The sequence below is a fragment of the Girardinichthys multiradiatus genome, chromosome X, assembly GCF_021462225.1.
Source record: "Girardinichthys multiradiatus isolate DD_20200921_A chromosome X, DD_fGirMul_XY1, whole genome shotgun sequence".
NCBI classification, from domain to species: domain Eukaryota; kingdom Metazoa; phylum Chordata; class Actinopteri; order Cyprinodontiformes; family Goodeidae; genus Girardinichthys; species Girardinichthys multiradiatus.
In genome coordinates, this window is record NC_061817.1 from 38728185 (window position 1) to 38789200 (window position 61016).

Here is a 61016-nt window from a genome sequence, read left to right on the forward strand (position 1 = left end):
CTGGAGGAACTGGAGGAGGTGTCTGGAGAGAGGGACGTCTGGGCGTCTCTGTTGAGTCTGCTGCCTCCGCGACCCGGTCCCGGATAAGCGGAAGACGACGAGTACGAGTACATTTTAAGATTAACAACTAAACAACTCTGACTTCCTGACTTGACTTCAAACTTAAGGATCTTCATGAAGAAAACTTTAAATAATAACGTTTATGTGTGTTTTCACTACTGACCAACATACTCAATGATGTTGAACTGTTCCCTCAGTGTCCTGATGATCTTTCGGATCTCCTCAGCTTTGCTCCTCAGAGACTGGCAGGCTTCTGTCACATTATTGTTGTCGATCAGATCAGTCCAGCTGTCGATTACATCTGGAAGAAAATATGCCATCGTAGCTGCCCCTGCAAACTGAGGACCAGCAGGAGCTGATCAGAACAGGACTGGATCTCACTGTTACCATGTACCGAGCATCATGTCCAGTCAAAGCATACAGAGACTAAATCTGCACTTAGTTATGGAACAAAATCAACAGACTCCCCACTGGACTTACTTATTAAACAAAGATGAAACCAAACTGGAAAGTGTGTGATAAGTCCACCCAGTGATCCAGCAGGTTGTAGAACCTCGTCCAGCAGGTTGTAGAACCTCCTCCAGCAGCTTGTAGAATCTCCTCCAGCAACGTGTAGAACCTCCTCAACAGCTTGTAGAATCTCCTCCAGCAACGTGTAGAACCTCCTCAACAGCTTGTAGAACCTCCTCAACAGCTTGTAGAACCTCCTCAACAGCTTGTAGAACCTCCTCAACAGCTTGTAGAACCTCCTCAACAGCTTGTAGAACCTCCTCAACAGCTTGTAGAACCTCCTCAACAGCTTGTAGAATCTCCTCCAGCAACGTGTAGAACCTCCTCAACAGCTTGTAGAACCTCCTCAACAGCTTGTAGAACCTCCTCAACAGCTTGTAGAACCTCCTACAGCAACATGTAGAACCTCCTCCAGCAGCTGTAACTTACAACAGGTTTTCTGTCTGACGTCATCAGTCTCCTCACATTGTTTTGGAAGACTTTAGGTCCACTCATCGCTGCAACGTTGCTTCAGTGCATTGAGTCCTGCTAAGCTCTCTGAATTTCCAACCACAGCCTTTCACTTAGGCTTAGAACTAGACTTTGACTAGGCCATCTAAACTTCTGAATTGTTTAAATGCTGCTGTTTGGGGTCATTATCTTGTTGCTGACCCAGTATGGGCCAGACTTCAGCTGACAAATGGTCTCACATTGGACTCTAGAAAACTTTGGTATACAGAGAAGTTCATGGTCCACTCAGTGATTACAAGCTCCAAACACCAGCTCCCTCAACAATCCTGCTTGGCAGTTGGTGTGAAGTCCTTGGTTTTCTCCAAACATGGTTCTGTCCGTTATTGTTACACATCTCTACTTTGGTCTCATCTGTCCGGAGGACATGGTCCTAGTCATCCTGTCCTTCATCCCAATGCAACTTCGCTAACCTAAGTCCTGCTGCCATCTTGTTTTTAGAGAGAAGAAGCTTTCTCCTTCAACCATTCCAAACATCCATGCTTGTTCAGTGTTTTTCTAATTTTCCTGTCATGACCTTTAACCTTTAACCTGCTAGCTGAGGCCTATAGAATCTGAGATGAACGTCTTGGATTTCTTCGTCATTCTTCTGAGGTGCGCGCCCTGACCTTGGCTGAATCTGCTGGGATGTCCACTCCTGGGACATTGTTGGGTCATCATCCATTTTATGAGCCAAATGATCTACAACGCAACTCAACAGGCGTCGCAGCTCTGTCGTCACTGGAGGTCAGCTATATAAGAGCTTGCAAGACACTTCGCCCTTGCTTTTTCCAGCTGGAACAGTGACTGGTTTCCACGCAATAGAAGCACATCTGTGGAGAGTCAGAAGCTCATTCTCCATCACTGGCCAACCAATTGACAAGCTAGAATCTTACTGTGATAAGAAGACCAGAAGATTTACTTTACTGATCGAAGGCGTGTCTGTAGCATGCTACTCACGTAAAAAAAACCCAAAGACATTTTTCCAAGGAGATCATTTTGTCCATCACATTTTCCCCTTTGCTGAAGGAGGAGAAGCTGATCGCTCATGAGTTTGTCATTGAAGCAGACTGAAGCTGCGGTCTGAGCCCCGTGGTGATATCGGACCACACCATTGTCCCATCGTTTATGGCCCGTTGTGTTTTTTACTTCCCGCCTCGGGGGGTTTATGACTGTATGCTTGAGTAGCTCTGTTAGCAGGTAAAGAGCTAAGCTGCTCCCAGAGGCGCTGCCTAGGTGGAAACTCATTGCTGCCCACTGATTGTATTTTTCAAGTCAATCCTAAGCTTTGATCCATTCCCACTCCCACTGGTTTGGTCTCGGTCTACCTACAGCATGCATCCTTAGTTTTGGATGTTAATGTACCCCTTTTGTAGAATAGTGCATAGTTAATTAGGTGAAACGCTGCTGAACAGAAGAGTTGAGTGTAAGAGAGACTATTGGTTTATTAAATTTTCACATAGATAGACAGCATTTGTGTTTATTCTGTGTAAGAGTGATTATCTGTCAAATAAGGTTAGTGTTTCCCACCATTCAGTAAAGCAGTTGACAACACAGTGACATTTAGCTTGGTTTGGTTAATAATTATAAATTATTAATGACAATTAATTAATTGTAATTACCATAAATTCCGGACTACAGAGCGCACCTGATTAAAAGCTCGGATTTTAGAAAGAAAACCAATTTTGTATTTGTACAGGTCGCACTGGATGTCCCACGTTGTAATATGATTTATACAGAAAGATATTAACACGTGAGGATTTTTAACATTTCATTTAATCCGTATGGCAAATGCTTTTTTTCCAACAGTGCCTGTAACACGGCTACCTTTAAATATACGTACGTTATCAGCAAATTACGTTGCTAATGCTTTTTTACTGAACAGAGCAAGAACAACAGTCCAATATCTCCTAACTGATTTACACTGCAGCCTACCAGGTCAAAGGTCATTGATCGCCTTCTTCATCTTCTTCCTGCGAACTGAAACCATCAAAGTCCTGTTCTTCAGAGTCCGAACTGATCAGCCTCAGGATCTCGTCTCTTCAGCCTCTTCGTTGACGCTCTCACCTGAGCGCACCTGGTCCTCTTCACCACGCAGCAGTCCAGCCTTTCAAACCCGTTGGTTATTTTCCACGTTGATGAGGGTGAATATAAATGTCTGATTTACGATACCAGTAATTAAAATTGTGAAAGTGCTCTTGATGTATCGCACAAGTTCATTGGACCTCTTTGAACTACTCATTAATTTGATTGGTCTACTGTTACCAGGCAACATGTTTTTGGCGGCATAAAAAAAAAACATGCATTAGCAGCACTGTTGTGTTCAAAGTGTTGGAAAAAAGTAGCAGCTTATGATCTGTAATTTACGGTAATTAAGTGCTGGGATTCCAATGATCACAACACTAGACTGCATCTCTGATGTCTCTTTGTGACAAGTGATTTTTGGCTAAAATTTATTACTTTTGAATTATGATTTTTAATTATAAGTTTTGATAAATATTTATAATCAATAATCATAAATCCCTTACAGACGTCTACTCCAGGGAAGATTGGCAGTTGTCTCAGATGTTTTCCACTTGGGAATCATCTTTCTCTGCAGAATGAGGGACTCCAGGTAGTTCAGACTCAGACTTTTAATCCTCCCCAGACTGATGACCTGCAACATTTGCTTCTCCAAGGTCATTGCTGGTGTCTTTCCATCTTAACATTGTGTTAACACACACCTGAACGCTACTTTTCCTTTTTAATCCAGAAAAATCTGCATGAGTGGACTCAGCTCCTTCAGCTTTTCACCCTTGTTGTAATAACTAAGAAGACAGTCTGCTGAGGTACATTTCATTATTTTTTCCATGTCCTGATGGACAAATTGCCAGAAATAAAAGAGGGTGTACTTTTTCACTCTGCCTGGAGTGATCCTATCACTCCAGTTGAGGCGCCAATACATTTAAGAGGAGTGGATCCTTTTTATCAGACTCCAGCCTCTTTGCCAGTTTCTCCAGCTGGGATGCACACTCCTCACCCCTGCGTGATCCAGGAGAAGATCTCCTTCACTAACTGGTCAGCTGTGGCCATCACAAAGGGAGAGAAACTACAGGAATCTGGAAGATAAAATCATTCAAATGCATAATTTCATGGATGAAAAACACAGAGTTAGAGAACATGAACCAGAGGAAGTCTGGGTCAACTCAGAGAATCAGGATCGTTGTTATGGAAAATACATAAACCTGAACCTGGTCTGAAGTTCTAACAGTTTCTGGCTTTTCTTCCACTCACGCTTATCCTTATAGGGCTCAGATATATACATACAGCCCCACTAATATTTGGTCAAAGCATTCACAAGGGAACAATTTGCTTGACTTGTTGCAGTTTCAACAGAGTCTCAGTATGATGTGATAAATCCTCAGACGTCCCCATGTCACCTCTGCAGACATCCCAGAATGATCATTGTGATGTCACTGTGGTAGACAGGAAGTCGTCAGATCACATCCTGGAGTAGGTTGTTCCTCTGCAGACATCTGCTGGTCTGCATGGTGATTGGCTGTCTTTCCAAACAACCTATTTAACGTCAACTCCTTTTTAATGTATCTTTAAGTCTAATGAAGCTTTTTGAGGATAATCTGAAAACAATATGAGCTGATGGCACAAAACCCAAAGCTGCAGAGTTTTAGTGAGCGCAGAACCTTCATATAGTAAGTAGCATTACTTCTGTTGGACCAATAGAGGGAGCTCACATACCATCAACTGACTGTACAGCACAGTTTGAGAACAATCTGATCCAAACATTTCAGTGAGATGTCTCACATCTCAACATCTGGAAACATGTTTCCTGACAGAGGTCAAGTTAACCTGAAGCATCAGAACCGACCCACTAACGGCCATGATGCTGCTTCACGGATATAACCAACCCAGAGTTGAGGAGGGCTGAGTTCTTCAGGGGTTGTTCCACCATTCCTGTTTATGAACCCTGGACAGTTAGGGCCTGATCATCAAAAGGTTTGTGTGTACAAAAACACGTGCTAATCGGAATCGGCGTGTTTGCCTTTATGAATATGCAAAACATATGATATTGACCCAAACACAAAAATTCATAGGAGGAGGATATGCAAATGTAATACCTTACCACCCACAATGTGATTTATCAAACCTGAAAAGGACTGCGGTGCCGTTTTTGTGCCTAGATTTAGCACGTTTGAAATGCAGAAACTAATTGGGATGCAAAAATGTCTGCTGTCATTTGGCCAGAAGGAGGCATAGATAGAATGACAGCTGACAGGGAGAGAGGATCTTCTGTTCATGTGTCAACAGATTTGGGTTGGAAAGAATAAAAATAATAGAAATGGATGAGAATAGAAGATACTATGTAGGATTATCTAAGCTCTGATTTGCAGCCAATCACAGACAGAAGCCATGATATATCTCCTATAGTAAAACTCCACTTTTTTCTTGCATCTACATCATTCCAGCGCAACATGCATCGGTGAGATCATCTGCTGCTGAAGCACAAACCTGATCATGCAGAGATGCGCACATAACTGATCAAGCACGCAGTTTGTTAACTGTGATCGCACATCATGCAAAGGACCCACTGTGCTTTGATGTTGATATATAATTAGAAATATTATAGATTATATAGACATTATAAGGCAGATTAAATGTATGTTTTAACCTTGTCACTAAACCAAACACATTGCTTTATTGACAGTAATGTTATGTAATTTCAGGGCAATCGGAGCTGGATCAGTTTGATTACATTGTTTAAAAGTGAATATATGCCAGGGGAGGGTTTTGTTTATGCAGTAAAAATGATTTTGTGTCACCAAAAAACAATTTAAACAATCAAACACATTGAATATCATTAAAATATTGGGAAAACAAACAAAACAAATTCAGTAAAATCATTGGAAAATTATTCATTATTACAAACATAAATGTTCGATTTAAATTCTTTGCAGGATGGTTACGTGACGTTATTTTTTAAAATGAGCAAATCAGTCATTTTCTACCGCTTATTCCATAGTGGGTCGCGGGGAGCTGGTGCCTATCTTCAGCAGTCTATGGGCAAGAGGCGGGGTTCACCCTGGACAGGTCGCCAGTCCATCACAGGGCAACACAGAAACAACCATGCACACACTCATTCACCTAAGGGCAATTTAAAGTGACCAATTAATGCCTAGCAGGCATTTCTTTGGACTGTGGGAGGAAGCCAGAGTACCTGGTGAGAACCCACGCATGCACAGGGAGAACATGCAAAATCCATGCAGAAAGACCCCTGGTCGGGAATCGAACCCAGGACCTTCTTGCTGCAAGGCAACAGTGCTACCAACTGCGCCACCGTGCAGCCCCATGAGCATATTAATCAATCATGAAATCAATCATTAAAGGCGAAGCAGGATGTAGCCTCACTGGATCCATCCGGACCACAAACATAAAGCATCTGCTTGCAGAACAACTTCAAACTCTGCCTTCTGCATTCACAAGTACACACTCAGAGGCGCCCAGCTCAAATGAACAGAGAGGAGAAATGATCTCATCAGGGCAGAGGCTGCGATGATAAACCTGTTGCTGTGAATAGCAACGAGAAAGGTTAACTAACTGTACCAGTCCAGAAAAGCAGGAGCAGAACAGAACAGAAGGAAAAACATAACATCTGGATCATTTATAATGATGCAACAACAACCCCTGCATGTTTTAAGTAACACAGCAGAAAGGATCTGATGGATTTTCCTCTGGTTCCACTGGGGCCAGTAGCAGCCCCCCAGTAGCACATGCAATTATCCAAAGCACAAGCAATCTTTGAAGATCGTGCACAACACGCCCAGATCAGGCCCCATGGGTGCTGATTCCTCTCCTTGCTGGTCGCAAACCAGAGTCCAGCTCTGGTCAGAGGGAGTCAGAGAGATAAACACCTCCAGGGTTCAGGGTTTCACTGTCCTGGTAGAAAAACAATCTGAAGCCTCAGTCTCAACATATAATCCATATAATAGATTAAAACGTATAATAACCAGGATCAGGAGGAGTTACTGAGCTGCTGCTGCTGTAAGGATGGAAATGATCGACCCTGAACATAGAAATAAAAAGTTCAGATTGCTTCATACTCACAGTGGAGCACCTCTGTGTCGGTTGAGCTGCACAAAACTTACAGCAGCTGCTGCGGAAGGAGGAGGAGGGGGGATTTCTGGTTTTTTGCTGGTTTCCAGTAAAAGGAAACTGAAAAAAATCTCCCTGTGGGATCTTGGGTCTTTATATGATCTTTGCAGCAGGAGATTTAGAAGATTTCACTTTGATGGACCACGTTGAGTCAGAGCTGAAGATGAATTAAACCATCTTCCGTCTGAGAAAGTTTCACGGTGGTTCAGCTTTAAAGAACTATCATTTTCTTTGCATGGTTACTGACTCTGCAACAACCACTTTCCCATCCTGCAGAACAGAACCCGGCCATAGTTTCTGTCTGATCCAAAAATAAAGTTTCTGATATTTTTCCACCTCAGTAAAAAACAGAAATAATCAAATAATTAATTAAAATGCATTTTAGCTTGGAGAGAGAAACACTGGATTTATATCGGAAATAATCAGTTGTTTCTATCAAGCTTCTCTGGACGGAAGCTGAACATTAAATGTTATTTTTGTAACTATTCTGATCAAGTCAAACCATTTCAAACCATCAAAAGTGTTATAAAGTGCTGAGGAAATCATAAAATGATTAAGAAGAGCTGGGTTGCAGACCAGCGGCATTGTTAGGGTCTGGAAACATGGAGGGCTTTAGCCCAGACTTCTCCTTACTCCCCTTCCTCTTTAAAAAGAACTCTTTACAGTCTGGATTTATGCAATTTCCTTGCCATGTTTATCCGTCACCCGCAGCACAGCTGGTACCACCTTCAACTTGAGACTAAATTAGTAAATCAAAACAGAAACATGAATTTAATGTCTCCACAGTTTTATTGATGGATACATCGCTGCTGAAGGACAGTTTCAGAACATCGGTGCAAAGCAAACGGCTGTAACTCAGTGGTCGCGATCCAGAGGCCAGCAGATGCTGCAGAGTTCTGTGGGTCGTGTTTAGGAGAACATGATCATCCTGATCAATGAGACCAACATCACTCTGCAGTTTGAGCCGAACAGCTCACCTTTGACCCCTGGTACAGAGACGGCTTCAAGCCACTGAAGTCAGGAGAGAAGCTCACTGCTGGAAGCTAACTTTGTGTTCAACAGTTAAAGAAACGAGCAGAGCACTTAACCCTATAAACTGAACAAAGAGTATTTAAAGCAATCACTTCCTATAACCTGTCTGAACTGATCTATACCAGGATGTTGTCCTCTTCTGGATCAGCCGTTAAAAGACGGAAACACGTCACCAAAAACAGCCTTGAACATCTTAAACAATGGAGAGTGTGTGGAGCGGATTGTTTCTGGTAGAACGGTCATGCCTGTGTTGTCCACGGTGTAGGCGTACTGCCACTTCAGATAATTCTCCTCCATCCTGGTTCCACTGGGTGATTTTCCCAGGCAAGCAGCCAGGTGGACGGTGGCTTCATACCCTGAGATAAAGAGCACCAGAGACGAGGCCAAGGTGACCACAAAGAAGGGCACTCTGCCAAACCCTGGGGCAAGGTATGGGATGAGATACCGGTTGGCTGCTGGTGCACCAAAATTATTTTCTAGAGCAATGAAATATTCAAAGGCCTTATCATTTGACGTTCCTACAGGACTCACCATGATTTTAGGGATAAGTCCAGTGTTTCTCATGGAGTTCCAGTAGTTTGGCAGATTGAATGTCGTATGAGCTTCAGGAGAAAATGGGCATTCTAGCTGTTTGGCGCACCCAAACAGCCTGTGGTGAGGCTGGATGGCTCCTGTAGCGATGCTATAGGCTGCTTCAGGAAACAGGAGGCAGTTCCAGGGAGAATACAGCAGGACGTCTGTGATGGACGTCAGAGGCAGCAGACATAAGGCAGGTATCATGAAGTTCTCAATCTCTCCATGAGCTAAGAAGACCAGCTCAATCTTCTTCTTCTTCCGATCTTTCTCCTTCTTCTTCTCCCCCTCCTCATTCAGCCTTTGTTGGATAGAGTAGAAAAGATCTACCAGATTGAAGAAGTCCACGGACTCTGCGTTGTGGATCAGCCACTCTTTAACTACCTGATCAGTAGCGTGTTTAATTGCATACTCAATTAACTCTTTCTTCTCATTTTGGCTCCTGTCCTTCTTCTGGATGATAAATTTAATTCTGGCCAACTTCTGAAGAGCTTCTCTGCAAAAAGATTTAAAGAAACCGTAAATCTCTGTACATTTTTGACAGATTCCTATTTAAATTCACATTTTTACATTTTATATTCTTGCACCCTCTGGTGGTAAAAAATAGAACTCATTTTAATTCAGCATGCATTAATATTTTCAGGGTTTATCAAGGTAATCAGTTCAAAACCTTCCAGTTTGCACAAAGCTACCACACATTCAACCATTTCAGGATTTAACCCTTATATTCCCACTTTAATATTTAAATTATTAAGCACAAATAATGAAGTTATGGCATAAAATGGATCTGCAGGAGGATGCAGCTTCACAGTCCCGAAAAGCTGAAAGATCAGCGATAACATCGATGTGATTGCATCTGTATTACTCATGTAGAACCAGATGCTCCCTCATATCTTGGTTGTCGAGACTTCCTCACTGACTTCCATCAAACCTGATTATTTATCTCACTGTCACCAGTGTATGCATTCTGTGGTGTTTTACTTGGAAGAGAAGCGATGTCTGATGATTTTATTGTGTTCAAACAGCTTCAATCATTTTCCCATCAAAGACCGTTCCATAAATTCTTGTATATCTTGGAGCCATAGGGCTATGGAGGGCACCCCAAGCGGTTTTAGTGTAGTTGTTTTCCAGCAGCAGATCAGCAGGTCTTGCAGCGATGGACTTGGTGCTCTCGCTCCACTTGGTGCATCTGGAAGAAGACCTCTTTTGTTAGCCCTGTGCACAACCAGCACGCAGTTTGTTTTTTAGTCAAGCTGTTGGTAGTTTCTGCGAGGGCGGAGCAACCGTGGTCTGCAAAAGAAAAATTAGCACTGGTGCCCCCCAGGGATGTGTTCTCTCCCCACTCCTCTTCTCCCTCTATACAAATGACTGGACCTGAGTGGACCCATCTGTGAAACTCCTGAAGTGTGCAGATGACACCACTGTTATTGGACTAATCCATGGCAATGATGAGTCTGCATACAGACAGGAGGTAGACCGGCTGGTACCCTAGAACCACCTGGAACTTAACCCATTCAAGACTGTGGAGATGATGGTGGACTTCCAGAGAACACCACCCCCACTGCCTCTCCTCATCATCCTCAACAACACTGTGCCTACCGTGGATCACTTCTGGTTCCTAGGAACCACCCTTTCTTAGGACCTGAGATGGTCCTCACACATAGACACTATTTAGAAGAAGGCTCAGCAGAGACTGTACTTCCTACAGCAACTCAAAAAGTCCAACCTTCCCCAGGAGCTGCTGGTCATCTTCTCCACTGCCATCGTTCAGTCTGTCCTGTCTTCATCCATCTCAGTGTGGTTTGGTTCATCCACAAAACAGGACAGGTCCAGACTGCAACGACCAATCAGGTCTGCAGAGAGGATCATCAAAGCTCATCATCACTCTGTCTAGGACTTGTACAGGTCCAGGGTCAGGATAAGGGCAGCTAACATCTCTGCAGACCCCACACACCCTGGACCCAAATTCTTTAGACGTTTACCTTCAGGGTAGAGCTACAGATAAAGTTTCTTCCCCCAAGATGTCTCTCTGATGAACAGTCAGAGAACCCAGATCCATACCAGACAGAATAGCATTAATTCAATTGTCTTTCACATTTGTAAAAACCCTGTAAACATATTTACAAAAATGTTTTTCGATTTTTACCAGGTTTGTGTCACAAACTTGGTGAATAAAGCAGACTCTGAAGTAGTCACATGGCTCCAATAAAGGTCGTAAAAATGCAGGAATTTCCTGCATCAGCCTAAAACGAAGATGGTTAAACCAGCTGGAGAACAGATCAAATTACTACTGATTACAAATGAAATTGCCTTCATAACAGAATGCTTGGTTTAATACTGATATGACCGTAAGGTAAATAAATGTGGTGTAGATGGAAGTCGATGGGGCATTTCTGGCTACTAAGATGATAATAGTGAATTTCTGGTTTAAGATAAAAAATACTAATGTAATTAAATACATTTTCTTCATAAACTTTGATTATGATCCATTCTTTGGGGTTAATATCCCTAATGATGGGATTTCACAGTAATTTAAAGAGTCCACAACGGCTCAAACAAGCCGTTCCAGTTTTATTACAGCTACCTAATCTCAGATTGAACATTTAAAACATATTTTGCTTTATTTCAACGTTTCGCAGCACATTGTGTTCTTTTCATACCTTATTTTCTGCAGCTCTTCCTCCATCTCCTCAGCGGATCTCCGTATGGCCTTGGCATTTTCCCTCAGGGTCTTACTGGCTTCGGTCTCAATGTTGTCAAGGTTCTGGCAGTCACTGACCAGCTCAGGAACAGAGAACAAGAGTCCAACTGCTCCACCTGCAGCCTGAACACAACACAACCTCCAAGTTTATCTCTGGAAAAGAAATTTAATTACAGATAAACACCAATAACTTTGTTTCACTCATTAAGCAAAATTTCAACAAAAACGTGTTTTCTAGCTGAGGAAGAAGTTAGGACACCCTGCCCCCTAACATCTAGTCTTACCACCTTCAGTGAGAAGCTTCCTGTCTCCATCCACCATCTCTCACATCAGTCTGAGGGAGCTTTGTTCCACTCCTGAGTTTTAACTGGGAGATGTTTTAGGGGTTTGTTGCAGCCCCCTTAAGGTCACCCCAACATCTCAATAAAATTAAGATCGGAGCTTTGACTAGGCCCAGAACTTTCCAGTTCCACTTCTCAGCCAGTCCTTGGTGGATTCACTGGGGTGTTTGGGGTCATTGTTGTGTTCCAGGGTCCAGTTCTGCTTCAGCTTTAATGTTTTTACAGATGGTCTCACCTTTTCTTTTTACACCTTTGGTCCGCGGAGTTCATGGAGGATACGATGATGGTGAGCTGGACAGGTCCTGCTGCAGCAAAGCATCCTCAAACCATGACACTTCCACCTCCAAGCTTCACAGCTGGTATGAGGTTATTTTACTAGAACGTTGTTTTAGCTTGTTCAAAGAACATTGTTCCAGAAGACCTGGTTTTTGTCCAAGTTCTTTCTGGCAAACCTTAGTCTGGCCTTAAATGTTTCTTGTTAAGGAAAGGTTTCCTCCTTGCACACCTCCCATGGAATAAAAACCAGTACCATCTCTCTTTCTGCTTGGACAGACGTGCACTTTCACATCAACAACAGCAGGACCCAGCTATAGGTCTGTGACATTTAAGGGTTTCTGGGGACTTCCTCTTCATCTTGATGTCTGCTTTTAAGGTAAGCATACATGGACAACCAGACCAGAGGCTTCAAGTATAAAAGAGTTTACACTAAAAGTTGGCATAGCGACAAATTTTGAAAAGTGTGACAAAAAAATGAGATGTCTAAAATCGTGCGTATGCATGTTTTTGACCACTTTTGCTTCATACATCTTAATTTGAGTAAAATGGAGCAGCAGCCGGTGCCACCTGGACCAACCTCTCCCCGGCCATAAAAACATATGCAACTTGGTTCAATACATGAAAGGCTTTCGCCTTGTGTCCAAATAACTATGGCAAATGTGGTCAGTAAAGCAACAAAGTGTCATAATCCACCTGTGTCAGGTTTTTAAGTTTGTTTCTTTCTCTGCACAGCCTGGTTCTTCTCGGTTCACTCAGGTTATTAGATTATTTCTGTTTAGTTTTTGTTGCTTCCTGTGTTAGATGTGTTCAGTTTATATTTCCTTATAGATCTGGTTTCCCCTTGTTTATGTCCTTTAGTTTAGTCTCATATTTTTCTGTTCAGTTAGAGATATCCTGTTACCTCCCTGCTCTCCTGCTCATATGTTTTAATTAGTCATTCTCTCGCTGTATTGTTTAGCCTCCCCTGTTCCCAGCTGTCTCACAATCTCCAGATCAGCTCCCCTCCTTGTTCATTGGTCCACACTTCACTTCCCTCAGTATTTAAGTTCCCTTGTTTTCACTGTTCACCTCCGGTTCCTCTTGATATCATCTTTGCTGTTTCCTGAGACCTACCCTGTGTGTGCTACCCTGTTGCTGCCCTGCCATGTCCAGCCTGTCTGTAAGTCTGCCGTTTATCTATATTAAGATTAAAGCTGAAAGAAATTTAAACTTCACAGTGGTCTACGTTGTTCTCATATTAACAGAATCATATAGTGAGCTAGAATTAATAAAATGTTCATTAAAAATACAAAAAAACCTGTTGTTAAGCTGCTTATTATCTTTGGTAATGTATGTCGGAGGCTTGAAATCAGTCTTAACAGTTTTCCATAATTTTAAATGAGTTTAAAGGAGGTTCTGAAAGAAAATATGCAGACTTTGCATTTCTTTTAGCCCCAGTGCATTTATTGTGGAGCTTCCTAAAACATTCCAGTCTGAGCTGGCAGCTTCTTTTCTGGCTTGGGTCCACACCACCTGACGCTCAGGGAATACATATCAGGGTGAACCAAGGATCTTCATGACCTTTAACTCTATATTTTATGAATGGAGCATATTTATCAATGATTTTACCAAAAACACTGATGAATAATTCTCTTGCGTTTTTTTTTTAACATCTGGAATAAGACAAAGGCTATCCCAAAATATGTACAGATCTTAAAGATCTTACAGATCCTATAGATGGACAGAAAAATGTCTCCTTTTGGTTTTGGGAGTTTTTATGCTTTTACTGTAGATGCACAGTGATTGCTGAAGTCATTAGGAAATATGGAAACATGTATATTTATGAGGATGGTTTGTCAGAATAAAATGAAGTAAAGTTGAGTTACCTTCAGATTTGGCCCCGTAGGACAGTCAACTATTTGAAAAAAGGTAAATGTGTTTAAAGTCATTGGACACTAACCAGTTCAGGTTTAAGTCTCCAATTACTAAGACTTTATTCAAGTTTAGCTACAAGTCATCTGCAATGTTTTGAAGATCTCAAGATTAGGAGCTAAGAGTTCTGCTTTCTTACTAAAGTTGACAGAAACATTTAAATGAAACACATCTGTTTTTTTTATTCCCTGCTGGGAATTACAAAAAATAGCAGAACCAGCACCAGCTGGGGGGAGTGGTGCCCTAGTGGTTAGAGAGCAGGACGTTTGCATCCCAGAGAGGCCGCAAGCTCCCCGGTTCGAAACTCAGCTACACTGCCGCTCTGGGTCCCTGAACAAGATCCTTAGCCCCTGAATGCTCCCCAGGCGCTGCACAATGGCAGCCCACTGCTCCCTAAGGGATGGAGGCTCAAGTTAAATGTAGAGGACAATTTAGTTACAATTGCAATGACAAATAAAGATTATAACTAGTGTTGTAGGTCTTACTCACACATCCAACTGCTGCTGATGCTGCTTTTTTCCCCACAGAAGAAGCCACTTTCTTGCCTCCCTGTCGAGCCGCCAGGAGCAGAGCTTGTACAATGATGGTGGCACTTGCTGCCAGCAGAACTTCATTGGCCATAATCCTCCTGGAGATGTTGAATTGTGGAAGCCTGAAAACCTTTCCGATCCTGACACTGTGGGAGAGACTCAGTCCATGTCGTCTGGCCTCTGATCTCAGGAGTGCCTCCATAATGTTGGCATCATCATCGCCATCACAGGAACTGGAGGCTTGACCTTGCACTGACTTCAGAGGCTTCATGAGGTCTTTTATTTCTTGTTCCAGACTCTGTAGCTTGTCCAGTATCTGTTTGGCTTCGTTCATGATGTCTTTGGTCTTGCTGGCGCTGTAAGCCTCAGAACCGACGCTGGTCAGCAGACTGGTCCCTGAAGCCACAGCCCCAACTGCTCCCACTGTAGCCAGAACAGGCAGCGCTATTCCTCCGGTCAGAACCGTTAACACTCCTGCCGCAGTCATGGCAGCTGCTCCCCCTACCGACACTGAGCTGCCAACAACTTTGGTCACATTGGCAGCCTTCACAGCTTCTTCCAGCTCATCCGACAGTCTGCTCAACTTCTTTGCACAACTTTTCTGTAGATCGACCCACTCATTGATTTTGGTAACAAGAACATCTGAATCATCCATGACTGTTGAGAGGACAGAAGATCTGCAACAAGAACAGGAAACTGTTACAGAGCAAGTTGGAGGAAAGGAAACATCTGAAGAAGGAGCTAAGATCAAGCTTTACATTTAACTTCCTGTGATCTGAGGCCATCAGACAGTAACTCAATGACCAACTCAATGTTCATGGCAAGTCTCTGAATGCTGAAGCATTTTCTGAGCTGAGTCAGGACCTGCATGGTGCAGCTAATAGGAGATATATCTGTATTTATTAAGATTCCAGCAAGTTTGCTGTTCTGGAGCTTCCATGTGTGGTGGAAACATTTCTGAAAACTATTTGAAGTCCCTCATTCTGCAGAGAGAAAGATTATCCCCAAGTGGAAAACATATCAGACAGCTGCCAATCTTCCCTGGAGATTCCCAGGGCGTGAAACTCAGAGAAATGACCAAACTCCTAGGAGCTCCACCTTAGACTCAACAGGTACAGTTGGCAGGTTAAAGGTTGAAGTTCACCCCGAGGTCAGGCTGGTTTATTTTAATCAGTCATAATGAAATATTCCAGAACCATTATGGCACAGGAGCTGAGCCATGTGATGCCTGCTGCTTATCAGAACCAAACAGTACTAAAAACAGCTCCCAGTGAGCTCAGCTTCTCCTCATCTCTCTCTGGAAGAATGCAGAACTGAGCCAAAGAGTCCGGTCATAGCTGGGTCAACATGAAAAATGTCCCCCTGACCTCCAACCTGCTTTATCATAGATTATTTTAACAATGAGACGAAGCTGAAGATTTTTCCTCTTTAACTTAGTGTTTGAAAAGTAAACCGGAAATAAAAGTTTCTGATTGGTCAGTAGTGTAAAACAAAATATATAATTTCTCATTTTCTTTATCCACCACTAGAGGCGCTGCACCTACTTCTATGTAGCAATCAGAACCAAAAACACACGGAGAGCTTCGATGGGTGCAGTAGAGTCACATTTACTTCATCCGAAACCAAGTTGGAATGCACCACAATACACCGTGAAAAGTAAAAATAAAAATAAAATACATCTGCTTAGGTGCTTTTGTTTGACACAAAACATAGATACATTACATAAATGCAGACTTCACAAAGTAATACATCTCTAAACATGTACCTCGCTCCGCTGTCCAAGGGATGCAAAGTGTTTATGCTGGTAAAGTTGTGCCGCTAGGAAGCCTTGAGCTGTTTTCTGACAAACGTGCCCTACTAGTTCAGAGTCACAAAGATGAAGCACATCCTCCTCTTCTTCTAGTCTGCAAGATAATTCAGCCTCAAGTACTGACTGACAGGAGGAGACCGGGGTCTCTAAAGACTAAAAGTGGGCGTTTCTCAACCTGTAGACGTTCCGTGATTGGTTGGCTTTATGTCCTCTGTTTTTCACAGAGGTGTAAATACAGAGCTAACCTGCATGAAGTTGTATGGAGAAGCGCAGAATGAACGTAACGCAATTATCAGTCATTAAGTTAATTTTCGAAATTATATTTTTAATGTTGTCAGTGTGTATTATGAAGCCTACATGTACAAATGTGTATGTAAGGAAAGTACAGGTCAAAAGTACAGGTTTAAAATGTAAGTGAAGAAAGGTAATCTATTGTTCTTATGTTTCAAACGTGATAATGTCACGATGCAGTTTTGGTGTGGACCAAAGTGCTAACAAGGGCTTGGATGCAGCAATTCAAAACAGTCTTCAGCTTTATTCAAAGGATTCCAAAAAACATAATGAAAACACTGCAGGTACAAACATGAGTGAATTCAAAACTTACATGTGTACTCCTTGCAGGAACGAAGCAAACACAGAACTAAGTCCTGGTGTAGCGAGCGGGCAGAACAGAGAGTGAATGAACAGAGGAACCAGCAGGGAACAAAGAGCACAGACCAATTCATATACAGCAGGATGTGAGAGGAGAACTAAGGACAGATAATCCAAAAAAACACAGAACAGGAGACAGGGAGGCCGAAGGGACAAATGGAACAGATTAACCACTAAGGAGAAACACAGACCCAAGCAGAACAGGAGACTACAGTAAAATAACCAAAACAAAAGAAATCTAAAATAACCAGAAGATAGAAGAAACAGAGGAATCTGGAAGGAACAGGAAAAACAACAGAAACCTAAGGCCTAAGAAAAAAGGGACCATAAAGAAACCCTGACTACAAAAGCAAACACTGAAAGAATAAACTGAGAATGAAGCAGGAGAAATGATGATTAGAATAAAAATAAACGGTAACTAAAGCTAACCTGTTAAAGGAGGAACTGGAGAATAAAGATAAACAGAAGAAACGGAGCTAAGAGGAACCATGAATGTAAAGGGAACAGAAACTGAGTAATTAACAACTAAAAGAAGAAAACTAATGATGAGAGGAGAACAGACAGGGAGGCAAAAGGAAACCAGAATTGTCAGAACACAAAGTGATGAACAAGAATACAAAACTTCAAACAAGAAACATCTAGTAAAACAAAAACACCAAACCACAAAGTCCAAAATCTCACATCCTGACAGATCGTAGCGACACCAATCAGTGAAGTCAACGAGTGAAAAATATAAAATAAAAAGACTAGTTATGCTACTTTCAAAGTTATTTATACTTAAAAAATTAACACATTGGAGAGACATGGACCATAAACGTCTTAATGTATTGTGTTGAGGTATATTACTAGAATGTCACCATAGCAAAAATACACCTACAGGTCCTTCTCAAAATATTAGCATATTGTGATAAAGTTCATTATTTTCCATAATGTCATGATGAAAATTTAACATTCATATATTTTAGATTCATTGCACACTAACTGAAATATTTCAGGTCTTTTATTGTCTTAATACGGATGATTTTGGCATACAGCTCATGAAAACCCAAAATTCCTATCTCACAAAATTAGCATATCATTAAAAGGGTCTCTAAACGAGCTATGAACCTAATCATCTGAATCAACGAGTTAACTCTAAACACCTGCAAAAGATTCCTGAGGCCTTTAAAACTCCCAGCCTGGTTCATCACTCAAAACCCCAATCATGGGTAAGACTGCCGACCTGACTGCTGTCCAGAAGGCCACTATTGACACCCTCAAGCAAGAGGGTAAGACACAGAAAGACATTTCTGAACGAATAGGCTGTTCCCAGAGTGCTGTATCAAGGCACCTCAGTGGGAAGTCTGTGGGAAGGAAAAAGTGTGGCAGAAAACGCTGCACAACGAGAAGAGGTGATCGGACCCTGAGGAAGATTGTGGAGAAGGGCCGATTCCAGACCTTGGGGGACCTACGGAAGCAGTGGACTGAGTCTGGAGTAGAAACATCCAGAGCCACCGTGCACAGGCGTGTGCAGGAAATGGGCTACAGGTGCCGCATTCCCCAGACCTGGGCTACAGAGAAGCAGCACTGGACTGTTGCTCAGTGGTCCAAAGTACTTTTTTCGGATGAAAGCAAATTCTGCATGTCATTCGGAAATCAAGGTGCCAGAGTCTGGAGGAAGACTGGGGAGAAGGAAATGCCAAAATGCCAGAAGTCCAGTGTCAAGTACCCACAGTCAGTGATGGTCTGGGGTGCCGTGTCAGCTGCTGGTGTTGGTCCACTGTGTTTTATCAAGGGCAGGGTCAATGCAGCTAGCTATCAGGAGATTTTGGAGCACTTCATGCTTCCATCTGCTGAAAAGCTTTATGGAGATGAAGATTTCATTTTTCAGCACAACCTGGCACCTGCTCACAGTGCCAAAACCACTGGTAAATGGTTTATTGACCATGGTATCACTGTGCTCAATTGGCCTGCCAACTCTCCTGACCTGAACCCCATAGAGAATCTGTGGGATATTGTGAAGAGAACGTTGAGAGACTCAAGACCCAACACTCTGGATGAGCTAAAGGCCGCTATCGAAGCATCCTGGGCCTCCATAAGACCTCAGCAGTGCCACAGGCTGATTGCATTCATGCCACGCCGCATTGAAGCAGTCATTTCTGCCAAAGGATTCCTGACCAAGTATTGAGTGCATAACTGTACATGATTATTTGAAGGTTGACGTTTTTTGTATTAAAAACACTTTTATTTTATTGGTTGGGTGAAATATGCTAATTTTGTGAGATAGGAATTTTGGGTTTTCATGAGCTGTATGCCAAAATCATCCGTATTAAGACAATAAAAGACCTGAAATATTTCCGTTAGTGTGCAATGAATCTAAAATATATGAATGTTAAATTTTCATCATTACATTATGGAAAATAATGAACTTCATCACAATATGCTAATTTTTTTAGAAGGACCTGTATGTGTAGAAAGTTTTGTATCATAACGTAGCTTAGCTACATGAATTTGGCTGGTATGTTGCATTTTGCGGATGAATTAATATTGAATATATATATTTCTTGTATTAACTAAACATAGTTTTGTAAATTTTGAGATGTGTGTAGTATTGATATCAAAATTGGGTTTTGTGGGGACTTGCAACTGGAAAGTCGCCATTTTGTAATCACAGTCTTTGACTATGGGACCACAAGAAAGAAGTGTTAGATGGCATTGGAGAACATTACAGAATTTCAACAGACTGTCACGTAAAGTTGATATTAAACTAAATATTTCAAAATAATTTTCTATAAAACCCCTTTCTTTTGTTGTTTTGTGTTGCTTGATCCGTTCCAAAAAAGTTACATGAAAAATGTTTGAGTTGGGCGTGTTCATAAGACCATTGCTTGACTTGTGTCAAACAATGTAAGAAGGTGTTAAATTTGTTTTCTCTTAACTTCTCTTTCGCAATATATGTCAAAAGCTGTGTCCTGGACTGTGGACACAGTTTACCACTGAGGACATTAAGGTATGTGTGCTGATTTGCCACAGTTTTTGTTTTTAATACTGAAATGTGGTTTGTATTGCTGTAAAATATACTACGTTTTTTTCAACTTAACTCTAGGATGTTCCCAGACAAGGACTGTCCCATAACTGTGGCATTTTCACATTGATGGTAAGTGCTGTTTCAAGCAATGCTTGTACATGACTATTTCAGTTTCATAATATGATAATAGTTTTGTTATTATTGCTCTCTCTAGTATGCTTTGTTACATCACTCTTGGTGGGCAGTTCGACTTCACAGAGATACGTAATTATATGTCATTTAAAACTTATTGGTTCGCAAGCTTATATTGTGTTTCTGTCCATAAACAGGCTGACATGCCAACCATTAGGCTATGGTGGTCTGTTCTCCTGCTTGAGAACTTTCCTGCAAGGTAAATGTACAGATCATATGTTGACATGAATGATTAAAAAAATGTCCAGACAATTTAGAAAATGTGTGTTATTGAAAGTCAGAATGTAATGGAAATTAAATCAAAATTACATTGCTGAACTTCAGTGAAAGGATGCAAACTCTGTTCATCAAATGTTTTTTTTTTTTCTTTAAAAATGTAGCTGTGATGGAGTTCAGATGGTTCTAAATTTATTTTGTCTGTTCAAGGTCCACGATTGAGAGACAGTGTTCCAAGAAAAGACTGAAGGCAGCTCATCACCAAAGCGGGCAGACAGGTAGTGTTATGTTTCCTTCTAAAGGATGGATTTTGTATTTCATGCAAATCAATAATTCTCCACCTATTCTTGAGCATTTATCATTTGTTTCCCTTGTAGAAAACAACAGGGAAGAAGAGGTTAGCATTTTGCAGGCACTTATCTACAACAGTCTAAGTGGTTCTTACACAAGAATAAAATTGGTTTTTAGAAAATGTCTTGTTATTTCAGCTACCAGTGGACATATTGTATGAAATACTTCTTGTTGTGCTGGAGAAAGGAGACGCAGCGATGGGAAAATTATCACTGAAATGCAAGCGGTTTCTGGACGTTGTGTCTCAGACATCATTCTACAACAAGGCACATTTCCTGTGGTTGGACAGTACGTAATCGGAAGGTTTAGCATTATTTTTCACATGTTGCTCCTGCACTAACAACATGTAATGTATGGATTATAGCATGTCTGTGTTATTCTGGCATCACACAGTAGTTTGAACTAACATTAAAGACACAGTGCTTCTATGCAAATAGAAAAGATAACCTTTTTTGGATTTGTTTCCATATTAGGACCCTAACAAATGTCATCTTCGTTGTCCTATAATGTTAGGTTTGTCTTCATCAAGACTTTTCATTGAATTTTAATAACTTCAGAGGTTTTGCAGACATAATAAAACAATAAATGAGTCATTGGCCTTAGCTGCACAACATTAAAAAGTGAAAATGTTTTATATGGATCCACAAATTACTTTATTTATAGTTACATTTTTAGTTACATAGTTACATTTTAATCATCAGGCGTTAATTGAAATCTTCTGTCACCAAGGACCTTTGCACTGCATGTTGAATACATTGAGAAAGGGAAAGGCCTTGTCCTTATGCAAGTGCTACTTTGTAAAATGTTGTTTGGTGATTTTAATCATTTCTTTTTACAATTGAAGGTGTCGTTTACGGGAAGAAATTCTCTAAATCATTTCAGGCTGAGTACCGGAAGCCGTACCTCATATCAACCTGTTTAAGTTGTGGAAGCACATTTAAAGATCGTGGTGCAGGTTACTGGGGCAATGGGAAACGAGGACAGCTGAGAGGCTTTTATTCTGAACCCAGTACTCCAGGATACTGCAGACATTTCTGCGCCTTGGATGCAGGGTTAGTTTCCCAGATTCCTCCTGTAATTCCCTCCATCACATGAAGTAACACCCTAATTATACTATGCTATTTGTTTTTATGAATAGATGCTATGAAGACTTTTAAGATATTTGCGACAGAATGTCTTCAAAAGATAAATACTTCAGAACTACACCACCACCAAGTGATGCCTAAACAGGTTTTATGTAAAATAAAGAACATCTTTATCCTCATGTTGTCTCTTATTGCTGCCTTTGTTGTGGGCTGTCAGTGAGTCGAAATGTGATGATTTCTAGACTTTGTGTATAATATAGTACAGTTTTTCAGTGTAGAGCAAATGGCTTTATCACTACGATTATTTTTGGCACAATAAGAGGTAGTTCTGCATGGTCATTATTACTGTTAGAAGATATATCTGAAAGAGAATTCAATTCAATTCAATTCAAAGATACTTTATTGATCCCCGAGGGGAAATTAGAAGTCCAGTACAACCCATCCAAACATACATCATGACACAAGACGAGGGGGGACGGGTCACCGAGGCTTTGCTGCCCACTCACAGGCGCTGCCCTTGTTAGATGAGAAAAGAGGCCACATTAGGTAAGTAGAGGAAAAAAAATCATATTTCACACTTTATCCTTAGCAGGATACAGTTTGAGATTGTAAAAAACCTCAGAACAAAGAAGCAACAAGTTGACAAAACAACATCATGCTGGGAACGGTGAAGGTGGTGTGAGGGGGGTGCATATGTTTATCTTGAGCATGTTAGTGTGTGTGCAAGTAAGTCCATGAAACACTGTCCCAGAGGCCATTGTCCTTGATGGTTCGTTGGAAATTTCATCAACAGGCCACAAAGTTCTGAGCAGGTCCACAGATGTCCTCAGAGAAGGGAGGGAGCAGAGCATCATGTTTACATAACTTCCAGGAGAAGTTGAAGATAACCAGCCATCAAGGCCGTGCAGAGGAGCCAGATTCAGAAAAACAATAATTATTTGGGTTAGGCTGACTTTTAATTTTCTGTCAGCCTTGAGAGTCTCAATCTGCCATAATCTGCCTTTAGCCAGACATAAAGCTAAATACATTATGAAGTGCATGTGTGTAAAAAACATTTATTAATGAACAAAACAGATTCACAATAGTTTATGCAGTTATCAAAATTTACAAGAGGTTCATAGGAATGCATTTTTCTGCAGTAAATAGTTTTATGTTAATGAAAGAAAAATAGGACAGACAGCAAAAAAACATTGTAAGCAACCAATAAAAACAAAACAGCATGATTTACAGCATTTAAAGAAAATGCAGATTGTTTATAAATATATATATTTATATTTGACAACTACCCACTAATCTAGACATGTAGACTGATTCACATCCTGTTTGCATTAGATCGTAGACTAATGTTAAAATCAGAGTTGTGTGTGTAGTTAGGTGGGGAGGCTTTTTCATTCATATTCATGCTGATGGTGCGGTTCCTGAGCTGAGACATCATCATATGGACAAATGAGACAACACTGGATCTTCTGGCAAGTTACACCAGCTCTTTGTTCAAATAAAGCTTTCCAAGAAAGAACTGATATGTTGTTGAACATGAGAAGGTTCACTTCTATTATAGGTTTGTAGGATGTATCTGGCACAGATTGGCTTGAACCTGTGAAGGGTGCAATAAAAGATCATGGCATATAAAGCAAAGTGTGCTGCCTGGTCTCAGTCAAAGGTCATAGGTCCTCCATGAGATAATGACCCAGAACAAAAAGCTAAAACTAAACTTACTCTTGTGTTTTAACTGAAACATGGAGTGGGAAGAAGTGACCTGTCAAACCTGAGAAAGCTGGAGCAGTTTACTAATGAGATGTGAGCCAAAATACCTGCTCCAGCTGCTGAAATCTCATGTTTGCAACATGCTGCAGATCTATAAGTCTGTTGTGAGAGTGTAATCTGTTTTGCCATCATCTGCTGAGGAAGCAGCATCAGAACCAGGGACTTAAAAAAGCTCAACAAGCTGATAAAGAAGGCTGGTTCTGTTCCGAGGACTCCTCTGGAGATCATTGTGGAAAGAAGGATTCTTCATAAAATGAAAATTATGGAGAACCCTGAGCATCCTCTTCATGAGACTGTCCTACAACAACTGTGTCTTCAGTCAGAGGCTTCTTCAGATCTGCTGTAAGACGGAGCGCTACAGGAGATCCTTCCTGCTCACAGCCATCAGCATCTACAGCAGCTCTTTGAGGAAACCTGGCTTATATGAGCTGCAACAATCAATTACCCTTTGGGATTAATGAAGTATTTTTGAATTTTAATTGAAAATGACAGTAATCACTTATCAGAGGTGACTGCTTCAAAAGGTTAAGAAAATATGAAGTCATGGGAACCATCCTTTGTCTCCAAGCTACTCTCATTACAATTATTCTTTTTTTAAATACATTTATGTCTTCATTATGATTTGTTTCAAACTACTTTTGTGAGTTTCACATTATTTTCATACCCAAAACGGATATTCTTTTAGAAAATAACAGGGTACCAATTGTTTTGTCCCAATATGTACTTTTAGCCCTCACAATATCTCTGAAAAATCAATACCGTTGATTATTAAAATATCAACTTTATGAAAACAAACAAAGTAAGAGTCCGATGCCAGAGAATAAACAACTGAAATAAAAAAAAGATAGAATAGAAAAAAAAATATATATATATATATAAAAAATAGAAATAGAGTCCGTAGAGAGACTTTTCGATTCGATGTAAAAAAAAAAAAAAGAAAAAAAAGAGGGTTATTGAAGATTAAAGTAGAAAAAAAAAACTCCAGTAGCAAACGTCAATTTAAAAAAAAATAAAATAAAATCACGTCCTGTTATCGTCCAATCATATGTGGCGGTTGAGTTACGCCCATAGTCATGCGTTCGTCAAATCCTGTGCTGCGCTTCATTTCGTTCGTCCAATCAGGATTTGTGGTTGAGAAACGCCTACTTTGTCTGCAGAGACCACTACTTGGACAGGAGACTAGCAAAACTTTTTTTACCCTCTTTTCCGCTTTTTTAAAGTCACAGCTCGTAACGAACTAGGCTACAGCATCCTCTGCTGGACATTACTGGTAATATAGAATCAGCTTATAAACATAGAATGGGCATTTACAATCTATTCACACATTTTTAGCCCAGTATAGCTTATCTTTAGAAGGTAAAATATCAAAATGAAACATATTAAAAATATGAGGAGTGTTCACGTTCAACGATTGTTTTCCGTTTTACTTCCTTTAAATCAATATTTTCATTTTTGAGAATGAATTTGTTGATTTTAAATAGTTTTAAAGTTTTTAACAAAGAACATTGTGGTTTTTGTAAAGCAGCACAATGAAAAAAAAATTAAAAATTAACAATCCTCAGAAACACCAAAATATATTACTGCTTTTGATTAAAATTCTACATTTCCTCATTGTTCTGAATAGTTTAACACCAATTTGGACTGGAAAAACTTTAATGTTCTGTGATGAGGAACATGTTAAAATAAACCTGTTATCAGGCCTGTTTCAAAGCAGGGATCATAAACAGGTGCATCAATGAGGGCTGCAGAGCTACTATCCTGCAGCTTTTAGATGCATCTCTCCTCAGCACACCATTTCGAACTGAAACCCTTTAACATTCTGTGATGATCAGGAATATCTCTCCTCCAGCACACCTGAATGTCTCGTTACCGGGGCTCTGCAGAGCTGATGAGGGAACTCTGGTATTGGAGCAATGAATCCATCTAAATGCTGCAGGATTGCATTTCTGCAGGACTGGAATTAGGTACCCTCGAATAAAGATGAATCAGAATTAACTTTATGGCCAAATTTTTGAATACAGGAGGAACCAGAGATCCTATATGTTCAAAGGACGTCCTGATAGAACAAAATTCTGGCCCTACAAAACACTGGAAACAGAATCCCCACCTAACTTTAAAAGTCTTGGAGCAGAACCAACAATCCTCTGAGTTTACTCACCTTCTGCTGCCTGGGTCAGCTGGAGCCGTTCTGTTTGGGCTTCTGTTAGAACAGGAGGAATGTTTGCACAGAGATGCTGGTCCAGTTTAACATGCAGCCAACAACAACTGCTCCCTCCGAGTTCTGACCAGATTGAAAGTCCAGCAGCTGTTTGTTCCTCTGCAGCCAAGCCCAGTCAGAAGCAAAGTGGTCTCTTGCAGAGCTGCAGTGGGAGGGACTGCTCCTGATGGACAGATCCAGTTCCAGTAGGAGGGGATGATATTACAAAATAACAAGCAGAACACACTCAAATAACTTGTTCATGAAACGTAATGAAATAATTTACAGCTAAATAAAATGCTTTGATTTGGCAAGAAAGTATTTTGTTGAGTGACTTTAATCAAAATATGTTGAGCGAACAGGATGTGTTACTGTTGATAACCAATGATTAATCCAACTAGATTTCCAAGTCGAAATCTAGGGTGAAAATGAATATTGCTGAGCCAAAAAAAAAAACAGAAAGTGAGAAGAATTACCTTCAAAGAAAATAGTAATTATTCAGAAACTAAACCATTTTGAACAGAGTTGGCTAACACGAACACATTAAAAACGTAAAACGTCACCAGACGAAGCAACCCTGCCTCCCATGTTGCTCCGTATCTCCAGGAGTCTACGGAGAAAAAAGAAACAATACTGCATGAATTCAACTCACTTTGCTGATATTAATCTAAACGGAAAGTGTTAACGCCGCAGCTCTTCATGCCAACTACTTTCCTCATTCATGGTTACCCTGCTGAACCGTTTTACACAAACTAGCAAAAAACAAACACTTAAACTAAAAAAAAAAACACACAAAGGCTACAAAAACAAAGGCACTAATGTCTTCCAATAAAAAAAAGTACAGATTGTGCTGCAGGAATAAACTAATAAAAGCCAACGTGGACCACATTTGTCACAAATGTGGTCCACCCTTTTTGGAGTCCTTGGAGGGGATGTTAGAGAGCACCCCTGCAGGGGACTCCTTTGTTCTGCTGGGGGACTTCAACGCTTACGGTGGTAGTGAGACCTGCAGGGGTGTGGTTGGGAGGAATGGCCCTCCCATTGTGAATCTGTTTGGTTAATGGACTTCTGTGCTCATCATGGATTGTCCATAACTAACACCATGTTCAAGCATAAGGGTGTCCATATGTGCTCTTGGCACCAGGACACCCTAGGCCGCAGTTCAATTATCGACTTTGTTGTTGTGTCATCTGATCTGCAGCCGCATGTCTTGGACACTTGGGTGAAGAGGGGAGCGGAGCTTTCCACTGACCACTACCTTGTGGTGAGCCGGGGGAGGATGCCGGTCAGACCTGGCAGACCCAAACGAATCTTGAGGGTCTACTGGGAACGCCTGGTGGAGTCTCCCATGAGGCGGAGCTTTAACTCTCACCTTCGGAAGAGCTTCAAACACGTTCCAGGGGAGGTGGGGGGCATTGAGTCTGAGTGGGCCATGTTCCGCACCTTACCGGAGATGTGGTTGCAAGGCCCTTTGTTACAGGCTGTTAGGTCCCTGTATGACCGGTGTCAGAGCTTGGTCCAGTAAGTCGGATTATTTTCCGGTGAAGGCTGGACTCTGCCAAGGTTGCCCTTTGTCACCGATTCTGTTCATAACTTTTATGGACAGAATTTCTAGGCATGACCAAGGTGTTGACGGAATCCGTTTGGTGGCTGTAGGACTGCGTCTCTGCTTTTTGAGGATGATGTGGTCCTATTGGCTTCATCAGCTCATGATCTACAGCTCTCACTGGAGCAGTTCGCAGCCGAGTGTGAAGCGGCCGGGATGAGAATCAGTGCCTCCAAGTCCGAAGTCATGGTCTTGAGCCGGAAAAGGGTAGATTGCCTTCTCAGGGGGGGAGGTCCTGCCTCAAGTGGAGGAGTTCAAGTATCTTGGGGCCTTGCTCATGAATGAAGGAAAAATGGAGTGGGAGATTGATAGATGGATTGGTGCTGGGTCAGCAGTGATGCGGGTGCTGTACCGGTCTGTCGTGGTGAAAAGAGAGCTGAGTCAAAACGTGAAGCTCTCGATTTATTGGTCGATCAACGTTCCTCCCCTCATCTATGGTCATGTGCTTTAGGTTGTGACCAAAAGAACAAGATCATGGATACAGGCAGCCGAAATGAGTTTCCTCTGCAAGGTGTCTGGGCTCTCCCTTAGAGATAGGGGGAGAAGCTCAGTCATCTGGGAGGGACTCAGAGTAGAGACGCTGCTTCTCCACGCCGAGAAGAGGCAGTTGAGGTGGCTTGGGCAGCTTGTTAGGATGCCTCCTGGACGCCTCCCTGGTGAGGTGTTCTGGGCACGTCCCACCGGGTGGAGGCCCAGAGGAAGACCCAGGACATGCTGGAGGGACTATGTTTCTCGGCTGGCCTAGGAACGCCTTGGGATTCCCCCGGATGAGCTGGCCCAAGTGGCTGGGGAGAGGGAAGTCTGGGTCTCTCTTTATAAGCTGCTAGCCCCGCTACCCGACTCCGGATAAGCGAAAGACCATGGATGGATGGATGGATGGATGGATGGAAATATAGTTTAGTGTTGTATTATTGTCCAAAGTTCAGCAGTCTGACAGCTTGTGGATAATAACTGTCCTTATGTCGTTGTGTGCATGCTGGCAGACACCTGCACCGCCTGCCAGAAGGTAGCAGACAGAAAAGGCATTCTGCCGGGTGGGTGTGGTCCTTGATGATGCTGCGTGTTTTACGCAAACACCGGCTGTGGTAAATGTCCTGGATGGGTGGAGACTGCTTTTGGCTGCTTGTATCCAAGATCTCGTTCTGTTGGTCATGACCCAAAGTTCATGACCATAGGTGATGGTAGGAACGTAGAGTGATCAGTAAATCAAGAGTTTGCCTTTTATTTCTGTCTCTCTCTTCACTGCAACAGACCGGCGCTTCAAACAGGCGTTAGCCTCATTATTTCCTTTAAACTATTTTGTGTAGCTGCATTCTCCCATAGACGAGTCAATAAGCAGAAAACTAAGCAGCAGGGTCAGAGGTCAGTCCTGCTTCAGAGAGACACTCCAAAAAACTTGGTGGTACAAAATGCTTTGGTTTCATAATAAGGTTTCACGTTCTCTATCTTTGCAATAAATGTATTCTATTAGACAATTTTCCAGATGTTTTTCAAATATCTTGATTTTTATCATCATACTTCTTTGTTGTATTTGTTCCTTTTTCTGTTTTATTTTTTATTTTTTGTTTTCTTTGTCAAGTTTATTATGCAGCAGACGGGACTGTCCAAACATGGAGAAACCCAGAAGAGAAGGTTCTGATGAACCTTGGCTAGAACATTGTCCAGTAACTGCTGACCAGTGGATTCAAAGTTTTAGCACCATGATTTTTAAATGTTTCATAACGTGTTTGTTTTGTATTATTTTTTTAATAGATTTCTCTATGACCAAACCAGTACTACTGCATAAAATCCAGTAGAATAAAATGTGACGGATTAACGTCCCACTAAGTGATGAGTCGTGTTTTATCTTGTTTGGACACATCTGACCCGTTAGAACAGCTGCACCACAGAAATAGTACAGCTTCCTGGACATGTTTCCGGTTATCAAACACATTTATTTATGTAACAAATCTAGTTATTTAAAAAAATATTATTACAATATTATTACAAAATTAGCTTACATAATTTTACATTACAATTGAGTAACAAAATGAGTAATAGGTTACAAAAAACACACAAGATGGAAGGCAAAATGGAAATAATTTTTTTTCATATAAAAAACAAGATTTTTCACTAACACTGGGAACTTTCAGGTAAAAGATAAGTTTATTTTAAAAGACAGAGCAAAGAAACAGTTATTTTCCACCCATGCTGTACCTTTGCAGGTGTGTTAATATGTTTTTGCATCAAAGGGTGAATTACTGGTCTCTGGGTTTTCATGCTAATCTCTTGCTTTATGAATTCAAATCGTCGAAGTTCAACGATTTTCAGACTGTTACTTGGTCTGATAACTTATCAGGTCTGGGTTTGTACTTCCTAAAACGTCTGGGAAGTTCATAATGTTGGAAGAGGAGTAGCAGCTATGATGAAGAAGGAAATGTAGTTCAGATATTTTATTGACATTTCAGCAAGAAACAGCCTGAAGTCCTCAGAACGTTTCACTGTCCATCCATTGCTCCATGTTTAAAGCCTCGAAACGAACCCGCTTTGGTTCTAGTCTTTATGGAAAGGATTCCCATTTAAAGATGTAAACTATGTTTTCTCCACACATTCCTGAATCAGTTCTGGTGGACCCCAAGGTTCTGGACTGAGACCAACTTAATTCTCTGTTTATGTTATTCTGGATAATATCTTGATAATATCATCAGGACAGGACATTTTTTCTTACGCTGATGAGATCCAACATTATTTAACCTGAGAAAACTAACGGTTACTGAGACTCTAAGTTTGTCTCGGAGACACAAAAGCCTGCGAGATCTTTCATTGATGGTTTCTGAATTCTGCTAAATGGAAGACTTTGTTCTTGGCTCTGTGAAGAACCAGGAGGCCTGCAGACATAATGTTTGGTTCTCACTATCATTGATGTGTTGAGAATACATGGCAGAACTCGGTGTGGTGTTTACACCTCATTTCATGGAACCCGGGCTGTTCAACTGGGCCTGACTGAACATCTCAGGAGAGTATGCCAGTCCGGTGCTGTCGATAGCACAGGCATACTGCTGGTCCAGGTAGCTTCTTTCAAGCTTCTGCCCAACAGATCTGTCGCTCAGACAGGCATCCAGGTGGACGGTGGCTTTAAACCTGGACTGGAGCAGAACCAGAGACAAGGCCAAGGTGACCACAGAGAACGGGAAGCTCTCAGCTTCTTTTCCTGGGAGGATGAAAGGGATCACGATCCGGTTTCTTCCTACAGAACCATGTTTTTTGGTGAGAGATTCAAAGCTTTTCCACACTCCATCGTCTGGTCGAAGAGGACTAACAGTGATGTTTGGGATCATCTGATCTCCAGCCTTCTTCATTGAGTTCCAGTGGTCCGGTAGATTCTTGGGTCGATGCATTTGATCAGGAACTGTACATCCATCCTTCTTGGAGCAGTAGAAGATCCTGTGCTCAGGCTTCAGTCTTCCTGAGGCGATGCCGTACGCTAGACCACAGGTGACACAGTTCCAGGGAGAATACAGAACCACGTCTCTGATGGAGGCCAGAGGCAGCAGACAGCTGGCTGGGATCATGAAGTCTCCGATTGATCCATGAGCTACAAAGGTGATGTCCACAGTGTTTCTGTGGTTCTTCTTTTCTTCCGCTACAATGTGTGTTTTCAGGAGGTTAAACATGTCCACCAACTTGGTGAAGGTGTCTGATTCTGAATTTACTCTCAGCCACGTCAGGACAGTTTGATTGGTGCAGTTTTCCACAGCAAGCTTCATCAGTCTGCTCCTTTCATCTGGGATCCTGATGCCTTCAGAGTGCTGAACTCCTCTGAGGCGTTTCCTCCTGGAGAAAGATCAACAAACTGAACATCAGCCGTCCAACCAATCATGGACCCTGAACCTATCTATGCATCGTTATTGAGGCCAGATGATCTGTATCCATCTTTTTTGGACAAGCCTATTATGGTAGATTGCCTACAGCTAAATACTATCTTACCTATGAACTCTTTGTGATCCTCCAACAGGAACTGGAAACAGTGTCCGGACAGAAGAAGCAGGGGAATCCCAGCTGAGGCGATTGTTGCTGTGACCCGATCATAAAGAAACACAAAGAAACAGATGGGTTATTGGCCCTGAACAAGTTTTTGTTTCTTTAAGACTATTATCTGCTCATTGGAGACCACCTCAAGGTGCAGCTTTCTTCACACATATGAATTAAAAACAGATCCCAGAGCACTGAGAAGAGAAAACACTTAATCATCTGACTATAGAAGCCCTAAAAATTGGTTAGTTTATCCCACATTACTGTAAGGACAGAAATACTTTTGCTTTAAAGGATTTTGTCCAGGTTATTGATACAAATGGTATATTGCTTGTGTTTAGAGGACAGGTTTCACCACACCTGACATTCATTTGAGGTTTAGTCAAGGTGACTCCTGCAGGAGACCAGTAGGGGAGTATAGAGCAGACATGACTGTTGTTTAAAGTTTCTGAACACATTGACAATCATGTCATAATTTAATAACTAACATGATATTCCAAAAGAAAGAAGCTCTGTGTAGATCAGGTTCTCTACTCTGCCCCCTTGTGGATCATTCTGGCAACACAGAATACCATGGGATAAAGATATTTGCAGTTAAATTACAAATTATTATTAAAGTAAAAAGAAAAACATCAGCAAGTGATGTATGGTGGACTTTTATTGCTCTTAATGCACCTGAAATACAATTTTACTGACTAAAATGCCTAAATTCATGAAAGTGTCTCTTAAGAAAGCATTTAGTGAGTACCAGCAGCGGTACCAGTTTATATTACTTATTAATAATCCAGAACCTGTTTGGTATTAGAGAGATGATGCTCATTTCAACATTTTACAATAGACTCTGTAATTAAGGTATTAATAGTTTTATTTGGTGAAGTAATTTTGACCAAGATGTGAACACTGTATCACATTACAAATCGATATTTATATAAAATATTAGAAGAGTATTATTATTTCCCCCAGAAAGACCAAAAGTAGAAAGAATAAAGTGATTTCTGGGATGCTGCATATGAATAAACTTGTTGGCTCTATTTGTCTCAATAACCTGGAGGTGGGGATCATGTGGGAGGGTTCACTTTTGTGGGAAAGTTTCTTGGATCTCTGTTCTCATGTAGCATCCTTAATGTAGGGGGTTTCCTCTGACAGCTGCACTGGAGATAACAAGAACATTGACTGTTCCAAGTGTTTTTCTCAGGTTGGGTGCTCTTCCTTCACAGTTAGTGTTTCACTGATGTTTGTCTGTATGTTCTTTGAGGATCACAGGAAGGCCTACGGTCAATTTGGTTTAGAAGGAGAAATTCACATCTTCCCTCCTTCAGCAGGAACATCCAACCACCTAAAACCACCTGAACTACAGCAACCAACAGCCGTACATCCCACATCTTGACCCTTGTGTTGGTATTAAAGGTACTGGCTTTAAACTAGAAGTTGAGCCTTTTCAGTGTTCCTGTTTTGAGGAGGAACCTACCTTTGAAGATCAAAGCTGTCCCAACCATCAGGATCATCTTAGGTTTCTTTAAATATGGACTTTATATTTGGCTGATTTAATGCTTCTACACTAAATGTGCAGCAGAATACACAGTTTAAATAAGCTGCAGAAACTGACTTGACTGAACTTGATCTACTTCAGATCGCCTCTCTCCTATTTACTCTGAGTCTTTTCAATTCAATTCAATTCAATTCAAAGATACTTTATTGATCCCCGAGGGGAAATTAGAATTCCAGTACAACCCATCCAAACATACATCATGACACAAGACACGCTGCCCTTTCTTCTCTCTGCAAACTCCTGATTCCCAACAGTCTATTTCTGCATCTTGCAGCAAAATCCCTGGAAAACATTTTTTGTCAAATTAATTTCTGTGCTGAATCAGATCTCTCCTGATTATTACTCTCTCGTCTGTAAACGTCAGAACTTCTTGTTTGTAACTTTCTGTCGTGGCCGTTCATCAATGAGCCTGCAGAGGGAGACAACGAGATGCATTTTGGACCGAGGTGGGACTAAATTAGAGACATTTCAAGATTTCTAAATAGTGAACAACCCAAAGCGTTTATTACACTGGAGGTACTTTCAGATGAGAACGAATTATTTTCATGTAAAAAAATATAATCTAAATATATCTTTTAATGACCAGAGGTGAATTTGAGGCATTTCATCGCTGCTTTTACACAGAGTTCATTGTTTTCATTGTTTTTTCTCTCTCTGGTGCTTTGGACCAAGTGACTGAGATGTAGACAAACCATTTAAAAGCAACATGGTTTTCACCAAGCATGAAGAAGTTTGCAGAAACTCACAGATCCTCCAGCAGCTTCTCCAGCTCCTCCATGGCAGCAGACAGCTGCACCAAACTGGGGATGAGCAGAGCACTCATGGCTGGTTTTTGATGGGAACCACAGGAAAATAACTGATTTAATACATTATAACAGCATATAATCAGGAAACATATCAGTAAATATTTAAATAATTAACAGAAACACAGATTAATGAACTGACTCCAGAGAAAATAAACTTTATACCAGTCTAACTGTAAGTTTATCTGACATTAAGGTGTTATTTTAGTGTTTTACAGTTTATTAGAGACATTACTGATCTGATGGTGTCCCTCTGCTCAGGACAACCTGCTGTCACCTGTTCTTAACATCAATAATCTGCAGACATTAATATTAATATCTTTGTCTCAATATGAGACAGGATGTGTCAACAAATATAAAATGGAAAATAATGTTTTACAGGCTGATTTTTAAAGAGAAGCTGTGATCTGGCTGCCTCCTTACCTCTCAGCTGGGTTTGAAGAGAAAACCTGGACAGAACCTGAAGAGAACCTCGAGTTACTCGTCTGTCAGAGCTTCAACTCACTTTCATTCACTCCTGCATCGATGCTTTAGTTTACTCAGACAGAAAGTAAAAGTTGTCCATGTTGTGGAAAGAACCTAAAACAGAACCTGAACTGAAAGGAAAAGATTCTAACGGGTTTGAACCAAACTTTATTTAAAGCTCTGAATAAAAAACGCCTTTATTTCTCTCAATTTTAAAACATCATGTTAAAAACAGGAAGTTAAATCATGTTTTTGTTTCTCTGTTTAACTCAGTCTGACTCAGAATAAACTGATTTTTATATCTGGTTAAATATTTGCAACAAACTGAGCAGAACATGAATGTATAATTTATTCAGAGCAACCAGAGGTCAGATAAACACTGAGGTCACACGGAGATCATCTGACCCAGAGAAGCTGCAGAACAGGTTTACATGCAAACACATGTGATGAAGGGATATATAAAAAATATTCCCACACCCTTTCAGAATAAAGGTTCCTGTAAATCAGCTGGTTTATTGTAACTGGGATACTCTTTTCTTCTCCTCTGCTATTTTGAATATTTATCTCTTTTGATGAGCTACAAGTCTTTGAGGCCTGAAGGTCTCCGTGCCATCACCCTAATCTTTATCTCTCTCCACAGCTCCATATCCTATTGCAACTGTGGCTGGGCCGCTCCAAAAACGTAAGATGTTACTTTAGGTCTACGTCTGACGGGGGCATGAATACTTCTGAGTTAAAAACTACAATGATCCAAAATGAGCCACAAGCCTGTAATCAGTTTATCTTTAGAAGTTATTAAAACGTGGAGATGATGGAGTTTTGTTGTAAAATGGGAGTTTTACTCTCTTTCCTCCCTGTGCACCACCGGGTCCGTTTCTCTCCAGTTCCGAGACCCAACCAGTAAAACCAGTAAAGTATTTACCTTGTGAAATAATGAGAAATGGTTAATTATAAAATCAAGATTTAATGCCAAAATGATCAGTGTACAGAGTATTCAACTGAACAGATACTGAGTGACATTCACCTTCGGTACCGGGCCCCCATCAGTCCATCTTAGGGATGAACCGAGAGGAACAAAGAATGGAGCGTGAGTCCTGCTTTTATCTACGCCTGTTCTTAACCTTCCTAAAGGTCATCCTCTTGTATCAGTTTATCTTTGACTATGTGTTGCATCTTATGTGAAATCAACTGTTATGTTGTGTCAGCTGTAGCAGTCAGCGGTGCTGCAGATAAGAAACAAGGGCAGATATATTTAATTAAGGCAGCAAAGAGATGATTAGAAAAAGCCACAGAATCAAACATCCAGAACAGTTCTCTTACAGAGCTTCCCTTCATTATTCTGCACCTTTTAGTCCACAGATTCATTCCAGCCATGTGAAAGTTAGGACACCCCATGAATTATTACAGCAGTCTGAGGTTCAGAAACAGACATTATATATATTTATGGCATGCGACCACATATAGAGGCTATAGTCCTCGAAGCGGCCATCCTGGGTTCGAGTCCCGGACCTGGCGACCTTTGTCAAATGTCTCCCCCCTCTCTTTGCCCCTCCTTCCTGTCTGCCTACTATACAAATAAAGGACTCTAGTGCCGAAAAAATATCTTTAAAAAAATACGGTCATTCAGACTGAATGAGAGGTAGACACAGCTCCAACATCAGCCCAGAACCGCAGGATAACCAAAGCAATGAGTCAGAACGGAGAACCAAACAGACCACTGAACCGGTTCCAGTAAAAACAGAAAAATGATTGCATGGTATGCAAGGTTTTATTAAGGATCCTCGTCACAGATTAGACAGAAGCTCTGAGCAGGAAACGCATTTGGTTGGTTAAATGAAACATGATCACAGGAGGTTCTGAGTAAATGTAGGGGATATTATGTTGTACTTCAGGATCAAGGTATTCTTCTACAGGGGCTTCTCCTGCTTCTAAAGCACGAGCACTGTCGTGTATTTTATGAATGTGAGCATGAATGGCTGAATACATGTCCATCATTTTTATTCCATCCATTTCTTTAGCACAGTTTTCTAACTTAGCTTTAACTTGATCACAGGTCACTGTTTCATCAAAAAACTCCCTGAAGGTATGTATTACCTGAACTGGTTCTTATGGTTTCCTTCAGCTTGTTTAGCTCCAGCCACACTGTTCACCCTCAGAATAAATCCTGGAAGTCTGACTGATTCTGCTGGTAGGCGGCCTTATTTAGACATGCAATGAATCAATAATCAACATCATGATGCAAAGGATTTTAATTTTAGGTGTAATTGTATTATTGTTTTTCTTCAAAGTTTGTACAGAAGCTTCAAGCAGGAAAAACATTTAAATGGAAAATGATCACATGGTTTGACAGGAAGTCAGAATCATCAGTACAACCGATCAGGGAAACAGAATATGGGTCTCTACTGTTTAGTCTTACAGTTTATTAACTAATGCACACATTTGAGGGAAGTGGAAAAACACAACTAGCATGATTCATAAAATAAGTTGGAACATATGTTGGAATAAAGTCAGATTCAGTTTAAAGAGCTTCATTGGCAGAGCTTATTTGAGATGGAAACCAAAGATTGTGGATCTTTCACACTTTGGGCATTCCTACTCTGATGGCATTCGTGAATTCTTTCAGGCTAATTTCACATCTTGAACCCATGTAGTCTTTATTACATTGACACACTGCCTTCTGGACATTTGGTAAAGTAACACATTTGCCTTTTTCTGTTCCGCCACAGTTCACATTTTTACACGGATTATCCTTCTTCAGGTCCTCATCGCTTCGGATCAGAACTCTAAAGTGTCCACCAGTTTGAATATTGTATTTTTTGCAGTCTCCTGTATAAATGTACGGCGGTGTGGACCGACCTGCATCAATAAACTCATCTTGCTCTACTTCAGCGCTATCATGGCTTTTACTGACATATGCATGAACAGCTGTATAATAGTCAGAGAGAGGTTTTCCATTGATCTGTGGGCATTTGTTGAGCGATTCTATAATTTTTTTACAATCAGTAATTTTAGAAAGGCAACTTTGAATTTTGCCCTTTATGACCTGTTCTGCCATGACGTGGTTCCCCTTCATCTGTTTGGCCACAGCAACGCTCACTTCCCCCTTGGTTACCTCTGTAAACCCTGCCAAATAATGCCTGTTGAGGAACTTATTGTAGAATCTTGAATATTTAGAGTGTCTGGTGATGAAGGCAACAACAATCCAGTCGTAGTTGCTGTACGTTTTCTCCAAAAACTTCTTGATATCTTTAGCCAGCTTCTGGCGGTCCTGGTTTTCATCAATCAGGTCGATTACGTCCTTAATTATGTACTTCTCAGGCTTTAAAATGCAGAACCTGTGGATCTCAGACATGACTGATATCACTTCAAAGGTCATCTGAGCTATTTCTTCTGCTTTGTTGACCCCATGGAGACTGTAGTAGAAGAGACTGACGGTGTTGCTCATAATCATAAGCTCTGTTATCAGCTGTCCAAAGTCTTTGACGGCCTTTTCATGACACCTGACGTGGTCTGTGAAAAGCGTCTTAAAGTCGGTGATGAAAGAAGGTTGCTGTGTTGTCAGTAACATGTGCAGCTTATCAGGGGAGAACGCCAGGTTTGAATGAAGTTTTTTGAACAGATTCATATATTGCTCTTTATTCTTTGAAACAGAACAGGGGCTTTTACACTTAGCTGACAGCTCATTTAAATTTTTCCAAGCTAACTTGATATTAGACTCAGCTTCCTGGTACGGACCGCTGGCCCAGGTGTTCCACGTCATTGTTATTAGTTGATTATCAAGCTTTTCGTGTAGCTTTTTGAACTCAGCTTTAACAAGACTAATAATTTTTTCTCCATCTCCTCGTCCTCCTAACAATAGTTTAATAAAAGCACTTAAAAAAGGTCCAGCATCAGGTATGAGTGCAATAAAAGGTTCTACCTTATTTAGTAATGTCTTAGTGTCCTTTCCTATGGCAACAATATTTTTATTTGCTCTCTTCAGCAGTAAATGATGCTCTTTGTGTTTGGAGGCTTGAGGATCACTTTGGCTGGAGATCAGGAAGGAAACCAACATCAGCAGCAACATAACCAGACCAGAGGACGCCATGACTGAGAGAAAATACAGAAACATTCAATTAGACTGTTGAGAACATTAAGAGTTAAACTTGTAACTGATCTACTAGATGTAAAATCTGATCTTCGCATAAGAAAAACATAAAGAATAAATCAACAAATGAAAAAAAAAAAAAGATAAACAGTTGCTGCAGAGAAGACACTGAAGAACATCTGTCCCAGATGTTCCTGTTCTGTCCTTCAGCAGGACGGGAGGCACATTAAATCTAAAACTGCATGAAGCTTGCATTGAAATAATTTTAGTCAGTAAATAATTGATGACCCAATTATCTCCGTTGTGTCTGATAGCATTACAATTATTTTCAAATCAACCTTTTTCTTGACCCATAATTGTTTGCTGGTTCAGTCTGAACACAGAACAATACCTAAAAACTAAGAGCTGAGCTTTTGAAATGAAGAGTTCTAGACCGACCTGTAGAGGAGTTCTGGAGATCTGGTTCAGTTTCTGCGGATCAACGGATATACCAACAACGACTCCAGCTGCAGACTGAAGGAGGTCGCTCACAGGCATGTTCATATAGGGACAATATCTAGGTTCACTCCCCATTCCTAATTTGCTTCTCCATCTTTGGTCTGATGTCAAAAAGGACCTGCTTTGAATAAATTGTGGTCCAATCTACTTACAGAGTGGCAGCACTCAGATAAAGAACCATGTCAATGGCACCAAGATGAAAATCATCTGCCGTATATTTTACTCTTTATTTGTAACAGTTTCGCTTCTTGTATTCCTAAACTTCCCTTTGTTGCTCATTCCCAGGGCCATGACCATAGGGGTACCTGAGGATGGCACCGACTACCCCTGGAATCTAATTGGCCACCCCACCTGACCACAACAGCCAGAGCTGTTGATCAGTTTGTGGCGTCTGACATGCCGGGTAAAAGCGGATGGTGCTGCAGCTAAACATTCGTCTTGCTCTTAAGAGTTTAATAGCAATCAGGGCTCTTGCTGACGCTGAATAAAAAATTGGAGCCGATTACGCAGGACAATTTATAGCAAGCAGGTGGGCCTAACCCAGACCGTAACCGGTCTGTACCAGGAAGCTTTTCTGCGCTGCGCAATGCGACACGTGAAGAGATGAACCCACTAGTGATAGCCATAAAGGGGGAAGCCTATACAGAATAAAACAGAGCAGCTCGTGTATGCCCCTTTTCCACTGGCTCCATTTAGACTTCACTCCATTTGGTCTCGCCCTACTTCACAGAACCTGCTGTTTCCATTGACTCACTAATGGTTTAAAGCCCCGCCTGAGCCGTCAGTGTAGTGCCCTGTGCTGCTGTTAACGTTACTGTGTGAATTGTCACTTTAAAGGAATGTGTTTGAAACAATAAAATTAATAATACAATAATAAAAATAAATCGAAAATAAAAACATTAACAAATAAAAATAATGTTTACATTATTGTATGTGCAAGAATGTCTTATATATGTTTTTTTATGTGTAAAATTTTCCACTAGGATAATTTTCTGGGCCACAGCCCAGCCAGAACATATAAAATAAGGCTCAGAGGTTCTGATGTGAGGGGGTGTGGCAGGAGAAGCAGAGAGGAGAGACAATGCGGTCTGGATGGTGAAGCCCCAAAGTTTGCCTAAAGAAGTTGCCTGAACAATTTTGGGCTTTATGAGGAAATTTTTGTCTCAGTCATGGCAACAACTAATCGATGTCTTTTGGCTGCAGTGAAGTTAGTTTTAGGTTGGATATTGGATATTTGTGCTCCACGGATTCAGCCTCCTGTTTGGAGGTTGACATTTAATGATGGTGGTTTGCTTACCGTCATTGCACGCTGTTTCATGGTGGTATTGTTTTGTGTGTTTTGGAGGAAATGTTTGTATGTCTGAACGGCTGATTTTATGTGTGATCAGCTGGTTTAGGATGTTATTAAATACAGCGCCCCCTACTTGCATGTAATTCAGAAAGTGGACCTTTCTTTCAGCCTTCAGGCATGGTTTATGATTTGTAAATAGTAAAATTATATTTGAGTTTGACCAGCTTCGGTCAATGTGGTAATGTTACTGACGTCACTCAGGAGTTTTATTAACTTTTTCCTGCACTACCTCAGTGAAAAACCTTCTCATTTCTCCTGGTCCCATAGTTGGTCAGTGAACAGCAGTCAGTTCAGGTTACATGCTCAGGAGCAGGGACCATAAAACAGTAATGGAAATGCTCACAAATAGGGCTGAGCGAAGTGGAGCCGAGCTAAGTGAAGTCAGTGGAAAAGATATAGATCCCCCCGACTGCCAAGCTATCTCCAACTACACATGCATAGCACTCCATGGTACTCCCAAAACAGTTGTGAGATACTATATCTAGAGCAAAATGTAGGCCTCTGCCAAGGTCTCCTCCCAGTGGGGCATGCCTGGAAGGAAGGTCCATAGGAAAGTTTCAGGATAGTTGACCATAACAATTGACCAAAACCCCAAAAACTGATTTCTTTGAATGTGGATGGACAGTAACTAAATACTGACCTTAGGGAGTCCCTACATCACCGATGCCCCCAGCAACCAAACAATCTTAGATCCCGTTCTGCCTCCTAGACTCTTAGACATTTTAGGTTCTTTACTCTCCCAGACCAAAATAACAAAACTCAAACAAAGGTTCTGTTTAACAGTAACTGTCATGGAATCTAGCCTGATAAAGTACAGAGTCCTGGCATGGGATTCATGTAAGGAATCCCTTGAGTGCAAATGAGCTCTGGATGGTGGTCCTGAGATAACACAGACAGGTGTGGTAGGTCAAGAGGCTGCTCCGAAGTTCAAGGGCCTGGCAAAAGTACTACCCCAGACCACCTCCGGGTTAGTATAGAGGAGTATTGATTAAGAGATGTATAGAGTATGTATGAGGAGTGTGAGTAAATGTCCGGTGTCCATTCTTGTGCATCTTTATGTTGGGTGTGTGGGTGTGGGTGTTTGTTTAAACAAGAGGGTGGGAACGTGTGATTGTGACTGTGTGTGCCTGTTTTTCTGTCAGGTTGGGTCTTGGGCTGCCCCCTCTCCTGGATCGTCTTAGGCCCCCCATCAAATGTGAGGCCTATTTCCTCCCCATCACACTACCTGCTAATGGCTGGAGTCTCTGTCCACCGGTGCATTGGTGGTTCACAGGGACCGGGGTTGAGTGCTGGGGTGTGTGCTGACTCAATCTCGGTAACTGCTTGGCGGGACATGGGCCCCCTGGTCTTCGAGCTTCTGCTGGGGGCTTATGTGCCCTTAGGTTTGAAATTATCCCAAAGCAGTTTCTAATAACATTGTATAGATATATCAAGCGGAGCATTATAGCGTTTGCCATAATGTTCCACTTGTGAAACTAAATCTGTTGGGCTTCTTCTTTGCACTCAGACAACAATTCTGAGTCTCTGCTGGATGGGACACAATAAAATAAAAGAACAGTAGATGAACGGTGATTCGGGCTCTGGCATTATTAAAGAGCAAACTCTGCACACATATGGAATAAATTCACAACCTCCCGCTAAAATATAAGAATTTATTAACAGTCATCATGTTCAGGAGAATGCCAAAGATTTTATTTTTAATAGAATCTATTTTATTTATAAAAAAATCCCCATAAAGTCATTACTGCTGAGAACTAAAGGGTTGAATGGCTCAACAGAGCTATGACTCCTCAGATTATTAAAGCTACTGATGCTGAGCTGGAGTTTTTCATGAAGAACTTCTGCTTCCACCTTCAGGAAGGTTGCAATAACAGCAGAAATATTATCAAATCCTTCCTGTTAGTAAAGGAAGAGAAAAGCCAAATGTTGTATATAATGCTTGTCACTGTTCTCCTGTTCTCGTTACGGCAACAAATAGGTAGCAGCTTTGCTGTGTTTTATGGGTTAAATTGTTTTATGAACTATTATTTAAGTTTCTTAGGATGGCTTCTTACAAAACTTTGACATCAGAGCTCTTTTTTGTCATTTCAGAAAACAAATTTACATTTCAGAAAATCAACCGGAAAGGGAATGTACCAACGCCGAGGCTGACCCGGAAGTCAGCCTCAGGGCTGCATCCTTCGAAGGCCGTATTTGTAGACCGATTACGTTACAGCGCAGCGACGAAGGCTGTCCCAATTCATGAATCATTCCGAGCAAATGCTGCCGACAAATGTGTCCTTATTTTGCCCGATTTGAAGGATGGGTTGTGAGTATCCTTCGCGGCCCATCATTTCCCATCATTCATTGCGGGTCGCAGCGGATTGGTCAAGCAGGGGAAGCCATGGCGGACCATAGCAACAAAAGCTGAGTAAATTGTGGAAAATTACACTTTCTGTGATACAAATTAACTTCTACAATGTTTTTAGTGCGGGAATATAACTATGTAGACGTGAAATATCTGCTTGATTTATCTAGACATCGCTTAATTGTAATTAAGTTATAATTATTTAAATTTTCACATTCCTCGAATTACTGGACGAGGAGGAGGAGTAACAACCATCTTTCAGTCCGATTTATTGATTAGTCCCAGACCAATCAATAGCTACAACTCTTTTGAATATTTAATCCTTAGTTTTCCTCATCCAAATTGCAAAGCACTAAAACCACTTCTGTTTGTTGTTTTGTACCGTCCGCCAGGTCCTTACTCTCAATTTTTAAATCAGTTTTCAGACCTTTTATCTGATTTAGTGTTAAATACAGATAAAGTTATTATAGTGGGGGATTTTAACATTCATGTAGACGCTGAAAGTGATAGCCTAAATATAGCGTTTAATGCTATCTTAGACTCAATTGGCTTTGCTCAAAACATTAACAAACCTACCCACCTTTGTCTTCATTCTCTGGACCTTGTGCTGACATATGGCATTGAGTGTAAAGACATAACAATATTCTCTCATAACCCTGTCCTGTCTGACCATTTCTTAATAACCTTTGAGTTTAATTTAACCGAGTACTCCACACCTGAAAGAAAATTTCATTATAGTAGATCATTATCAGACAATGCTGTAACAACCTTTAAAGAATCTGTTCCACTTTTAATTTCCTCATTATCACTGAAAAGCACAGTGGAGGGCAATAATTCTGTTTCTGCCCCTTCACAAATTGATTCTTTTGTTCATAGTGTTTCTTCATCATTGCGTGATGCATTAGACAATGCAGCCCCCTTGAAAAAGAAGGTAAGCATTCATAGGAGGCTAGCTCCTTGGTTTAATTCAGAGCTGCATACTTTAAAGCACGTTAGAAAATTGGAGAGAAAATGGCGCTCTACACACCTAGAGGATTCCTACTTAATCTGGAAAAATAACCTACTGTTGTATAAAAAGACACTTCACCAAGCTAGAACAGCTTATTTCTCATCATTAATAGAAGAGAACAAGAATAATCGTAGGTTTCTCTTTAGTACAGTTGCTAAACTTACACAGAGTCATAGCTCTGTTGAGCCATCCATTCCCTTAGCTCTTAGCAGCCATGACTTTATGGGATTCTTCTTAAATAAAATTGATTCTATTAAAAAGAAAATCTTTGACATATTCCTGAAGATGATTACTTCATCCTCAGCAAGTGAGACAACATTGGAAATAACTGCAGAACCTGATCTGTGTTTGGACTGTTTTGATCCTGTGGAGCTTCCTGAGTTATCAGAAATATTAGCTTCATCTAAACCTTCAACTTGTATGTTAGACCCAATCCCAACCAAATTATTTAAGGAAGTGTTCCCTCTGATTACCAGCCCCATTTTAGATATGATTAATCTATCTTTAGTAAATGGATCAGAACCACAGGCTTTTAAGTTAGCTGTAATTAAATCTTTATTTCGTGTGATCGAGATGACTTAATAAATTACAGACCTATATCCAATCTTCCATTCTTTTCTAAAATTCTTGAGAAAATAGTTGCTAATCAAATGTGTGAACATTTATACAGCAATGACCTGTTTGAAGAGTTTCAGTCAGGTTTCAGAGCTCATCATAGCACTGAAACAGATCTGCTGAAAGTCACTAATGATATTCTTATGGCCTCAGATAATGGACTTGTGTCTGTTCTGGTTCTGTTAGATCTCAGTGCTGCATTTGATCCAGTCGATCACAAAATTCTCTTAGAAAGGCTGGAATATGCTGTAGGGATCAAGGGAACAGCGCTAGGCTGGTTTAAATCTTATCTGTCTGACAGATTCCAGTTTGTTCATGTAAATGATAAATCATCTTTAAACTCCAGGGTTAATTGTGGAGTACCACAGGGTTCAGTACTTGGGCCAATTCTCTTTACTATATACATGCTTCCAATAGGTCAAATTATTAGGCAGCATAGGATAAATTTTCACTGTTACGCTGATGATACTCAGCTTTACTTATCCATAAATCCTGATGAGCCCAACCAGTTAAATAGACTACAAGAATGTCTTGAAGATATAAAAACTTGGATGACGTAAAATGTTTTGCTTCTAAATTCAGACAAGACAGACGTTGTCGTCTTTGGACCGGAGTCTTTAAAAAAGAAACTGCTTAGTCAATCACTTAACCTGGATGGCATTAAATTGACCTCCAATAATAAAGTAAAAAACCTTGGTGTTATTTTTGACCAGGACATGTCATTTAAATCCTATATTAAACAGGTTTCTAGGATTTCCTTCTTTCATCTCCAGAACATTGCCAAAATTAGAAATATCCTGTCCAGGAGTGACGCTGAAAAACTAGTCCATGCATTTGTTACTTCAAGGCTGGACTATTGTAATTCTTTACTATCAGGATGTCCACAAAATGCAGTTAAAAGCCTTCAGTTGATTCAAAATGCTGCAGCAAGAGTTCTGATGAAAATTAAAAAGAGAGATCATATTTCTCCTATTTTAGCTTCCCTTCATTGGCTCCCTGTTAAATCCAGAATAGAATTTAAAATTCTCCTCCTCACATATAAAGCCCTTAATGATCTAGCTCCATCATACATCAGAGATCTGATTGGTCCATATGTTCCTAACAGAGCATTTTGTTCTCAGACTGCAGGTTTACTGGTGGTTCCTAGAGTCTCTAGAAGTAGAATGGGAGGCAGATCCTTTAGTTATCAGGCTCCTCTCCTGTGGAACCAGCTCCCAGTTTTAGTCCGTGAGGCAGACACCCTGTCTACTTTTAAGGCTAGGCTTAAAACTTTCCTTTTGGATAAAGCTTATAGTTAGAGTGGCTTAGGTTATCAGGGAGGAAGTCTTCCTCCCTCCCTGTTGGTTGGAGTAAGGGGGAGTCAGGTTTAGCCTAAACCGGCTCAGTTATGGTTGAGGTGCAAACACACCCTCCATTTCTGCTACCTGTATGACCCCTTCTCTTTTCCAATGGTTATAATCAGTCTGACAGAGAGAGGTATCCCAATCCTTGTGGTTTTTAGTATAACAATGACCATCAGTGGGACCCTTTGTGGGGTTCCTTGAGACGACATTGTTGTAAATAAGCGCCGTTTAACTAAATAATCTGAACTGAAACTATCTGTGTAGTTATGCTGCTATAGGATTAGGCTGCTGGAGGACATAATGACCACTTTCACCCTCTTCGCTACATTCTCACACTACTCTCCAATTTTGCATTATTTGCTGTTATTTCAGTTTTTAACTTTGTTCTCTCTTTTCTCTTCCTAGAAGCTACACCTGGCCTGGCTCTGTGTCTACCTGTGACACCTTTCTGGAGAGGGGAATCGTCCGAGCTTCTGCTGGCAACAACTTAATGCTCACCTTCTACAGATGATCCACATAGCCCTGTCTTTCAGTGTTTAACCCTTTCTCTCTCCTAGACATGGCTACTGACTGAGCTTCTACTGTAACTAACTCTATGTGCTCTCTTTCAGACTCTAACCTTGAAAACTGGCTCAGAGTTTATCTGTTCTTTCTTTCTAGATGAAACGACTAAAGGAGCTACATCCATTAACATTTACTTTTCCTTCCCATAGAAAGTACTCCTGGATCAGTGCTTCTTTGTTCTCTTTGTGTCTCTGCTCTGTTCCCTCAAACCCCCAGTCGGTCGTGGCAGATGGCCGCTCACACTGAGCCTGGTTCTGGTTCTGCTGGAGGTTTCTTCCTGTTAAAGGGAGTTTTTCCTCTCCACTGTCGCTACATGCATGCTCAGTATGAGGGATTGCTGCAAAGTCAACACCAGTGACTGTCCACTGTCTCTACATGCTCATCCAGGAGGAGTGAATGCTGCAAGTCACTGACTGGATGCAATCTGCTGGGTTTCCTTAGATAGAAAAACTTTTTATCCAATTTGAATAAATAACTGAATCTGACTGAACTGTTCAATTGTTAGGATGAATTGGAATGTTTGAACCCGACTGTTGTGAAGAACCTTGAGACGACATGTGTTGTGAATAGGCGCTATATAAATAAAACTGAATTGAATTGAATTAATTTCAAATGTGCTCCGACGTGTTCGGAGTTTTCCGTTCCCGGCGTAGTAACCGGCTCGCCTCGCCAGTCCTACCGGCGGTGAGGTGAGCTAGACCCGGTAGAGATCTGACCGGACTATCGGCACTAAGCTCCCGCTGGCAGTCATCACAGTGAATGTTTAACACAAGTGATTTCTAACAGTTTATGTTATTATTTTAATTGTTACTGAAAATCGATTTAATATTTCAGGTGATATTAAGGTTAATCAGAATAAATGGACAGTTTTATGTAATCCAACTGTATCACTGGAGAGTGTGATTGAGAATAAATAAGCTTTACAATATGAATTTTTAATGAAGAAATGTTCTATATGTTTTAAAAGTTTATTTATAATTCAGTTAGCATTATAATTTCTGATTCCAGGTAAACCCGACGAGGAATAAACCTCCAAATGTAAATGAATCTCAGTAAAGAAATGAAAAGTTTGAAAGAGCTTGTTTTAGACATTTGCATAGAAATATTTAAATATTTTCTTCAAATTAAGACAAATGTCAAATTAAAAAAGGCTTTATTTTTGCTCTGATATTAAGCAAGATGTTTTTTTTTTTGGTACAAAGGAGCAGACGGGTCAGTTTATGAAGCTCAGGGGTGAGAACTACCACCTTTTTACTGGAGCTAAAAACTCAGCCATCGTGGCTTGGAGGTACAATAACAACATTCTTTACAGTCAGTTTCTGTCCAGTTTTAATAACTTCTATCTTTCTAACTTTCATAAATATCCATCCAGTGATTAACATACTTCTTTTGGTTCAGGACAATTCTGGAGAAGATGGTCCAACAGGTGAAGGTCACCCCTTGCAGGCCAAAACAATGTGGGACAATTTGAAAAGGAAATATAAAGTATGTTCAGAAGTTCTCATGTCACACAAATACAAAATATTTCTAAAAGTCTTGTTGATTTCTCTGTTATAGGAGAAATATGATCTCTCTTTTTAATTTTCATCAGAACTCTGGCTGCAGCATTTTGAATCAGCTGAAGGCTTTTAACTGCATTTTGTGGACATCCTGATAGTAAAGAATTACAATAGTCCAGCCTTGAAGTAACAAATGCATGGACTAGTTTTTCAGCATCACTCCTGGACAGGATATTTCTAATTTTGGCAATGTTCTGGAGATGAAAGAAGGAAACCCTAGAAACCTGTTTAATATGGGATTTAAATGACATGTCCTAGTCAAAGTTAACACCAAGGTTTTTTACTTTATTACCGGAGGTGGATCAAATGCAGCACTGAGATCTAACAGAACCAGAACAGACACAAGTCCATTATCTGAGGCCATAAGAATATCATTAGTGACTTTCAGCAGAGCTGTTTCAGTGCTATGATGAGCTCTGAAACCTGACTGAAACTCTTCAAACAGGTCATTGCTGTATAAATGTTCACACATTTGATTAGCAACTATTTTCTCAAGAATTTTAGATAAAATGGAAGATTGGATATAGGTCTGTAATTTATTAAGTCATCTCGATCAAGCAAAGGTTTCTTAAGTAAAGGTTTAATTACAGCTAACTTAAAAGCCTGTGGTTCTGATCCATTTACTAAAGATAGATGAATCATATCTAAAATGGGGCTGGTAATCAGAGGGAACACTTCCTTAAATAATACAAGTAATAATACATACAAGTTGAAGGTTTAGATGAAGCTAATATTTCTGATAACTCAGGAAGTTTCACAGGATCAGAACAGTCCAAACACAGATCAGGTTCTACAGTTATTTCCAATGTTGTCTCACTTGATGAGGATGAAGTAATCATCTTCAGGAGTATGTCAAAGATTTTATTTTTAATAGAATATTTAATATTATGTAATAATAATAGAATATTTCTGAACTATTTAAGAAAGAAGTACATTTAATACAAATGAGCTCTGGGTCTAACTCTGTATCCAAATTTTCTTTCTTCCTTTTATGGCTTTATGAACATAGGTGGGAGTGGTTCAACCTTTGTACCTGATAGCAGGTTCACCGTCTCCCCATATGTTCTCATTTGAATGAAGCTTTCAGAAAAGGAAAACTTCTGTTAAGTAGGGACTCCTCTCAAAATGAGTTTTTCAAGGACTAAAGACACATGTAGTGACCTAGTGGTTCTTGCATAAGTCGGTAATACCACAAGAGATACAATTGAACAATGCTCTAAAGCAGAGGTGCCTGAATCCAGTGTGGAGAGCTACTATTCTGTAACACTTAGATGCAACGTACCTGAACTCCCTCATCAGTGCTGAAGTTTTATTTGATTCAGGTGTGTTGTAGCATGGATGCAGCTAAATGTTGCAAGATGGCTACAGGACTACTGCCAGTATTAACCTCTTCTGTGCTTCCTTCATTTTTAGCTGCCTCCCATCGTTCTTTGAGGTCCAAGTTTTTCTGTACTTTCCGTCACTGCTTTGTTGCAGGTTCTTTTGAAAACCATCTCACCTGAAAAAAAGCTAAACTGGCTTCAGAAATCGATGGTAAAATGTGTATTTAGGGAAAGTTTGTGTGGGAGCTATTTGGTCTCCATCCACTTAATGTGACATCATCACTTGACTGGGTAATGATCCAGGACCTCAACTTTCAAAATCATTCTGTTTCTGCCTTTTTTTGCATTTGGGTCAACCACCTGACTGGTTCTGTCAGTCCTGATCCATATCTCAGGACAATAAAAAAGGGTTGGAACGTAGACAGAAGGCCCTTTCCCACCAAAGGTCCTGGGATTTAAATACCTGGGTTTTTTTTTAAACCAGGGCTAAAGGAATCCTGCGTAATTTGCATGCCTTCTAAAAGGCCACAGAAAATGTATGTAAATCAGCCTAAAGACGTCTGGGGAAGTTGTGAAGAAAACTGCAATACACCTCCCGTCAAGCAGGTGACAGTAATACGGAAACAAAGGCCAAACATGCAAAGTCCGACCGAAAAGCCGATATATCGCTATTTGTTTACAAAACAAGATGGAGAAAACTCAACTGGCTATTCTGCTGGGGTGGTGAACCACATTGTAACTGAAACTCAGTGATCTGCGAGGGAAGAAGACTGGCGATCTTCGGAAACAACAACAACACGCAGATCTTAAATATGGCGGGAGAGCGGAAGTCAAAACATTGCAAGAAGGTTACTGTGGATGAAGCCCAAATCCATCTGTCTATCTCCTGCTTCGTCTCCCTATCAATCCTGAAAAAAGACCCCCTCCTTACTTGAGTTCACTTGGACACATGAGTTCCTTACAAAGTTCATCTTCTTTCTACTTAAGTCTAACCTCCAATATAGAAAAACACACATCAGACTATCAAAGGTCATCATTTATTAAAGACGACCCCAGCATGGAAGAACTGCGTGTTTAAAATAAGTCAAAGGTTGCTGATTATATAGACTTCAGGGGGGAAAATGGCAGCGAGGAGCTGCTGATCAGAAGCATTGATTAACAGGTTTGGCTGTTGGGTTAAAGGAGGAAGCCTCTTCTCTTTAATCACAACATGGCAGCAGGACTTAGGTTTGCAAAGCTGCATCTGAATGAAGAACAGGACAATGTCCCCTGGACAGATGAGACCAACGTGGACATCACTGATCATAACATCAGAAAATCAATCCAGACAACCTGGATTGATTTTCTGTGGATCCTAAAACACTGAGCAGGCTAGAACCAGTTCACATCTTAGCCCAATCGGATGTCTTCGAGTGAGAATTAAAATACGTCCTTTTATTTTTAGCAGCCAGAGACAAACTGTAGGAAGAGCTCAGAGCTGTGAGAGGTGGTTTATAGCTGAACTGTTGGCTTCTGTCAAACAGTCCAACAAGGCTGTAATTAAGAATATTAAAAACACATTAGGTCCCAGATAGAGTGCTGCTTACTTTGCAAAGTAGCCTACATGAAATGCAGACTGAAACCGGATAGTTTAATGATCAACCAGGTAACTGAACTTGAGGAGCAGGAACAAGCATGGGTATCTCCAACAGTTACATTATCTACACACCTTCTTTGTCAACGCCTTCACAGCTGCAGAACATTACAGACAATTACACGTCCAATCAGGTCTGGAAGTGAGACAGAAGATACACTGTTCTTTTGTCTTCATGTGAGATATTTCTGGCAGGACGTCCTGCAGTCAGTCAGTGATAACTGAGGAGGTTGATAATGAGTAAATGCTTGTAAATTATCAATGTTGGCAGTGCAGACAGTTGAAGAGTGTCTGAATAAAGGGAGGCATGGTTCCCAGTTGCCAGACAGCAACCTGCTGAAGAACCAACCAAACATTTGAATGCAGTGCTGGACCTTGTGTTATCTGGGTTAGAGGCTCACAAAAAGCCTCACGGAGTTCCGTCTAACTGGTTCATAAAGTAATTTCCAGTTAAAACGCTCGGGAGCAGCATGGTGAATTGAAGAGCTTACTTTAATAACAAAAACAGAAAAAAGTTTAGTTAGTTTAATAGGTACGTAGCAGGGTAGGATTCAGGGTAACTAACAGGAGGAACCAGTGGCAAACAATGAACCAGGAAGATTAAATACTGAGCGAAGTAGAGCATGAACCAATGAACTGAGAGAGACTAAGAGACAGCTGGGGACAAGGGAGGCTAATCAATACAGACGGAAAATGACTAATAAACATGATGAGCAGGGAGGTGACCAGAACACAAGTAAACAATGACTAGAATAAAGAACATAAACAAGAGGAAACCAGATCCATAAGGAAATAACTAAACACATCTAATACAGGATCCCAGGGAGCAACAAAACTAAACAGAAGGAATCTAAATAAACCAGAATGAATAGAAAAGTACCTGACTGAGCAGAGAAAATAAACTCAAAAACCCAACAGGGTTCTGTAACAGGTTCTGTAACTGTTGGCTTATCTGACTGCACTCAGTCCAGGTTTTATATTTTCTAACACAACACCAAGGTGAATGAGCTCTGTTGCTGACTGAAGGGCTTACAAGTTCATCGCGGTGGCCGTAGACGTTTGCGGCTGTATTATTAGCACCAAGCTAATAACAGAACTCCAGGACTGGTTCATGTTCTTCCTCCTCATCTTCTAGGAGACTTACTAAGGCTGTGGAGCACAATGGACCACAATGGACCACCTCCTCCTGGATTCTGGGTTTTTGCAACAGAACAAGCAGGTTCCTCTACAGACTTAGAAGCAAAGACCTGAAGCTGGTAAGATCTGTGGGCATCTAAAATCCAGACCTTTCTTTCCTCCTAGGTGACAAATTTAGAGTGGAATCAGTATTTCCAGGACAAGTTGAAGCTTTAATTATATTGTTACCCTGAGCAGCAGCAGGTCCAAACATCCTCCACAAGACTGAGCAGGAGCCGCCATTAATGGATGCGCTTGTAAACTGCAAACATCCGTGCTCACAGTGAAAAGATGCGTTTCACCACCTGAAAGTTAAGCTGCAAAGAAAAAATAAGGTGATTGGGAGATGCCTCTCTGTGATGACCTTTTCAAGCCAAGGAAATTGATCAACTCCTGTATTCCAGCATTTTATTGTTTTGAATTTAAAACTTTAGAGGATTTGTTTCCTTGGAAATGTGAGAAAAATATGTCTCTTATTTGATGAGGCTAGCTGAGGTGCACTAATTACTCAAACACTCCTGGAAGGCACATATATCTGGTATTGTTTGGTCTACAGGTCAGTTTGCTGTCCCTGAAGGTGAGTGAGTTATGGGGAGACGTTTTGGTAGCTGAGGAGAACATGACATGTTTGTTTCTGAGCTCACGATTCCAACAACTTATGAGATATTTGGGGTTTCTTGATCACTTGGACCCATGAGGTTGTTAAGTAAATTTGCCTTTTGTTTGTTGCTTTGTGTTCCTGCCATCCCGAAGACAAAGTTCTTTGTTTGGCATTGGAGCCCAATGGCAGACTGTCCGAGCACCAGTGCAGACTAGTCCCAGCCCTGCCCAGACCCAAACGACCCCGGCCAAAATCCAGACCCCCCTCTCCGACTCCGACCCCCAACGACCCCTGTCCCCAGAGGGGGCCACAAAAAAATGAGGGATCCACCTGGTTAAAAGGAGCCCGTCAACCAGTGCCGCCCCAAGACGAAACAGTCACAACCCCCCCAAATAATTCTCATTCTCATCCCACCCCCCATGAACCCCGACATGAATTTCCCAATAGGGCCAAACCCGAACCAGGACACAGATATCAAACACATCCCCTCCCCACGTGGGGCACACCCCCACAGGAGAGCTCCATCCCCAAAAAGCCTATGAACACACATCCATATAGCTCATATAGCAGTGCACACAGCACCCTCCAAGCAACCCCACCGCATCCCACTATACACCACACAGTGTGTGACACTGCTTGCAATGCCCCCGCAACCACACAAACACACCACATAACCACCAACCCACCCTTCTACTGTCTGATCTCTTCTACTGTCAGTATCCGAGGGTATTACTTTTGTTCACAGTGTTTTGGTTCGGTATAACCTGATGTAGATAAATGTGTCCCTCTGGACTCTGGTTGAAGCTGAAGTCTTTCTGCTCAATAAAGTTGTGAGATTGTGACCTCAGTGCTTATTATTTTTTTAGAAGTGTGTCATTCCTCTGCTTGGATCATGATTCAGATTCTCCTTGAAGATGTGAGGAGAAGATTGTTCTGCTCACTTCTTGTCTCAACTGTGGTCAGATGAGACAGTCTGAGTCTCATCTGACTGACCTTTTCAGAAACAGAGATTCTAGGTGGGTCGGCTGTGAAAGAAAGGATGAATATCTATTCCACTCCTTAGTATGGTGGAGGATCTGTGATGCTGTGGGCTAATTTCTCTTTCAAAGGCCCTGGAAACCTTGTTAGAGTGTATGTCCTCAAAAGATCTCTGAAATACCAGAAGATTTTATTGAAAATCTGGTGACCTAAATCATGTAGAAAACCTACAGGGGGCGCTGAAGAGAAAAAGAACCAGAACTCTGGACCATCTGGAAATTAACAGTCATTCCTCTCCTGAAATGTTTCCAGAGAAGACTGAATTCTGTCCTGTTAGAAACAGCAGGGGGCGCAATATCTGTTCAACGGGGATTTTATTAAGAACAGTTATTTTCTGTTGTGTGATTTCTGCCTGCTGAATAAATCTCCAGTTTGTTCCTAAAAGATGGATCAGAACCATACTTCAGACGGCTGTATTCTCTGCCCTACTAGAGGGTGACACGGGAGTGGATTTTCTCTCCTGTCTCATCCCGCTCCCACAGAAAAATGTCTTGTCCCATCCTAATCCCAGGCCAGCATAACAAAAAAAATCCTGTCCCGTCCCACTCCTGGTAAATTGACTCCCACTCCTGTGCCACTCCCATTTTTAGTTTTCTTCATTTAGTCTTTTGACAATTTCTTTGAAAGACCAGTTAGGTCCCTGTTTTTAGCTGTAGTAAAGGCCAGTTAATGTAAAAAGAATAATAATGAAGAAATAATAAAATATTAAACAAGGAAACAGACCATGCCTATCTTAGCTGAATAAACAAAATGTACATAATTGTATTTTACTCATTTATTAAGTGATTGTTTCCTTTGAACAATGACATCACTTTTATGTTTCAAGTTGCTGAAACGAAAGAAAAATGCACCTAGTAAGAGAAATGTTCTTGTTGAACAAAAGGACAAAAAGGTATTACCTTCATAATTTAGAAACTGTACCTCAATGGTTCACAGCCCTGGTCCTCAGGGACCCCTTCCCTGCTAGTTTTAGATGTGTTTCTGCTCCAGAACACCTGATTTAAATTCTGACATGACCTCCTATACAGGCATCAAGAATGGAGGGTCAAACTGGACAACATTAATACAATAAAATCATCATTAAATAAATAAATGTTGTGAATGTCCCATAAGTGAAGTAAATGTAACATGAAAGAAATGTAACATTAAATGTACCATTAAATTAAAGGTACCATTTATTTATTTAATACATCATTAGAAACAATAAATGTACCATTATATCATGAAATGGAATATTATGCAATTAAATGTGCCACTGAATAATTACGTATAATTTTAAAGACGACATGACGTAATTAGTGGTACACTTAATATTTAATGATGTATTAAATAAATTGTACATTTAATGGTACATTCAATTTTTTTCTATTTCACAACATATTTATTTAATATCTTCCCTTAATGAAGCCTTTCTATACGGAGTCCGCGAGGGGACAAGGGGGGATTTTTTCTCTTTTGTGTCCCCACGCAATAGTCTTTGCGTTATTTCACAATACTTTGTGGGATAATTTCCAAACCAGATAACTGCAAAAATGAAACAAACACTACACCCGTTTTGATATTTATTGAGTTTTATTTTGAAATCAGCATTTAATAAAATGATCTTCAATCAGACTAAAAGACAGTTATTATCCACAAGCTGTCAAACAAACTACTGAACTCTGGACCATAAAACTGCACGAAACCACATCTGTTACACTTTATTTCCTTATTACTGCTGCATGATGGGTACTTTGTTTTGTACGCCATTAGTGTTTTTGTTTTTATCGTGATTTGAACGGTTCTTCTTATCCTAAACATTTAATCACATTGTTTACTGCGTGTTAACCTGCATATGACAAATAAACCATATCAATCACATATCAGTGTTTGTTTTATGAGCAGTTTATCATCTGTGCTGTTGCTCCAAAATGCTGAACGCAAAAGTATTGCGTGGAGACGCAAAAGTAATAAATTTCTCCATGTCCCCTCACGGGCTTCCGTACCTTACCTCTTAAATCTTTAGAGCACATGCAGCAGTTTTGTTGGTCAGATGAGACTTGACACATGATGGTACTTTTGGTTTGATGAATGAAGAGAAGCAGGGTTGATTTAATCCAGAATCTGTCTAACAAGTGTCCTTTAATCTCTGGTGAACTTGATTACGACTAAACACGTTTTACAAGCAGCATACTGCGTGTTAAAACCGCTACATTCAACTCTCCTGAAGTTCAGTAATATTTGTGACTTTCCTGTCAGCTCTATGAGTTTAATAGATACGTCCTTATTTCTGACTTTACGTTACAAATCCAATTTTACCACGTCCAGTTCTCCACCTGCGTTTGCTCCCTCCATCCTGAACGCAGGTGGAAAACATCGATCAGAAGCACTGTTGGCTTGTGGGTCGTGTAGTTCGTTTGACTCACATTATAGTTTAGGCTTCTTGGAAAAAAATTACACAATGGCGGCATCGATCCAAGTTTTTTTTCTTAAAGTTTATAACAAAGTCTCAGTTTTACATTTCCAAAGACAATTGATCCTAGTTTATTTTCCCTCCTATTGGTTAGCTCCCGCTCCCGTCTGCTCCAGTTCATGTTTTAATCCTGTACCGTCCCAATCACGGGATCTTTACTGATGCTGTCTCCCGTCCCGCGGGTTTCCCGTGGGAATCCCGCGGGAAACCCGTGACCCGTGGGACTCCCGAAAAAATGTCAGCCTCTCTGCCCTACATGGACTGGAGGTTCATCAGCGCCGCCTCGTTGGTGTTAGAGATCAAACCAAAGCAGATCTGATCTGAGATCTGCGACATTAATCAAACAAACTACAGAAGCCCTTAAAGGACAAAACAGCAAAAACAGCACCAATACTCAGGGGTTTAGATCATTTAGTAGCAACTTTGTTACGGTTGCTTTAACTCTGAGAAGTAGAAGGAAGGTTTTAAAGTTTAATCAACAGGATCAATGAATCACCTCATAAACTGTTGTTTCATATTTATTTATATGTTGAACAGGAAACTAATTCATAATCAATACTGAGGTGAAAACTAAACATGAAGGTAAAAATTTGTCCTTTCAGGACTTCTGTAGCTATTAAATAAAGATGCATTCAGAAATGTTTCAAAGGTTTAATAATTTTCAATGTTTCTCCAGAACTTTCCCTCAGTCTCATTTCCTCAAACCAGCCTCCAGGTCAGGAAATCTGCAGCCAGGAATTACAGGTTTTCCAAGAAGCACAGATAGTTCACTGGGTTGACGTCTCACTCTGACCGAAATCGGTGCTCCAAACTGTGTCTCTTCTCTGTCCTCCTGCTTGCCAGTGTTCTGCCCTCTGCCTCCCCCTAGTGGTGGTTCTCAGTTCCTGCGCTGCTCCTGGTCTTTCCTGCGCTGTTTTTCCTTCTGTTTCTCCAGTTTGTCCAGAGCTTTTCTCTCCTTCTCCACTGCAGTTTGGACGTCTTTGATGCGACGTTTCAAAGCACTGCGATCAGATGAACTGAGCACGCCCAGACCCTGCGAAGGACAGACACAGCAGAGGGTTAGAGTTCCTCTGGAAGAGCAGTCTCATCATCATCATCAGCATGGTCACCTTTAGCTTGGTGCCGTCCATCTGCAGCAGCTGCTCTCCATCAATGTTTCTGGCACTGAATTCTGGGATGTACTGGTCCATATGAAGTCCTTGGAGCCACTGACAAACCTCTTGGGTCGTCCAGGAGGAGACGGAGGAGGTGGGCTCGTCACAGGGCTGGAGGGAGGGAGAAAGGAGGAGTAGATGAATCTCACGGAAACATACTGAGAGATTCACTACCAGTCAAAAGTTTTAGAGCCACTTTCTCATTTAATGGTTTTCTTTATGTTTATGATTATTTCCATTGTACGTAGATTCTGACTAAAGGCGTCAAAACAGTGAATGAACACATGGGATTATGTAGCCAACGATAAATTGTAAAATAACCTTAAATATGTTTTATATTTTAGATTCCTTAAAGTAGCCGCCCTTTGCTGTGATGACTGAAATATTAACCTTTGACCTTCTTTCAATGAACTTCTGGGAAGTTCTTTCAAGACTCTTTGGTAAACCATCTCAGGTGACCACCTCATGAAGATCATGGAGAGAACGCTAAGAGAGCAAAGCAGTAATCAGGGCAAAGGGAGGCTGAATCTAAAATATAAAAATGTTTAGTTATTTTACACGTTTTGTTTACTACATAATTCCATGTTTGTTCATTCATAGTTTTGTTGCCTTTGGTGAGAATCTACAACGTAAATAGTCATGAGAATAAAGAGACCCATTAGGTGAGAACCTTCTGGCTGGTAGTGTGTATTGGCTTTTACCTCATCGGAGGACTGGGACAGGGTGTGGTACGGATGGGAGGATCTGGAGGTGGACTCTGCAGGAGGAGAGGTGGAGGAGGAGGTGTGAGGAGGAGAAAACTCCTCGCTGAGAGCCGACTCCTGTATGAGGAGGAGCAGAAACAACGAACTGATGAAAAAACGTCTCTCATTGTTTAGATTATTTATTGCAGTTCATTTAAAAACCAAGTTTATCTGGATAAAAACAATTTTCTTATCTGTTGTAACATTTTTTAAACATTTAGCAGTGATTACTCAGCAATTTGTTTTATCTAGTTGATGGTTTTGGGTTCTAATTTTACTGTAACTGTATAAAACAGAGCAGCAAACATTAAATCCTGCCGACATGAAGAGAATGTATCTTATTCTTCCGGACAAAGATTGCCTTTTAAAAGAGCATCTCACTGCAGGAAAATCAAAATATTACCTTTTACTTTTCAAAAAAAATCCTTTTTAATTACGCAGTAAGGAAGATTTGAGGACTGACAACCACCTCAGGTGAGAATCCACCTGCAGGTTTCAGAACTGAGTCTTTTATCTGTCACAGGAAACCTTCAGCAGCTCACTGATGAGTTTGAATCCTTCCTGGATCCCAGCAGAGCAGACAGACTCCAGCATCAGCCTCAGAATGAGACATCGCTGCTGCAGGTCTCTGCTGCAGCTCAAATGGGGCTTTAATGATGGAGGAGATGAGTCAGAAACCAGAGCTTCCTTCAGACTGAAACCAGCACATATCTCACCGACCACAAAGCAGACCACAGCTGACAGGTCATGTGACCCTGTCAGCTAGACAGAACCGATCCATGTGCTGCAATCGGATTCACTGTTCATTCAGATAACAGCATCAAATTGTAATTTGTGAATCATTCAGGGAAAAACAGATTATCAGGACCAAGCCAGGACGGGGACAGGAGGTTCTGACAAAAAAAACGAGAAACACAGGAAGTCTAAGTGAGACTAGGATCACTGACTGAGGACAGGTGTGCAGAATGGACGTGGGAGAACAGGTGAGAAACAGGATGGTAGGACAGGAAGTCTGCTGAAATCCAGAACATTTTGATATTCAGGAAACAGCTAGACTGAGATCCAAGCTGAACTCCAGCAGTTTGACCACAAACAGATCATATCTGGTTGTGTCTTCTTCTTCTGCTCTGCGTTTATTGTCCCTTTATCTCCAATGGAACAAACATGTTCAACTAAAACTGAAGCTTCTACTGTTTGTGTTGCCTCCATTCTAGCTCCACCTGTCCAGGTAATCTTCTCCATGCTCTGCCCCACCTGGAACTCTCTCAACTTCTGCTCTAATCCTTCTCTCTCAGATGTTGTGGAGATATCAGGAGGACATGATCACAACACTGAACGCATAAAGGCCGAATACATTTTCCAAGTATTATTAATGTTTTCTACCTGTTTGGTTTAATTTCAACCAGAAAAACTGCCAGATCTCTTCTGGTCTCTGAACTTTCTTTGACGACTACTTCACCTTTAAAGAATTTTTTTGAAATTGAGATTCATTTAAAGAACATTTTCCTGTTCTGTCTGTAGTTCTGTTGCCTTTAATTCCCACATGCACTGGTACCCAACAGAACAGCACGTTTATTCCAGTTGTTCCACATCTACAGGATCTCAGATTCCAGTTACTTCATCTCTTATTTTATATAAAGCAGAACTTCCTACCATCCTTCATCATTCCACCTGTGCCTGTCCCACTGATTCCTGTCAGAAAGTCTGCAGGGAAAAATGTTGCAGCTGGATCTGAAACTGGGCCTGGTTTTCAGGGGCACACGGTGCATTCAAGTACACCTTGTAAACTGTAAAAACTCTTTTTAAGTAACTACTTCTTGTCATTCATTCTTCACTCACACAGACATCACATATCAAAGTTTAACTGATGACTTGTTCAGGTTGTGATGCATCTGCTCTTGGTGATACCTGGTCTAGATCTTTCTGTTGGATCAGTTTTAACCTGCAGTCTGCCTCATTCAGGTCCTTCTCCTAAATCTCAGGATTCGTACTTTAGGCCTAAATAATAAAGTACCTGTGAGTGGGACTTCCTGGGCCTCTGGGAGCCCAGCGGGGGGATTTTGGGGGAACATGGAGGAGTCCCAGAGGAGGAGAAGGACCCCCGACCTTCAGTGAACCAGGAAAAAGAGACGAAGGATCCAGAGGACCGAGACGGACTCTCAGACGGCTCTCTGGGGACAACATGAGGATAGGAGACATGTCCAGCACCAGTTTATTGACTGGTTCTGGAGCAAACAGATAGCTGTGTTGGTGATGGACCCACCTGCTGCCCACAGAGAGCCTGTTGGATTTATCTTTCCTCACTCTGATGTAGGAACGTCTGAGCGTCACCCTGAGCAGAAAGGACACATCACTGACTGAGCCGAGGACAGTTGGACAGAAATATAGCTTTTTTATTTAAACTGTGCAGGACACTAAGAGAATGCAGATTATTCACCCTAAGTCCAGGAAACGTCTCTTTGTCTTCTTATCAAAGACAACGGTGGGACTGCCGGGATCAGCTGGGCTCGTGTCTCGACTCGTATCAGAAACCAGCACTGAAACACACAAGCTAGGAAATGAACTCAAGGAACAGACCACACAAGCAGGAACAGGAAACAGCACAAGACAACGCTGGGAGTTTCAGAGTGTTTCCGGATGTAAAAATCTGGAACATGTGCTGAATCACTGTATTCACAGGTGTGTCTCCAGGTGTTATCCAGGTGTGTTTATAGTTCTCAAAATCAGGAATATGCATTTACATTATTTACTGATGTTTTTCTATAGCAGTTTGAATTGTTTTGCATCTTTTTTCTAGGTGTGTTTATTGCTTCTATTGTTGGGAATATGTTAAATGTTAAATGACTGTACTTACAGGTGTGTTTCCAGGTGGGTATCCAGGTGTGTTTATTGCTAAACGACTCTATTTACAGGTGTGTAACCAGTGGTGTATTCAGGTGTATGTCCAGGTGCATTAAAGGTGTATTTTTAGGTCCTATAATCTATATCTATATTATATGTGCTAAATGAGTCTATAGACAGGTGTGAAACCAGGTGTGTGTCCAGGTATGTGTACCTTCACTGTCGGGCCTCCGGTTCCTCCTCGTGTAGACAGGTGAGCAGTCGGAGGAGGGGCAGGATTTTGATGGTGAGCTGCTCGGCGTCACCAGAGCCTCCTGAGACGTGGCATTAGTCAGCTGATGGTACCTTCCCCGTGGTGGAGTGACCAATGAGGCGCCCTCATCCTCTGGAGAACGACGCCCCTGAGACA

The 61016-nt window shown here is 41.0% G+C and overlaps 5 protein-coding genes and 1 long non-coding RNA gene across 19 annotated transcripts in view; 1 reads left to right on the forward strand and 5 right to left on the reverse strand.

Moving 5' to 3' along the window:
- Nucleotides 1-2483: 2483 nt before the first annotated feature.
- On the reverse strand, nt 2484-7197 carry LOC124863326. Its single transcript, XR_007037109.1, has 2 exons — nt 7156-7197; nt 2484-4154 (listed from the first exon to the last, which is right to left on the reverse strand). It is a non-coding gene; the product is annotated as an uncharacterized LOC124863326 (long non-coding RNA).
- A 776-nt stretch (nt 7198-7973) lies between these two features.
- LOC124862387 lies at nt 7974-17429 on the reverse strand. 2 transcript variants are annotated; one of them, XM_047356266.1, is made up of 4 exons: nt 16982-17429; nt 14527-15244; nt 11469-11632; nt 7974-9304 (listed from the first exon to the last, which is right to left on the reverse strand). In XM_047356266.1, the coding sequence occupies exons 2-4, from the start codon at nt 15220-15222 to the stop codon at nt 8380-8382; spliced, it is 1785 nt and encodes a 594-aa protein (XP_047212222.1). In that variant the 5' UTR covers nt 15223-15244; nt 16982-17429; the 3' UTR covers nt 7974-8379. The 2 variants fall into 2 exon arrangements, with proteins under 2 accessions (XP_047212222.1, XP_047212221.1); XM_047356265.1 differs by lacking the exon at nt 16982-17429 and adding an exon at nt 16333-16858.
- Nucleotides 15251-22058, forward strand: LOC124862389. Of its 7 annotated transcripts, XR_007036916.1 has the most exons (8): nt 19442-20017; nt 20114-20164; nt 20365-20426; nt 20654-20721; nt 20821-20840; nt 20932-21082; nt 21677-21846; nt 21933-22058. XR_007036916.1 is itself a non-coding variant. In XM_047356272.1 (7 exons), the coding sequence occupies exons 3-7, from the start codon at nt 20162-20164 to the stop codon at nt 21887-21889; spliced, it is 654 nt and encodes a 217-aa protein (XP_047212228.1). In that variant the 5' UTR covers nt 15251-15679; nt 19973-20017; nt 20114-20161; the 3' UTR covers nt 21890-22058. The 7 variants fall into 7 exon arrangements, 5 of the variants coding, with proteins under 5 accessions (XP_047212228.1, XP_047212227.1, XP_047212224.1 ...); XM_047356272.1 differs by adding an exon at nt 15251-15679 and having other exon boundaries at nt 19973-20017; nt 20654-20840; nt 21639-22058; XR_007036915.1 differs by having other exon boundaries at nt 20932-21846.
- A 7434-nt stretch (nt 22059-29492) lies between these two features.
- On the reverse strand, nt 29493-34410 carry LOC124863466. Of its 2 annotated transcripts, XM_047357844.1 has the most exons (4): nt 34233-34410; nt 33753-33831; nt 31413-31499; nt 29493-31259 (listed from the first exon to the last, which is right to left on the reverse strand). In XM_047357844.1, exons 2-4 carry the CDS (start codon nt 33827-33829, stop codon nt 30392-30394), a joined length of 1032 nt encoding a protein of 343 aa, XP_047213800.1. In that variant the 5' UTR covers nt 33830-33831; nt 34233-34410; the 3' UTR covers nt 29493-30391. The 2 variants fall into 2 exon arrangements, 1 of the variants encoding a protein (XP_047213800.1); XR_007037138.1 differs by lacking the exons at nt 29493-31259; nt 31413-31499 and adding an exon at nt 33133-33415.
- Nucleotides 34411-36505: 2095 nt separating this feature from the next.
- On the reverse strand, nt 36506-38938 carry LOC124862391. Its single transcript, XM_047356275.1, has 2 exons — nt 38800-38938; nt 36506-38363 (listed from the first exon to the last, which is right to left on the reverse strand). Exon 2 carries the CDS (start codon nt 38359-38361, stop codon nt 36850-36852), a length of 1512 nt encoding a protein of 503 aa, XP_047212231.1. The 5' UTR covers nt 38362-38363; nt 38800-38938; the 3' UTR covers nt 36506-36849.
- A 17568-nt stretch (nt 38939-56506) lies between these two features.
- The window catches only part of LOC124862445 (sterile alpha motif domain-containing protein 14-like), a 14600-nt gene continuing 10090 nt past the window's right edge, over nt 56507-61016 (reverse strand). For all 6 annotated transcript variants that reach the window (XM_047356350.1, XM_047356351.1, XM_047356347.1 and 3 more), the window contains 7 exons: nt 60822-61008; nt 60204-60303; nt 60030-60098; nt 59781-59937; nt 57725-57844; nt 56979-57134; nt 56507-56902 (listed from right to left, as the gene is read on the reverse strand). In XM_047356350.1, coding sequence (XP_047212306.1) covers nt 56747-56902; nt 56979-57134; nt 57725-57844; nt 59781-59937; nt 60030-60098; nt 60204-60303; nt 60822-61008 — 945 coding nt within the window. In that variant the 3' untranslated portion in view covers nt 56507-56746. The remainder of the gene's footprint in view (nt 56903-56978; nt 57135-57724; nt 57845-59780; nt 59938-60029; nt 60099-60203; nt 60304-60821; nt 61009-61016) is intronic.

Bases quoted from the DNA above. Each gene is read 5' to 3' on its own strand.
- LOC124862387 (XM_047356266.1), bottom strand. From the start codon at position 15,222: ATGGATGATTCAGATGTTCTTGTTACCAAAATCAATGAGTGGGTCGAT. The intron at 11,633-14,526 runs GTGAGTAAGACC...TGTTGTGTTCAG, and splicing joins CATCAGCAGCAGTTGGATGT to GCTGCAGGTGGAGCAGTTGG. The intron at 9,305-11,468 runs GTATGAAAAGAA...ATCTTTTTGCAG, and splicing joins GAAGAGCTGCAGAAAATAAG to AGAAGCTCTTCAGAAGTTGG.
- LOC124863466 (XM_047357844.1), bottom strand. From the start codon at position 33,829: ATGAGTGCTCTGCTCATCCCCAGTTTGGTGCAGCTGTCTGCTGCCATG. The intron at 31,500-33,752 runs GTGAGTTTCTGC...ATCGGGTCACAG, and splicing joins GAGAAGCTGCTGGAGGATCT to CAACAATCGCCTCAGCTGGG. The intron at 31,260-31,412 runs GTAAGATAGTAT...ATCTTTCTCCAG, and splicing joins GGATCACAAAGAGTTCATAG to GAGGAAACGCCTCAGAGGAG.
- LOC124862391 (XM_047356275.1), bottom strand. From the start codon at position 38,361: ATGGCGTCCTCTGGTCTGGTTATGTTGCTGCTGATGTTGGTTTCCTTC.
- LOC124862389 (XM_047356267.1), top strand. From the start codon at position 20,251: ATGCTTTGTTACATCACTCTTGGTGGGCAGTTCGACTTCACAGAGATA. The intron at 20,427-20,653 runs GTAAATGTACAG...TGTCTGTTCAAG, and splicing joins CTTGAGAACTTTCCTGCAAG to GTCCACGATTGAGAGACAGT. The intron at 20,841-20,931 runs GTTAGCATTTTG...TTGTTATTTCAG, and splicing joins AAAACAACAGGGAAGAAGAG to CTACCAGTGGACATATTGTA.